General features: G+C 35.0%; 1 protein-coding gene and 1 pseudogene across 1 annotated transcript; both read left to right on the plus strand.

Moving 5' to 3' along the window:
- Positions 1-15,771: 15,771 nt before the first annotated feature.
- Positions 15,772-23,478, plus strand: LOC148940396 (uncharacterized; annotated as a pseudogene).
- A 16,770-nt stretch (positions 23,479-40,248) lies between these two features.
- LOC148940397 (uncharacterized) lies at positions 40,249-54,435 on the plus strand. The gene is made up of 6 exons (XM_089105539.1): positions 40,249-40,297; positions 42,919-42,955; positions 47,613-47,710; positions 48,711-48,829; positions 50,666-50,787; positions 54,417-54,435. The coding sequence occupies exons 1-6, from the start codon at positions 40,249-40,251 to the stop codon at positions 54,433-54,435; spliced, it is 444 nt and encodes a 147-aa protein (XP_088961665.1).
- The last annotated feature ends 17,654 nt before the right edge of the window (positions 54,436-72,089 follow it).

Raw genomic sequence — 72,089 nt, forward strand, 5'->3', positions numbered from 1 at the left:
AATCATTATTTTTATATTTTAGTATCATGTCGAGACAAGAAAAATGTTTCTTGGGATTTTATAAAAATTCTCGAAAGATGTCGTGAAGGACTGAGCGTTGAGTATCTGGATATACATTAGTAATATTTGCACCATTTTCAAGTAACAGCTCAATTATTTCTGAATTGCCGTTTATACATATCAAAATTACTGGTTTCACGGGCATAGCAATGCTATTCATATGTAGTTGAGCACCGTGATGTAGAATAGCCTCAACCATATTTTTAAGATCAGCTCGAATAGCAAGTTGAAGATAAGTAGGCTTATTGTTGTCACTTTTATTAAAGTCAATTCTGATATTTCAGAAATAGCCTACAGCTGTTTCAAAATGTCTTCACATTTCAGTAGATTGTTTAATTTAATGTGTTGAGCAGTTTTGATCCAAGTATTCTTTCGTTTGATTCAGATCCAAAACTTCTACTCAAATTATCATTGTAATTTTGTGTTACATCCGATAGCTTGACCCTGTTTTCTCAGTTAAAAGATTCTTCTTGAATATCTGATGATTTAAGAGCAATTTCCATTTCCTTGTGTGTGACAAAGTTTCATTTGGCCAATCTGTTTTTTGGGGTACGTGTTGTTCAAGGCAGGCACTACGTTGTTCAACAGATGATGTCCAGGACAGATGTCCTTTTTAGTGAGATGTTTTGACAATGGCATTAATAAATTGTCACTAATCACGGAGTCATTCATTTAAAAGAAAATAAAATAATCCTATAAATACTCAAATAAAAATACGAAGATAATTCTTCTGGTTTTGCAGCCACTCATTCAACATTTTATTTAGTCTTCTGAGCTTTAAGTTTTCTTTATATTGATTTTCAAATTTTATTTAATTCTTTTATTTCATACATTTTAAAATTTATAAAAATGAAATGTTTTAAAATGAAATTAAGTTAATACTAATTCAAACTAAATTAGTTTCAAGCAAGCCTTCTTCCATAGACTTTATTTTTGTATGACCAATATAATTATGGGGATTCTTCCTAATTTTTTTATCTGCTTCTTGGGCTGTCTAAAAATAGCCCTGTCAATTTGTAAATAATTTAGTTCTTGAAAAACAATCCATGATGCAACCAAGACCAAATTCCTTAGCTTACACTCAGCAATTTCCTGAAGTTTCCTTGAGATTGATGGCCACAATATCCATTTATTAGTGTCTACCTCAATGAAAAGCTTTCTTTGAGCAACGCCACAACTAGATTGATTACTTTTCCTTATGATCTTGCCCATGTCAAGAAAGCCATTGTTAATTCAAACTAAATTGGTGTCAAGCAAACCTTCCATAAACTTTTCATTTTTATTAAAAGCAGCATATTTGAGTGTACTCTTCCCTCAGCTATCAAAAGGTAAGTCTCAATAGAGACGATGGAGAGAAAGCTATTTAAGCCCCATTTAGAATGAGCAAATTAATTCTGATCCTTCTTATTTAAAGCAACAAGATTATATTTTGCAACTTAACCGAATCAGTGATGATAGTCTTCCTACGAAATGAATGGCTTATGGAATTGCTCTGCACAAACTGAAAAAGTGAAATTTCATTCAGTATTGTATTTTTATTCAGTTACTCTTTCACTGTTACTTTTAGAGGGTCTCATATTTTAGCTATTGTGTTTGTTTCAAGATTTAGTTTTTTATATTATATTTGGACTTTTATAATCAGTAATTTTTGTTTTTGTTATCGTGCACTGAGGACGGTCAAGCGGAGGTTTTAACCAAAAATTTGCATTGTATTCTACGTTTTCACTGGCTTATGTTATCCTCGTTTTTCTCTTCTTTACTGTTTTTTTCGTTTTGTTTATTCCGCTCATTTGCGCTTTGTAAGTTTTCCCATTTTTGGGTTTGAAAATTTTGTATGTTACATTATTTTTCATAAGCTTTTCCTATCCTTTAAGGTCTGGAGTGCCTATCTGAAGGCGTCTTTGCGTCGGCCTTGAATTTTGGCTCAAGCTAAATCAGGTCTCGAGCTTTAAAATATATATACCACCCTTTATGCTTGGTTTATGCTTAACTTCACGCTTAAGTGTTGCTTTTTCTAGTTCTTGTTTTACAATTTTGTTTGGTTGCATCATCCTATTGATAAATTCTTGCTTGTAATCGCATGAATCATTATTAAATTGTCGCGAGTTAATTATTTCTCCGTATGGTAGTTTGAAGTCATAGCCAAACATTATATTAAATGGGGTATCTTGTATGGTCTCTGAAAAGACCGTGTTTATTACGTAGATTAAAATGGCAAATAGTCGTTCCAGTCCCTCCAGTTGTTTTTATTATATATTCCCAAGATATTTTAAAACAATTTCTGTCTACTCTCAATCTTCCCATTTGCTTCTGGGTGATACGGAGAAGTCACAAATTTTAATATTTGGAGAAATGGCATTAACTCCTTCGTAACTTTTGAAACAAAGTTTTTTCCCTTGTCTGATAACACTACATTGGGAATTCCGTATTTCAAAAATAATTTGGCGAGGGCCTACTTGTGGTATAGACACTTTGGTCCTTTAAAACTGTAGAAACCGTAAATCTTGAAAAGTGGTGTATTACTGAAATACTCTTGACTTACTTTTTACTTGACTTAAGTCCCATCCGTCCTCGAAGGTCGTTTTGGGGCCTCTTCATTCACTATGTTATTGATTAGGCGTCTGTATGAGCATCTATCTTCAGTCAGTCGTAGAAGTTGCGGCACGTTGAGTGTAGAGAAGGTGTCTTTCCATCTCTTAGGGGGCCGAGTTCTGGGGCGAGAACCATGCACGCGACCATCGAAGACTACTTTCGGCAGACGAGAATTTTCCATACGCTGGATGTGGCCTAGCCACCTAAGTTGTTGCAGTTTTATTTTATCAAGTATGGTGTGTTTGATCTTGAGGCTTTCAAACAACCTAATATTAGAGATCCTGTCCAGGTACGTAATGCCAGCAATACGGCGGAGTGACTTTGTTTCAAATGGCGGAGTGACTTTGTTTCAAAGTGGCTTTCTAGGCGACGTTGGTCATCTGTTTTGAGGGTCCATGATTCACAGGCGTACATGGCAATGGGGATAATCAGTGTGTTAAAGAGTCTTGTTTTCAGCAGTGTCGACAAATTCTTGTTCCTCCAGATCGGCATCAAGGCTTTAAAGCTAGAGTTTGCAAGCACCAGGCGCCTCTTAATATCTTTCGAGTGGTTGTTATCGGACGTTATAAGGCTACCAAGATAGGTGAAATCTTCGACCCACTCTATGTTGTCACCACCGAGCTGGAGGCTTAAGGTTTATTGGTTTTCCGACTTTCGCGAGCAGAGCATGGTTTTCGTCTTTGAGGAATTGATGGTCATTCCAAAGGAGCTGGGGGTTGATTGGATGTTGTCGGCCTGGGACTGAAGATCCCCAAGGTTCTCAGCTACTTGGTCTATGTCGTCTGCATAAGCTAATTTATCAATCGATGTTCCCCCAATGTGGACACCTGACGAGTTGTCAAGGAGTGAGAAGACAGCGGTAAGGAACAGGTTAAACAGTTCCGGTGAAAGCAAGCAACCCTGCAGCACACCAGTCGATGTTTCAAAGCTATCGGAAACGCCTTCTCCCGTCATGACGCGGCTTCTGGATTTTTAGTACATATCTCTGATCAATGATACTAAGTTCTGTGGTATACCAAAATGGAGAAGAATTTGCCATAGACCTTCTCTCCATATGAGGTCGAAAGCCTGCTTAAAGTCAAGGAAAAGGTGGAAAATACTAGTTCAAGATATTTTTCCACAATTTGACGTACCGTAAATATCTGATCAATCGTTGACCTGTTTGGGCGGACACCGGCCTGATATTCTGTAATCACAGTTGAAGATATAGCTCTTATACGCTCCAGCATTACTCTTGTGAGTATTTTAGCGGCGTGGCTTGTAAGGCTTATAGGCCTGTAGTTATCACAGACTGCTTTCGAGTCTTTCTTATGGAATGGAACTATCATGGCTTCACACCATGAGGAGGGGAAGTGACCTTCTTCCCAAGCAGCAGTAGTAATTTTTAGGTATAGGTCAACAAGTGGATCGCAATTTACTTTTAGTAATTCCTTTTGGATTCCATCTGGGCCTGCAGCTTTGTTTGTCCTTAAAACCTTGATATCCGATTCTATCTCAGATCGAAGTGGGAATGGGCTTGGATCTGCGGCGATTGCGGGGAAGCTGTTAAGCACCGTTGGGTCTGGGAGGATCGTTGAGTTTAATTTGCTCTCAAAGTGTTCTTTCCATCTGGTTCGGATCCCGTCTGTAGTTTGGATCCGGTTACCATCTTCATCAAGGAGGGTACAGGCTTTCAGTCCCTTTTTTTTGACTAGTTCCCTCACTCGCATGTACATGAAGTGAGAGTCACCTTTCTTGAATGCCATTTCCCATTGCTCACATTGTTCCCTTATATAGGAGTTGCGAGCACGGCGAACGGCTTTCTCTACCATACGTTTCAATCGTTTGTACACATCCCAACTTTCTCTATCTAGTTTGTTAGTGTGGTTGCGTTTTTCCTCACATAATGAGATTATTTCATCCGTGATCCAAGGTTTATGGTCCGCCTTTTGGACTCCCAGGGTCGACTTGGCGACATCGCATATAACCTGCGAGCTACTCTTCACATGATTATCGATGTCATCTTTTGATAGAGTTAGCGGGGATGCAGAGAGGAGTTCAGAAATTCTTTCGGAAAGAGTAGCGGTGTAATTTTGTCGAGTAGTTTGGTCTTTTAAGAGGTCTACTCTGAATCTGGGAGGCTTTCTGGAGAGTTTCGCGAACCCTTTTAGACGCATTTTAAAGGAAGTAATAACAATCGAGTGGTCGCTATCGAAGTCGCCGCCAGCCAAAGTGACTGTGTTTGTGATGGAAGATTTCCAGCGTCTAGATACGAGGATATAATCTATTAGATTCTGAGTCCTTGCTTCTGGGGATGTCCTGGTTGTTTTACGTCGGGCTCTGTGTTTGAAGAATGTGATAGCGACAACAAGATCACTATCTTGGCAAAATTCCATTAGGCGCTCACCTCTCTTGTTCAGCTGGCCATGGCCAAATTTGCCCATCACGTCCTCGTTGCCAGATGGGTCGTCACCGACAATGGCGTTGAAGTCCCCGATGACAAAGACTATATCTTTTTTGGTACGGAGTCCACTAGACACTGATGATGGAGATAAAAGTTTTCGGATTCTTCATCATCTCTGCTTGAGCCGGGTGCATATACTTGGATGATTGTAAGGTTCGCTGGTGAGCCTTTTAGGCGGATCATGATCAGACGTTCTGAGATGGGTGTTGCTGCGATTAGTGATCTCATAGCCTTACTGGAGAGTAAGAAGCCTACTCCCTGCCAGTGGAGTACATAGCCATTACATAGCCATTTTATCATAGCCATACATAGCCATTATTTGAGATTGGTAAGCCACCACTGGTCCCATATAGATCGAAAGAAACTATGTCAAATTGAAATTTGGCCATTGGCTGTGTTGCTAATGGTGGATGAGGGTGAACTTGAGGGTCTTTTCTTAGGCTGCAAGCTTGGCATTTATTTATGAAGTCTGAGTTTAGTTAAAGTAAAAGGGACGAAAAAGTATTCTCTTACCTTGTGAAAGGTTTTAGTAATCCCTAAATGCGTTCCTATTTTTGAGCGGAAGAATTCAAACGCAGGAATTTCTAATTTCTCTGGCAAGACTGGGATTATTGAAGTTTAGTTCCTACTGGGGGTGCTTGGTGTTACCATTCTAGATAGGATATTTTCCTTTGGATCAAGGTAATAGTTATCAATTTCTTTTCGAAGTACTCTTATTTCCTTGGTGAGTTCCTCGTCGTTCTTGTAGTAATTAATTAACGCTAAGCAATTTTTATCCTTTAGTTGATTTGCCCTCATTGTATCTAAAGATAAAATTCCCTGCTTGTTGTCGCTGGCTCTGTTATTCCTTAGATCGGTTTTATTTTTTTGCGACTTCTGTTTGGTTTTATAACGGCACTGATGTTTTCTATCGGAAACTTCCTCGGATCTCTACTAAGGTACTCGCATGGAGCATTCATATTAATAAGAATAGTAAGTTATTTTTACAGTCTTTACAAAAAAATAAAAATGCTGATAGAGTAGTAGAAAGGAAAAAAAGAATATACATAAGAACACACAACACAAATATAACATTTGAAGTAAAAAACAGCGAAAAATGAGTTTACATATCAACCAGACAAAACCGCAAAATAGTAAATTAAAAAATGAGACAGCTCTGATGAATACCACGGATGCAATTCAGAGGAATATCCACAGTATGTTTTCTATGCTTTTGGAATCTTATCTAAAGTTCTATTTTCACAGTAATATCCATAACTCTTTACTTCTTAGTGACACCCACACTTCTTAGTGGCCTGGGTGTCATATTAGAATTCCTGATCCATAAAAGAACGCCAAGAAAAAAACTTGGAATATCTAAAGAACCGTTACGGATTAAAAAGTGCTCAGTCTTGCTAAGAAACGTTCAAACCGGCGTAATAAAAATATATGGGTCGCAAACATATTATTGTAGAGCCTTCTTAGGCAATTTATATCAAACTGCCCATTTATTTTAGTTAAACCTACCATAGGTCTTACCAAGTTTTACATTGATAGCTTGAGTAATAAGAGTCTGGGTGTTCTTCATAGACGTACCAAAAAGTAGTCCCAGATAATTTAAAAAATACGTACTTTCGATTGAGGAGGATCCAACTAGAAGAGATTCACTCGCTCCAGATTTGGGGTTCACAATCACGTCGCTCAATTTATCCTGTATAGTCCAATATATCTTTATAGGCACTTTGCCATGTCGCTAATATCCTCCAGGTGGCTGTCCACTATGGACGCCTCGGCCATCAAGTCCAGGATGAACATTTCTTTGGCATTAATGTGGTCCATACCTGGGGTGTTTTCCTTTACCCCGACCTCTTGCCTTTCCAACCATAACATAAGGATATAAAATAAGGAATAAATCTTATACAATAAGGAATTTACTCTTTTTTATATTTAAAATAGACGGCTGTTTTTTTTTGTTATTCATTTTGTTTTCCTTTAAGATATTGGAATTCGTAATCATGGTCCTGTAATTTTAGTAGCCAATGCGCGTGAATTCCTATGGCTTTTTAAAGATTTTCAAATATTGAAGGCTTTTATGATCTTAGCGAAGCATAAATTTTTGACCTGCAATATAATGTCTGATTTTTTTTTTTAGATGATAAAGTATAGATAATAATTCTAGTTGGGTTGCTGAGTAGTTACTTTCACCCGGGGCCAGAGTGCAACTTTCAAATGCGATAACTTTTTCTTCTCCATCTATTATTTGTGATAATATTGCTCCTATGCCTTTATTGGAGGCATTCGTAGTTAGTATAAATGGTCCTATTTGTAGGTTCAGTAAGGCTAGTATTGGTTCTGACGTGAGCTCTGTCTTTAGATTTTTTATGGAATATTGTGCCTCCTGGGACCATCAGATCCTTTGCGGATTACCCTTTATTAAGTATGTTAAGGCCTTAGCTATTTGTGCATTATCTTATAAATTTGCAAAAATAACCGGTTCGTCCTAAGATTTCTCTTATATTCTTGACTGGTTTTTGAAGAGAGGAGGGGGGGGGGTAATATTTTTTACACATTTTATTTTATCCGAATCAAGCAAAATCTGACTTCGTCACGGCCACTCCTAAAAATTTAATTTTTGGCCCTCGTTTAATTTTAAGTAGGGACATTAAAACTTCACAATCAATTCCTGTCGATAAATGTTCGATTAAGTGACAATTTTCTTCTATTTTAGTTTGTAGTAAGTGCTCGGAAATAGCCACATCTGCATACGTATACATGTAAACAATGTCAAAACTACTAAATATGGTGTTTTCTGTTACACTTGTGTTTTTAAGTTTATTAACTAAATCTGCCTAATTACTAAAGTATGAGTTTTGGGAATACAAAAAAGGTTTGAAAGCTGAGCAAAGTAATTTCTTTTATTGGGAGTGGTATATCCTACGATAGGTCTTAAGGGAATACCTAGTTTATGTAGTTTTGGTAAATTGTAAAATTTTGAACAGAATCTACCACGAGGGGAAAATTTATTGTATAATTTTGGGTTGATTTTACCATTCTGTTATAGCTGCTTTAATTTATTTATAACAATATTAGCAAACTGATCAATATGATCGTCAGATATTGTTTTATATTTAGTTTTGTCATTTAAATGTGAATAGATTTTGTTGTCATAATCTGTAATATTGGTTGGAGACTTAATTTGTTTTGGCTGTTATAAATGGTATTTAAAAGACAAGACCTATCTTTATCAGGTTTAGAAACATATTTATGCAATGCGGACTCTAGGAAGAAAACTTTATCTGCTACAGGAACTTTTTTCAGTAGAAAAGAGAATTTTGGACCTTTCTCAAGAGTTTTGATTTCCTGGGGTTCAGACTTTCTAAAAGAGAAGTTGACAATAGCCGATCCAGAAGGAATCTTGAAGATTAAATAAGGTTTCTCGTCGAAGGTTCATCCCTCAAGCTTTCGATTTTTTAAAATTCAACGTATTTAAGCAAATCATTTTTAGTTTTAAAGTTCGTATTTAATGTAAGTTTTTATGTTTTTGCTTATTTAGTGCTCAAGATGGCCCTTAAAAATAGGGCTGAAATATTCACTGAATTAAATTCTACTGTCTTGAGAAAAATTTTCCATTGTATTTCTTGGTTGTGTTTCCATGTTTGGGTTCCTATGAAAATTTGCCAGATTCCAAGGATTCTGAAAGACAAACACTGAAAACAGTATATAACAAACAATTTAATTCATTCTCTGTTCCTTCTTGTTGAGATGTACTTGCTTTCCTAGAATTTTCGGATTCACATTGTCAAACCTATAATACAATCTTTTTTCATTTTTTTTAAAGTGCTTGACAAAAATTCTTTGGGGTGAAACCCACAAGCATCTGCCATAACTGTAGGATGAACAGAACAGGCCTACTAAACTATTTCCCTTCTTTCTGCAATAAAAGGGAGTATATTCTTCAGTTCTTCTTCTCCAGCCTCTGTTGTAGCTTCTAAGTTTGTGCCTAAGTTTTACTTGCTAACCAAAGGTTTTTCTATTTTTGGTCATTTTTTTGGGTAAGTACATATATATATATATATATATATATATATATATATATATATATATATATATATATATATATATATATATATATATATATATATATATATATATATATATATATATATATATATATATATATATATATATATATATATATATATATATATATATATATATATATATATATATATATATATATATATATATATATATATATATATATATATATATATATATATATATATATATATATATATATATATATATATATATATATATATATATATATATATATATATATATATATATATATATATATATATATATATATATATATATATATATATATATATATATATATATACATACATATAATATCATATAAGAACAGTAGGCTTTGATGTATCCGGAATAGCCCCCATCATGGGGTCAAAGCGGAGGGTTTAGGGACCAATCCAAATAGGTAATATAGTTCAGCTGTTTATTCAAGCAACAATGTTTAAAGTACAAAAAAAAACAGAATTCAACTAAATACAATACATACAAACACCTCATTCACTTGACATTATAGATGGAAAGGTCACATCCAAATACCAGGCCTTTCAGTGATTTTTTCGTTCCACCTGTGAAGTGAGGGACTGGAAGTCTGAATTCAATATCAGTCAGATCTACCTCAACTTTATCTACTTGCTCTGAAAAAATAAATTTTTCACCACTTCTGCCCTGAAAATTCACTATAGCACCTTAATTTTCAATCTGTTCAGTTTTTCCTAAATAAAAATAGCAGATTTTCCCTTTTTTCCAACAGAGAACTTTACCAAGACAAATTATCCAGAACTGTATTCGATTAATTCATCTTGTGGCTCACTATCAATGTTAAATGACTCAGTAGAATCCCAAACTTTCCCTAGAAACTCCTCGCTACTAGTTTTCTCTTCTTGTTTATGTGGTGTCTGTGCTTTCTTTTTATTTGATGGGAGCTTTGGCTTCTTCAAAACTTTACTTTGGGTTTGTGCTTCAAGCTCATTTTTTTCGGAAGTATCTGTAAGGATTCAGGTGCTGCCGCGTTTTCTAGCAGCCCCCAACTAACGTACAACAGTAGATTTTGGGTAAGGTCTCACCGTATCAGGTGACTGAATTGTAGCTACTTCTTTGTGTGCTGGTCTTCTAGCCTGTGGTTCTGTTTGTGGTTCAGCTCTGTCAGTAATTGATGCTGAAAGGAAATCAGACTCAGAAAATAAGTCTGGATTAAATGGCCATATGCCTGTATTAACAAGCCCTGTGGTTATGTTCTGATAATTTATCTTTTGAATAAATGGTACTTTCGACAGTTGTGCAACTTCATGCACAGATATTTTTTCACCAGGATTTTGCTGGCCATAAGTCGTAAGGCTCTTTGAGAGCTCGTTTCAAAATACTATAAATTGACACATCCAGTGGTTGGAGGTGATACGAACAATGGGATGGAAATTTGAGAAGGTGGATCCCTTTTTCCTTGCAAAAATTGATGGTTTTAATTAAGAAATGGTTTTCATGATTGTCCAGCAGCAATAGGACAGGATTTTCTAAAGTTTTATTGACTTGCCTCTTAAAATGTTGAATAGACAAGTAAAAGCTGTGTACTGTCATCCAACTACTTCAATGGGCAAGACCAACACATCCAGGGGGCCGCTTTGAAACATCCTTTCAGGGGCCTTAACGCAAGGAAAGACATACACTGTAGGAATTGTGTGTCAACTTGCACCTACGAAACATAACAAGGTTACATTCTCGCCTCTTTCAGCGAATTAATAACGAATATAAAGTGAATTCAAGTTCTCAAAAAACTGCTGGACAACTGCATAATTAAATTCAGCCGCTCTTGGTTGGCTGGTTTTTTCTAGTGTCTGTGTTGAAAGCTGAGAGTTTCACCTAATATAGTTTTTGAACCAATCTAAGCCAGCCATCTCATCTTTATTCATTCTCGAACTAGATTTCAAATCGTAAACATATATGTGAAATAGTTGACCTGGATTGTTTGAAAATATAATTAATTCAGTGACTGCGAAAGTGTCTAGCAGAGGATTAAAGTCAAAAGTGACTTTCCGTTCTTTGGATAATAGTTATAAAATTTGCGGACGTGATTATTGCAAGACATTGTTGGAAAGTGGGGGGATTTAAACCTAATATAGTTTTAAACCTAATATAGAAAGTGGGGGGATTTCATCTAATATAGTTTTTGAACCAATCTAAGCCAGCCATCTCATCTTTATTCATTCTCGAACTAGATTTCAAATCGTAAACATATATGTGAAATAGTTGACCTGGATTGTTTGAAAATATAATTAATTCAGTGACTGCGAAAGTATCTAGTAGAGGATTAAAGTTAAAAGTGACTTTTCGTTCTTTTAATAATAATTATAAAATTTGCGGACGTGATTATTGCAAGACATTGTTGGAAAGTGGGGGGATTTAATTGCCCCCCCTTGAGAGTAAGTTTTCGTTTCCTGCTCTTGATTTTTAACATATTTTATTTGGAAGAGGTTGAATGATAATTTTGGAAATGGCCGAATCAATCGGGATCGCAGCAATCCTTGAAAAATTGTCGCAAATGGATGCTAAATTAAATCAGATTCAAGATGTTGCCAATAGCGTTTTTGCGATCGAATCGGAATTAGCGGCCCTCAAAACTGAGACAGGCAGACGGGATGATGCAGTAAGATCCGAAATCAACCAGCTGCAGAACCTACTATTTGAAGAAAAGAAAAGGTCGGAGCAACTTGAAAGAGAAATTAAACAGCAAAATCTGATAATTTATAATTTGAAGTCAGTAAACCCACCTCCAAGTAGTCTAGTAGAAGAGGTTATGGCGGCAATAAACCGCTATTTACCCCAGCTTAGTTTGACCAGGTGTGCTTTGAAGGATGTGTTTCACTTGGGAAAAAGTAAACCAGGTGCGGTGCGCCCTATTTTGGTGAAATTTAATAATTGGGAACTTCGCGACATAATCCTACGTAGTGGCCAGCTTTTGAAAAAGTTTGATATTTCTGTAGCACCGGATTATACCTATTTGGTACGTAAATCTCACCAAGAGCTTAAACCAATGCTGAATAAGGCTTTGTCGCGTGATCAAGACGCCAAATTAAGAGGAACACGCCTTTTGATTGAAGGCCAAACATTTTATTATGACCAAGTCATGGACAGGGTGGAAAGTTGGCTGCTAAACATAGTACTGTGCCCAGATTGCAGACTCAGCAAGTTAGCCTCCAAGCCCCGGGAATTCAAAATTCTCAAACTTTAAATTTCAGAGACAGCACTAATAAGAACGTGGCGTTGCCTGACCAAAAGCACAAAATGGTTACTCGTGTGAAAGCAAAGAGGAGATTAGAAACCATCATTAGTCCTGAAGATGCCCATAAAACCGGAACTCGATGTGTCCATAAAACCAGCACGACTGAGAGCTGCACCAGCCGACACGTCGAATCGTTTGAATTCACCCCCAAAAGACGGGGCTGGTGACTCCTCTGAGAATATGAGTGACGAGAACGAGGATTAGGATCGGTGTGGCCATATACCTTTGTCTGTTTATCGCGAACTTAGGATTGGGTGCTGGAACATTCAGGGTTTCAAAGAGGAAAAACATCATTAGCATTATTGAGGGACTTAGATATATTTTGTGTGGTTGAGTCTTGGCATAATTGTGAAGATGATCTGCGGTGCCCCCTTTACATAATTATTCCTTTTATGGAGTGAATAGAAAAGTTTCTAAGAATAATCGGTATTATGGTGGTGTGGTTATGTATTTTAGCCAAACGTCATTTTCTTCTGCACTGAGACTTGCGACCCAATCAGAGAATATAGTGTGGGGTAAATTTAACTTTGAGAGTACTTTTTTAATTGTAGGCTCTGTATATCTAGCACCACAAAATAGTTCTTACTCGTCTGAAAACACGTGGACTATACTACATGAAGAAACGCGATTGATACAACAGAAGTTTCCGGGGACCGTCTGATTGTAGTACAGGATTTTAATGCGTATACTTCGAATGTATTAGTGATAACTCCTGAATTTTTTTCAGATGATAATGCTGGGGTCCTTTCTGAGGTCTTTGGGATGCCACAGAGTAGTGGCGATCAGTCTAGATGAATTAATATTTGGGGGAGAAATTTATTGGCATACTGCGAGGAGAATGGTTTAGCAATTTGTAATGCAAGATTTGGTAAGGACAGAGGTAGAGGTGAGTACACATGCTTTTCCGAGCCAAACCCCAGTGTTATCAATTACGCGTTGGTGGTTGTGGAATTCGCTTTCTGTGTTATTGATTTTGATGTTCTCCACGTGTTGGGTTCGGATCATTTCCCTATAAAACTTTCTCTCCAATTTTCTAGGATGTTTAATGTTCCTTCTCTCCATAATTCTAGCCGTATATCCCGTGCTCAAGCTCCAAGGCGGTGACGACAAGATTGGACTGATGAAGAAACAAAAACGGTGAAAGATAGATTTTGCTCGAAAGAGATTTTGGATAAGTTAAAGGGTTTATGTGAACTCTCTTCGGACCCTGAAATAAATACTGGCTGCCTGTAACAATTCCTCCATGAAGCGGCTGCTCGGGTCCTGAAAAAAAAGCAGCCAAAAATAGGTCTTTTTGATAATGACTGCAAACTTAGTAAGTTGTGCCTATTTAGCTTATTAAATAAGGTAAAAAATGCCAATAACCCAGAGCAACGACAAGAAGCCCTATCAACATTTAGATTAGCTAGAAAAGAACACAAGGCTTTAGTAAGGAGGAAGAAAGCATTATATGAAATTTAAGAGCAAAAGAAGTGTTTTCAAGCTTATAGATCGGCCAGTTTGAAGGAATTCTGGAAGTATTTACGTGGGCCACGTGACCAATCAAAAATGATCCCAGAAGTTAACTCTTGGCCGACTTATTTTGAAGACCTGGAAAATCATAGAAACTCAGCTGGCCAGGCACACATCTACCCGCAAGTGTATACTGAGCCGATAGATGCAGTGGTCAGTGAATTCCCCCTCCCAGAGCATTCTTACCAGCTAATTCAGGAAATATCAAAGAGTGAGCCAAAACAATCCATTAAGCGCCACCGCGGAGGATCTTCGCCGGGTATTGATGGAATTCCGTCAACAATATATAAGAAATTAATCGGTCCCCTGTTGCCATTTCTATTAACTTTGTATAATGCGGTCCTGGTTTCATCTGGTTGGCCAGCAGCATGGAATATGTCTGCTATTATACCTTTATTTAAAAAAGGTGACCGGATAAAACATTGTAACTATCGCCCAATTAGTCCAGTACCAACAATTGATAAATTTTTGGAAAAAGTTCTAGATGGTAGATTAAGGCTTTGGCTAGAAAAGGAAAATATAGTCAGTGAGACCCAATACCTGGATCTTCGCCGGGTATTGATGGAATTCCGTCAACAATGTATAAGAAATTAATCGGTCCCCTGTTGCCAGTTCTATTAACTTTGTATAATGCGGTCCTGGTTTCATGTAGTTGGCCAGCAGCATGGAATATGTCGGTTATTATGCCTTTATTTAAAAAGGGTGTCGGTTATTATGACTTTATTTAAAAAGGGTGACCGGATGAAGCATGGTAACTATCGCCCTATTAGTCTAGTACCAACAATTGATAAATTTTTGGAAAAGGTTTTAGATGGTAGATTAAGGCTGTGGCTAGAAAAGGAAAATATAGTCAGTGAGACCCAAGGAGGATGCCGAAAGGTATATTCAACTACAGATCGTGTATTTATACTCCAGGCTCTTATTGGAAAATATTGCAGGGGAAATGGTAGGCTTTTTGTCTCGTTTGTGGACCTGGAAAAGGCATTTGATAGTATTGATAGACCTATTTTATTCCGTTACCTTGTTAAGATAGGCCTACCCAGGCCTTTTGTTATGTTATTAATTAAAATGTATGAGATAACTTTATTTGTGGTTTTTATTGTTAAAAAAGGTGTATCTAGGTCATTCAGAACCTTCAGAGGAGTTCGCCAAGGATGCACGTTGTCACCGAAACTTTTTACTCTGTATATCAATGATTTTGCAGAGTTCCTTGAAATAAGATAGGCCCCAGTTGTATCACTAGCGAATAAATTATTTTCTTTTTTTGCTGTTCGTTGACGACACAGCTTTAGTGGCTAAATCAGCCGAGGAACTCCAAACTCTTCTGAATTTAACTGAGTCTTACCTAGAATCGAAGAAGTTGAAGCTGAACGCATCTAAGACAGAGATTGTCATCTTCCAAAGTAGGAAGCCCAATGGACCTCAGGATTATTCCTTTACTTATAACGATGAGGCAATAAAAGTGACTCCAAAGTATAAATATCTGGGATTCATGGTCGCAGCAAATGGGAACTGGACTGAGCACATTAAATTGATGATCTCACGTAGTAAGGCAGCTGCTTGTGCTCTACTTCGACAAAAACATATCATGGGAATCAAAAATATGAAGATGCACAAGTACCTTTTTATGACTAAAGTCCTACCTGTTGCCCATTATGGATGCGAGTTGTAGGGGACTACTATTGTAAAACAACTCGAATCTCTGCAGTTTATATATTTTAAAAGAGTTATAGGCCTCCAAAATAATTTTAGTAGTTTGGTCCTAAAGGGGGATTTGGGTTTGCAGGATCTACATCATATGAGGACTATACAAATGATTAAGTTTTGGTTACAGGTTACGCGCTTACCTGATAACTGCCTGGCGAAAGCAGCCTATACAGAGATGTTGAGTTTTACCAAAAAGACAGCATGGCCAAAACAAGTTAAATCACTGTTGGATAATGCTGGCTTATCATGGGCATGGAATGAGGAGCAGGGTCCTCTCGGTAAACCTGAAGATATCCTCGGTAAGTTTTCATCGCACCTTCGGGGCCAAGACATTCAGATTTGGCTATCGGGTCTGGAAAAGTCTAGTAGCCTGCATTTTCACAGACATGTTAAAGATGTGTATGTGGAGGAGTTTTATTTGAAGCTGAACCTACCGTGGAGAACCCTTAAGTATTGCTTGCAGGCGCAGGCAAATTGCATACCACTGCGTAAGGGCTACTGGGAGTCTTATGATGAGGATGGCTTGAAAAGTAGGCGTGCCTGCCCCCTCTGTGGGCTATTTTTCTTTCCTTATTGTTTTATTTTTATTTATTTTTTTTTGTGTATATGGCCACTGGTTTTTAAATACACGCATGTATGTATTCCAATTTCGGGGACTGTAATATTTTGGGTCAATGCCCAGTCATAAGCCAACTTTCAAACAGCCTTTGGTGTCAGACCGTGGTTCATTAGGATACATTTCTGAAGGTAGGTGCTGAGCTCTTTCTCTTGTTTTCTCGTAAATACTGTTTGCAGGGGATTCCCAATCACCTCAGATATATATATATATATATATATATATATATATATATATATATATATATATATATATATATATATATATATATATATATATATATATATATATATATATATATATATATATATATATATATATATATATATATATATATATATATATATATATATATATATATATATATATATATATATATATATATATATATATATATATATATATATATATATATATATATATATATATATATATATATATATATATATATATATTCGAGTGGTAAAGTACGGATGTCACCACTTATTGGTGCAAAAGTGGTGCTACACCTCTTATAGGAGGGGAAAGGCCCTGGTGGCACCAAATATTATAATAGGATGCCTGCGCTTACCACAATGGTTTTTATTAAATATAGGGTTTGTTAATACCCAATTTACAATTTACCCTGGCCCAAGGTATAATAACGTGATCGAACGGTCAAATGGCTAAACTCTAAGGCTAAGGGGGGACCCGACCCGGGTCACCACTAAAATCTCTAGCTATCTCCTTGGAAGATAAACGAACCCCTTTGTCGATATAATAATGGACGGTATCTCGCAACTCTTTTCCTACCCTGTGTGGGTTCCTGGGAAAATAGTCTACACAGCTGTAGAAAATAGCCTACTCGTAGTCTTCCAAAAGATCACACACATATATCAACTCTGAAAAGAGCAAACTCCCCCAAACGGGGTCTCAATATAGACTAACTAAATAATGTTGGTTCTGTACAACAAACTTTGCAATGGACCTTCGCTTGGCCCTGGCCAATCCTCTAAATCTACTTCCAAATCCCTTCTACTTTTGCGTAATTTTGTCTTTCAATTGCCCAGACCCGGAAGACCAAAATAGAATTTAAGTTCAAAGCTTACTTATTGCGAAAGAATCTAGCTTAATAACGAGAGTTCAACTTAGGGTTGAAAATTATCTTATAGGCAAATATAATTACAGAAAAGAAAATAGGTCATTTATCTGAAAAGCAAAGAAACAAAGGTTGGAGCCCCAAAACCACCCCCCGGAAGATAAATGACCACCTATGCACCACGCTGGTCCACCCTTACAAACATAACACGAAATTTTAACTTTAGAACATCCATGTGTCTTCTTTCTTCCACCAGTGCCTGTGCTTCCTCTGCTTGGCGCAGGATACTTTGTCATCCACACGTCTCAATTGTAGAATCACCATGCTCTATCGTATGGCATCCGCATTAGAGTTTGAAAATTGAAGTCCCCAAGATTCGCAGAAAATGATCGTGCCCAGCAAAATCAAAAATACAACTTTTCTCACTCTCACGAATTTGCATTTTGAGAGGAGAAGAGAATCAGGTTCTTGCACATTCGATGCTGCCAGCAATCATGAAAAATTGGCTGCAATAGCCTCTTAATTTCTATCTATGGAAACAGCGCCACATCTAAATTAAAGTGTAAATTGCCCCTTGGCATAATTTCAAATAATCCAAGGCTGAAAATGCAAAGGCCTGTGAAAACGATAGGGGTGCAGGGAAATCAGCTAAACATTTGAGCGAATCCTTAGTCAGGTCATTCTGTGTTTCCTCCCCTGGGATAATCAGATGTAGAATAAGCGTTGACACTAACTGAAGATGAAATTTAGATATTGAATATGGTTTGCCGGAAATAATTGTCAATTCCCATGAAGAGTAAAAACTATGAATAGGGTTACTGGACAAACGTTTGGGTGAAATATGAAGTGATTGGGAGAGAGTATCTCCCAAGGACTCCAGATCAGAGAGGAAACATTTCGGTAACAGGGTCACAACTGGCCAACCAGCTGTCTATTGAGCGAAACGTCCATCATTCATTGTTCCCTAAAGGGGCTCCTCCCCTGCAAAAGAGACCAAATCTCCCTTAGCGTTCATAGGACTAATCTCAGATTCATTCCCAAGTTTTTCTAACCCGACAATCAATCTCTCCCAGCCTTTCCCCAACCTGTTGTAGGTTATTCAACTCTAGTTTGTGATCATCTTGTTTCATTCCCCACAGGTCTCAGACCTCTTTGTCCCCCCTAAAATTTATTTTATTTATGTTAGCTAGGCACAGCCCATCTAATTTTAAATTTGTTCCCCCTATTATTTATTTATTTGCGTTAGCTAGGCACAGCTCATCTAATTTAAAAATTCTCAACATATGTTTTTCTTTTTTATAATCGGGAGATGCCGTCAGCATTTACGTTATCTGTCTAGTTGACACCGCATTTCTATATTTAAACATTTGGTTGGAGGGCTTTTCTTTGTTGCTTTACTTCTGTCTTTTTGCGCTTGAAATTCTCCTTTTGTCATGAGTTAGAGCTAGGCCAGTGCATTCCCATTGGCCGCTCGTATTATCTGTGCATTCTTACTAACTGTTGATGAGAACTGGTTTTCTAGGACAGGCGAAAAACAATGATAGCCGATAAAGAGATATTAGCGATTTATTTTGAGCTCGGAGTTTATGTTTCTAATTGCAGCAATCGTTATTTATAGACTATAAATTTAACCGTGTTTCTTCCAGACGTACTTCAATGCGATTCTGCCTCTTTCATAGCGCACATTTGTAGTTTCAGCAACTTTATTAGCGTAAGTGTGGGTCTGTAAGCCTGTAGTTTATCGCTGCGCACGGTTACCCATCCGTGCTTTACAACAAAGCTGTCAGTCGTATTGTTCCTCTTTTGGGAACCTTGTGTAGCTTTTTTCGTGTCTTTGTCAGTGTGTCTTGGCATAAATTCCGTTAGAAGAGTTCTTATTTAGTATAGCTATTATTTCAGGTCTAATTTCTGGAACTACCTCTGACCGTCTACGAAGTGATGTCAAATGATACTTGTGAAGTAAGCACCCGTGCCTAGATTAGGCGGTTTGTGTCGCAACGATTTTAAGTCTTCAAGACGGTATTGTTTCGTCATTTCCTTTTTTTTCCTTTTTTTTTCTATGCAGTGTTACTGACATAGCTCTCAGTTTGAAAGTGCCCTGTTTTACCAAACCGAGATTGAATTCGGTCATATCAAAAGAATTATTAATCGACGCTGTTCCACCTTCAGAAAACGTAATTTGGAGCGGGAGGGCTTGTGAGGTTTCTGTAGGTCTTTTTGGCGGGGAAAAAATTGCCTTATAAAAATATATAGGAATCCGCGGCAATGCCGAGTACGAGTCGGTTATTCTGAGAGAAGCTGCTGCCATTTTTAAAGCAAGTCATGAAAATGTTGTTGGGATTTGGTTTGTCTCTGTGAAGAACATGACCCTCGGCCTCGAATACTGTGAAAAAGTTTTGACAGATCAAGATGGGAATCCACATGTCTTTAATACCACCAGACAAATTCTTGGCTCCACGGCCGTCTTGAGCAGTAAAGTTAGTAGAAAAATCCCTCCTCCCTTAGTTATTCGATGGCTATCCAGATTTTAGGGGTTAAGGTATCGTCACTCAACAAAACTATTTATGCTACCTAAAATTGGCTAACGTTTTGGTCACTCAAAAAAAGGGACGACGTTTTGGCTCTTTAAACTATCAGATTTTGAAGAAGTCGATTTTTTCTTGCAACATTAGTAATTAATTCAAATACTCAAGATCAGTCTCAGGAAAATCGCGGTGGTGTAGTTTGTTTTTTTAGCCCGCAAAGATGCGACGGCAAACGTCCTACCTTGGTTTGTGACATATTTTCTTTTGGAATGTTTTTATATGAGCAGCAGGATTTCATGATCAAGTTTCCTTTTGAAAAATATGGATTTCTTGTCGAAGTGATATTCGATAAAATTCGTAGTGGAGTTTTGCCCTTTAACGAATGCATGTCAAATCCCTTAAAAGAAATTTCTTGAAATGTTCCGAGTTTGACCCGAAAGGTCGTACCGGTCCCTGAACTTGGTAAAATGTTGACTGCCCATGGGCAAGAAGCTTTCATACAGCCAGATAGTTCTGTCGCTTCCTTGGGCAGAAATGATGATTCTACATTTCCGATCTACGATTGAATAACAATAGTCAACCTGTTTCTCCCTCCGAATTTTCTTATCTCAGTCTATCCGATTCTCATTTAACAAACAATAGTCAACCTGTTTCTCTCTCCAAAATTCCCGATCCCGGTCTATACGATTCTCAATCAATGGTTTCTGAAGGTATGGTTGGCGGTAAAAGATCCTGCCGTAGTAAAAAAAAACTTCAGAGACTTACGAACCTAATGTGGAACCGTCTCCAATGATGTTGGATGCTATAGCTGGCTGCGAACTTAGAAATTTTGGCATCACACAACTAAAAACTTTTTCAGATTAGTAGCCTTCCAAATATTCAAAAAAAGATGTTTGAGTAGTTTCTGGCACAGGGAGTGGAAAATCAATTTGCTATCAAATTCCAGCCGTTATGGCAACCGGTATTACTCTCTTAGTTATTCCAACCATAGCAATGTGAAAAGATCAAGTTGATTTTTTTCTTTCCCAAGGGGTCAATTCCTTTGCTCTTGGTAAAAAAAACTACTTTCGAGTACGACCAACAAGCCACGGCCGTTTTAGATCTGTCCGAAAGTAAACCAGTAATTTTCGTAGGTGCTACAGAAAGTTTTGTGGGCCGGGAAGGATCGTTAGGATTCGTTCGGAGTCATAGATGTCTTTTAGATAGACCGCTGAAATTTGTAGTCTTCGACGAGTACTATCTTATTTACGAATGGGGTTGCTTTAGAAGCTCCTTTTTGGAACCGAAGACCTAGAGAAGTTCTTTCCCTTGCACAACTTTCCTCGCAGTAACAGCAACTCTTCTGCCCAAAAATGAGAAGATGATTGTAGAAGAGTTTCTTCACAACCCCTGTTTAGATGGGATGTCGGTTGATAGGCCAAATGTCAGACTGGAGATTTCACAGTAGAGCCCACGGTAGATTTAACGGTAGCGCGTATTGGGTTGAAAGTTGGTTCAAGATTGCCAAGGGAATCGTTGAAACAACTAATGGACAGTTAGCCATATTTTATTTCTCGTATGCGTGGGAGGTCAATGCTGCATGTTCGACCGTTTCTAATTTAGGAGTCAAGGCAGCAGCGTTCACTGGAGAATACTCATCACTGGATAAAATCAAATTCATGCTGCTTTGAGAAATGGGGAGATCAAAATACTGCGTAACGTTGTGGCTTGAATCTTCTGGACTTTCGTTGTGTTGTTCGTTTTGGTTTGCTCAAAAACATGTCGTCTTGGAAGCAGGAGTAAAGCAGAGCAGGACGCGACAGACAGCCTGCTAGGGCAATTATTCTCTTAAATAAAAAGTATGACACCAATTGCTGTGTATTTTGGCTTATGGATTATCCGATTGGGACAAAAAATCAATGTTTTCTGACTTTGTGGATGTTCTGAAATACGCCTATTCTGGCTACTCTGGTCTCTGTCTTCATAAATTTCAGGTAGAATACTTTGGCGAAAGCTTTGCCCAGGACTACAATCAAGGCTGTTGCCAGATTTGTGAAGATCGGAGTCTTCATGATGTTACCGCTGAGATTCATAAAGTTGTCGACTGCTTGAAGCTGTTTTATGAGAGGGGGATTTAATCTGTTTCGGAAATGCTCATAACTTTTTTTCTCGTAGGCAGGTCGGACAAGTGGCTGCGGGAACATTTGGTTGATGCAGATTACAGCGCCTATTCTTTTCAACGTTTCGTAAGTGTAAAATTTCAGTAAATTTTGTATTCTTCTTCGATTTCTAGAAACTTTTAAAAAGGCTGTAATTAAGTCTATACTGTTAAATCAAGACAACGACGAATAGATCAATTTTGAGATACAGCAGGCCACTCAAAACAACTTTCTCTTTGGATCCCGGAAATTCTGTTTGTCTGATTATGATCGAAATTCAAATCAATGCCCTTGCAAAGCCTGATTTTTTAATCCCTGATGTCACCTACCCTGGCATTTTCTACACTTTCCAATATCTATTGAACGTCATAGTATATGATAGCGAAATTTTGCAATACTTTACAGTTTCCCGGGTGCTCATGCGCAATTTGCATAGAATTTCCTATAAGAGAGCTTTCGGAGTTCTCTTTGACGAAATGAAGAAGAAGCATACAGACTACTGTCCAGTAAACCTGATTGTTATCGCCGATTTCTCAGACGCTCAGAAGTAAGGTCTCAAGTCAGCAGTTGAGGAGCATTCAATCATTGATGCAAACGACAACATACAGCAGAGCTTGATCCGGATGCAAGGATACCGTATCCGTACGAGGATCTGTCAATAAAACATCTAAAAAAAATCCGCAGTGCTGAAGACGAAGTCTGCGAATTCAAGTCTGTCGCTCGGCTCCTCGAATCAGCTGCTAACAAACAGCAAGCTGATCTGTGTTTTAATAATTTGTCTGGCAAACCAGATCAAAAGATTTTGAAGTATTTCCTGGTCTCATCTCGGATGCTGCTCTTCGGTTCTCTAATTTGTGGAGTCGGGCTTTTAGCTGGGTTTCGTTTTGGTCCAGAGCGAGTAACTTGAAGATGATTGGCTAGTCTTTTTTCAGATTCACTGATAAAAACTGAGACCTATTGCCTGCGACTACCAATGCCGTCGAGTCCCATAAGAAGCTCTCTAATCTGACCTGTAAGACCATTGCTGCAGCTTTTAAATGGTATTATAGGATTGATCGAACATACACCATGAAATATGTTACTGCAAGACATGGAGTTAATTTGACCTATCCCAGAAAACGCTGAAGGAGACCAGGCAAGTTGTAAAATCCCTCTGATTGGAGTTACGAAGCTTTTGACCAATATGTTAGTTTCACTGAAAGCGCTGATGGTTATGATGAGTACGTTGGAAGTTTTATCATAGTGAATATGGTTGGTGCTAAGAGAAAAAACTACGGCAAGCTACTGGCTTCCGTACGGCAAGTGTCCGGAAGACGGATACCAGGCTATGTATCACGACACTCCATCTTATGAAACATATGTTGATGGTCCCAAAGATCCGGATGTTATTCTTTTACCTAAGTCCTTGGAACCTACCCCTCCTGAGAAAAAGAAACGCCGATGGATCACCTTTTGATCTTTTTTTCTTTTTAATCTCAATTTACTAATCATTTAGTTAAATTATATAAAACAATCCCTCCTCTCCTCTCAGCGATGCTTTAACTAAATTAAATCAACTATTTATCACCAACACTAAAAAATCTCTTCTTTTTTCTTTTAAACAATCTTAATTTTACGGTGTTTAGCCAGAAGGGAATAAGTAACCTTTTTCAAATTTTTAAAGCTTCTTTAAAGCTTTTTTCTATATACCACAAATTCTTGCACTCAGTATAAGAACGAGTTATCAAGAGGGACGGTGTCTTCAATAATTCTGACTGAGAAAAGATTTTTTTTTTCACGCGTTGGCAAAGCAAGGCATTTGAAACCGATATACCATTTTTGTAGAAGGCACGCTTTGGTTATAAGTGGTTACTAGAACAGTGTATCTGTTATAAGAATGTATGTTGTTTATTTTATTAATTTGTAATCAAAAATTTAGGAAGCCATGGGCTTGTTTCATACACTCCAATAGTAAAGAACTAATGCAAACATTACTTCTAAAAACAATGTTTTTCAATTTTTAAAATGGAGGAAGTTTTGAGTTTTTACAGTGGAGGAAGCCATAGGCATGTCTCATACATTCCAATAGTATAAGAACTAATGAAAACAACCCTTCTAAGAACAGTTTTTCAATATTTAAAATGAAAAAATTTATGTTCTTAAAATGGAGAAAGCCATAGACTTGTTTCATATACTCCAATAGTATAAGAACTAATGCAAAAAAACCTTCTAAAAACTAAGTTTTTCAATTTTTAAAATGGAAAACTCTCTAGTGTTTATTCTTTTCAGAATATAATTTTTTTTATACTTTGATTGTTAACAAAACAATTTGACTCTGTGGTCTAAATGTAAGAATTGAAGCATGTTGATTCTGTGGTTTGATCGGACTGTAAGCACTGAAGCAAGTGATTCTATGATTTGATTCTATGACTTTGATTATAAACAAAAGAGATTGATCCTGTGATCTGACTGTGAGTATTAAAGTGATTTGGTTCTGTGATTTGACTTTTAACCAAACGTGTTTACACTTTGATTGTAAACAAAATAGATTGATCAGTGGTCATTGTAAATAAATGAGATTTCTTTGATATAGTTCTTTGAGGTTTTGTTAGGATTCAAGTTGGGCTTGGAAAATGAATTCTTATGGAAGCAAGTTTGCGTTTTGTCTAAAGAAGACGAGAACTGGATAACTGCTGAAGAACCATTCATTTCCTTGAGGGTAAACCAGAAGCTCATATAGACTCCGAAAGAAACATATTTTTGGGATGTTCTCAGAAGAAGAGTGCATCAGAAAAAACATTGAAACTAGAGAATAACACAGATCCTGCGTCATTTGCGATATTTAGTAACGACGTAGGGCAAAAACGTGCATTTTTTGTCAAATTGTGCAAGTGTAAAATGCACCTGAACGTAAGGGGCTATTCAAATACGGACTCGCGCGCTAACCTCGTATCTCAAAACCATGTTTTTTTACAGGAAACAAAAAAACCTAACAACTTTTTTAATTTGGAAGCTGTAAGGACGGCACTTGGTATATTGTCCGAGAAAGAATCCGTCATATGTAAGTTTAATTTTTTGCCTAGTTTAAGTAATTGGACAAAAATTTTGACATACGTGTTAATAAAAAACAGGGTCCAAGGTACGAGTTTAGTTCCAGGGTGATACGTGATCATTCTTATGCTAGAAGTGCAGATAACCACGTTTCTTGTAAGATTTATTTTTACAAAATAAATTTATTTATTACAAAACTAAACAAATTCAATTAAAATAAAGCAGACTTAGGTTTTTGTATCTCTTTTTGTGTCGAAGACTATCAGAAAAAGAGTGACAACCAGTGCAGAATTCTTCCTTGCTTTCTTAATAGTTTAAATGTAGTTTTGGGGGACATAAATTTCCATTCCGTTGATTTTCGCTTGTAGAGAATCGCATTCCATCAGCGCATGCCCCTTCTCTAATTATTTCTGCTCAATGACAATCTTCTTCACAGAAGCCAGTTTTAGGACAATTTCCTGGCAATAAATTCAACTACCATTTATTTTGTCATAAAAATCTACAAAAAAGATTAAAAAAGAAAACAAATGTGAGCCGACTGAGAGGCGAACCCATTTGCATAGTCCTTATTGACAGAAATGGGAACTCTTAGTTATGTAGCCAAGGTCGATATGTTAGGAGAGCGTTAGTTAAGACAAATTAAATAAGTAAAAGTTGCTAAGAAATTTGCAATTCGAGGCTAGCCACGAAATAGTTCTTGCTGTAAAATGCGAGAAAAATAGAATCACCCTTCATTAATCTATTACCTGGTTGATTTGACGGCTAAAATATTGCATTGAGTTAAACCTTGGATCACATACATCCGGTTTTTTCTCACGCAGAATGGACGCATCAAAAATGCAAAATTGTTCACACCAATCCAGTCCACTACATCCGTCAAAACGCCTTCTACCACCTCTAAGCAGTTAAACAGATGCTTTTCAACGGTTGAGTTGAAATATTTCAATGCTTGCGTCGAGCCGTCGTAACGCAGAAATGGGCATTGGACAACAGATTGAACTTGGCAGGTCATGTCAACTCAACTAGTAGGACTCAAGTAGTAGTAGGTGTCAACTGAAGTTACAAGTCAACTAGTAGGAAAATGAATGGTTTTCTAGGGCGATGTTTGTTTCCATTTAGTTGGCTAAATTAAGTGCTGGGGAGAAGTGACTAGGTAACTAGTTGGAAAATGAGTTGTTTTCTGGGGCAATGTTTGTTTCCAGCTAGTTGGAAAAATTAAGTGTTACTGGGGAGAAGTTATTAGTAAACTAGTTGGAAAAATAAACTTTAGTTTCGAGCTAATTGGCAAAAGAAAGTATTGCTGGGTAGAAGTTGCTAGTCAACTAGTTGAAAATGAAAGTTTTGCTGGGGCAAGGTTTCTTGTCAACTAGTTGGCAAATATAGATTTCTCCTATAGGGATGGTCCAAATTTTCCAACTAGATGACAAAACAGTTTTTAACTGTAAGGAATTGGACAGTAGCATTTTATATAAGCTTGTAAAGTAATCTTTTCCAATAGCCACAGGGTGGAGTCCCAAAAACATTAGATTAAATGTAGGAACTGCTTGAGAATGAACACACGAGTGGAGACAAAAATGTCCAAAATTCAATGAAATTTCTCAGGCAAACAAAAATAGTGTGAAAAAAAAGTTTCGTGGTGAGACGAAAAAGAATGATTTTTAGAAATGCCTAAGTGGTCTTCAGAACACTTTGATTCTTGAAAATGAAAAGAGACAAAATAGAGATGGTATATATATAAGTAATAATCCCTATGACCGATCCATCGTTTATCAATCGAAGGATAACGGGTAATTATTTGTAAATGGCGTAAGAGTGGTCAGAACAGTGAAAGAGGCTGCGAACACAGCAGCAGCTGCGCGTGCGCAAATTTTTGACTAGCACTCTTTGTTGGTGTTGGTAGTTGGCAACTCTTCCCACGATGCCTTATAATAATAGATTTGGTGGATTTTATATGACAGTGCTATCTATGAACCGTTGACTTAAAAAATAAATAGATAGCGGCTGAGTGGCAATATCTTAATTAATCGTTTGTGCACTGGCATCAGTTGAAACGGGAGGGAATAGCCAACAGTAGAACTATAGAAAAAAAGAGATATTTATCTAGGCAAATTGATCTTACCTTTAGTTCGGTTTTTAGAAAAGTTAGAGGATGTCTCGTTAAATTTTAATGTTTGCTCTACAGCAGATGATCCTTCATTGGAAAGAAAAGAACGGTCCGGCTCCGTCCTCTGCAGCCGAAGTAGTAGCTGTAGATGAACAAGTAAGAAATAAATAAGCGGGAAATTACGAAGAAGTAAGAAATTAAGAAGCAAGAAATTACGAAGAAGGATATAATGATGATGATGACGAAGAACAACCTGAGACGGATGAGGAGGATTCAAATTTAATTTACACGTGGTATCACAACCACGAGTATTGTGTGTACGAAAGTAGCACGACTCTTAGATTCTTTCGTACACACGGTTTTTAATCGTACACACGGTATTTAAATTATTATGAAGTTTTGAACAAAAATTGGCCAGATAATGTTTATGTTTTCTTTCTGTTACGGTACTGATGAGGATCAAGGAGGGATGATTCATTGTCAGAAAATGCGACTGCTCAAAAGCTTTCGACAAAATTTTTCATTGCCATTAACAATAAACAAAGTAGTGCCCCAAACACACATACTTACTTTTGTAAGCGCACACGGTATGACAAATCTGATTTCTTTTTTAATTGCTCCATGACCGGAACAGATAGTTGCTGCTTTTCTCTCCAATCTGAAAAATTCTAAGGAGGAAGATACTATGGAGCTCTATAATGACGCACTGAAAACTGCAGATCTAGTATTTGTTAATCTATTTACCCATACTTTTAATCTCTCCTTGCCAAGTAGCAAATTTCCATCCGTCATCAAAACTACGTAGATAATTCCTCAGAATAAAGAAGGAAACCAGCTAGTACCATCTCTATCATTTTTCAGAAGAAGACGAAGAAAGATTAATACAAACTTAGAAAATTATGACAAAATTAACCAAACGACAAATCATGTTATTGAATGCTGAAGAAGCAGAGGAATTCCAAGAGGAGGCTGCGGAATTTATTTTGCAGTTTCTTTTGGGGATAATTTTTTTTCTCGTCACATCTTTGTTTATGTCACTGGCTAGGCCTACTTCCAATCTTCTACTTGCTAAAATTAAGAAGGCATTGGGGTTCATCTGGAATTTTTGAAATGGATGAAATCAATATACACAAACGTCAAAGCGTTGGGTGCAGTGACATCATTATCCGGTATTTATGGTACCAGCTGTTGGCGTGAATTGGAAGCATACATAGGGGGTTGTTTTTATGTCAACCAATATATTTTCGTGGCGTTGATGCTGGGAACGTTTATCAATTTTGTTTTATTGTCTACATATTGCGTCTACATGTTGTGCGATGTATATTTTCCACGTTGAAGATAGTACGTTAAGATAGATAGCAGAAGATAGCACGTTGGCATAGATGGACAAAATCTTTTTTATCCTACCAGTCATTTAGAAAGTCTTTGAGCACCTAGTCTACCTCGTTAGTATTATTGCGAATCTCAGTTACATATAGTGAACATTTCATTTTTCATCAAAGAGCTTGCTGAATATTCAATGCATAAATTTCACAGTAGAGAAGAAACCCCATATAGACAAATTGTTCGATCATACAATATTGGTTTGAAAATCAAACTAGTGACTAAATGTGTTGCATGTAAATGAAAAATACTACTGAAAGATGAAAGGATCCGTTCGTGATAAACATCAAAGATTACTTGACCTCTTTTCCGGAGAAAACTACAAATAATCAATTGAACGCAAGACGAATGTGCATTTAGATCTTAATTTGCAGGCTGCATGAGTTATCATGAGTTCAAAAGGGTTTCCAAGGCATGCAGGGCATTTCATTAATTTTATTTTTAAGAACACAGCTGTTAGGGAGGGAGGGCAGTATGGATTGATTATTTGACGGACGTTTTAAATGAGAATATAAAGGCACACCTACAGCTGCCATTTCACGAGGATCGAAACGTTCATGATTCATAGTGGACGAAAGGGGTTTTTGATGATGGGAGGAATAAACAGCGGAAGAGACATGATTATGCAGCTAAAGGTTTTGTGGCGGCAATTCTTGACGTTCATACAAGAGTTACTGTACGTTGGTATTATGAAAAATATCGTTATGTTTGACGGACGTTTTAAATCAGAATAGAAAGGCATACCTACAACTGCCAATTCACGAGGATCGATAGGCCCATGATTCATAGTGGACCAAGGTGGTTTGTGATAATGGGAGGAATAAACAGCGGAATAGACATGATTTTACAGCTAAAGGTTGTGTGGTGGCAATCCTTGACGTTTAAACAAAAAGGTTCCTGTACGTTGGTATTATGACAAATATCTGTTTCTTTTCGGCGAAAAAAGTGATAAAAACTCCAGTGTTTTGTACAAACTGAAACAAAAGAAGAGTGTGCAAACCATGTTACTAAAAACTAAACATGATGTCTACAGTCTTATGAAAATGAAAAATATACCCATGCTAAAGTTTTAAAAGTCAGTTAATAAAGACTTAGAGAATACCTTTGTAGGGTGATTGAAAAATTTAGAACAGGAGTGTTTGATGGATGATTTAAGAGATTTATTCATCAAGGGCCCCAATCAAGTCTCTGAAAAGTGCAATGATATTTACCCAAAATATTTAGCTAGATAATAGTTCTGTAGAGGATCGTTGACACACCAAAACAGGTTCTCCTGGATGTGCGATATTGGGTTGAAATATATACAGAAAAAGCAAATTAGCTCCTCAGTGATTAGATCATTTTATACAATCCTGAAAGAGGCGTATACCAGTTTTGCCTCTCACTCAGACTATCTCTCGTGACTCGTTCTACAATAAGCCATTTCCTACGCACTTGGTCAAAGCGGGCGTGCCTACACATTAAAAATAGCATTTAATCATAGTCTGAAAATTTTAAAGAAGACATTTTGCAAAAAACCCACACGCAACCGAGCAAATTCTAAGCCGAACGGCATGAGGTACTATAGGCCTATTAAAGGTAGATTCCACATAAAGAAAGAAAACCGAGCGAAAATGGGGTTTTTATAGGCCAAATGACGATACTGAAAAAACAAAGCGAATATTTTGAGAGTACAAACTTCTCTCTTCTTCAGCGCGAAACGAAACGTTGTATCAATAAAAGCAAAAAATTAAAAGAATTGAAAACAAATACCTAACAACCACAAAAGCGAGTTATTCGCCAATATCAGCAATTTGCACAAAATCCAAAAAACATGAACTGCCATCGACGGATACTAGCGAGCAACTGACAAATGAAAGGAATCAATTCATTCACTCGAAAAAAAAAACAAAACGAACCAGCAATTAAATAAGTTAGAAAACTATGTCATTTGATTTCGGATTTTAATTAAGGCATTTTTTGCAGACACCCTTTGAGACCTAAGGGGTTGTTCACGTGTTTGATTAGATGACTGGGAAAGTGGTTCAAGGTTTATTTCAGGGATTACTAACGTATCGGCTTCTCTTTTGAGAAAACCGAAATTTGACTAGTTTATTCTTAAATCACCGGAATCTGTTTAAAGCTAGACCTAAATGTTGGTATTTATAAATTTCAACAGCTTCTCTGTAGTGCTGGACAATACCTTTATCATGCGAAATAAGACTAGCTTGATTAAACAAAATAGTATGGTCTGGTTTTTCAAAAATGTGCTCTGCAAGGGCCGAGTCAAAATTTTCTGTTTTTTTCCGCTTTTTAAGTGTATTATTAATTGAACTAGAATGCTTGGTTAATCTATCTGTTAGTAGCTGATTAGTTCTTCCGATATACCAAAGACGTTCTTCCGATGTATTTTAAATCTTGTTATTAGTGACTGCAAAAGCAAGCGCTACCGGTTAAATCAGGATATTTTCAGGCTTGAGCGAGAAATATTATGTACGCTTTCTTATGCTGATTTTCATCAAATTAAGGCTATTGCTGAAAATTCTTTTCAGCATGATTTTGGGATTTCTAGACAAAGACTTTCTGAGAAATTACACCGTTTAAAGTTGGAAAAACTCTCTAATAATCCACCTTTTGTCCCAAATGCGTCTCCTGGTCCTGCTGTGATAAATCTCAACTCCACGCCCCTTACAACAGAGCAAAATCAGGTTCTATCGAAAGGATTGAAATTTTCGATAACCCCTTCGAAAATACCTGATAGTGAAATTATCGCCAACACAGAGGGTGCTTTTCATGACTCTCGTGCAAATATTGGAGAGATTGCTGAGGTTAGAGCACAATTTGTTGAAACTCTGTTGGATTCGCCTTCCATTAATAATCGAAATTTAAAAAATTTTAGTAAAAATGAACACTTGGTCTTACACGCTTTAAAAAAAGATCATTCCAGGATTATTACGAAAGCCGATAAAGGCAATACTGTTGTCGTATTAGATTCAGAAGATTACGACAAAAAATCAGAGAAATTTTAAATGATTCTAACACATATGAACAATTAGCTACCGATCCCACAGAAAAATTTGTACAGGAAGTCCGAAAAGAGCTTTCTTACCTAAAAGGAAAAGGTGAAATTACAGATCAGTTGTACAAAAGGTTTTACCCACGCGGTTGTACGTCCCCTCGCTTTTATGGTCTTCCTAAAGTTCATAAGCCCGGTAATCCACTTCGACCCAGTGTTTCTTCTTTTAATTCTCCTACAGCAAAAATAGGAAAATTCTTATCAGTGATATTTCGCCCACTAATTCAGGCTCAAAAATCCTATATTAAAAATTCCGCTGATTTTGTTTCCAAGGTAAAGCAAGTTTCGGTTAAACCAAATACAAGAATTGGCAGTTTTGATGCAGATTCAATGTATACCAATTGTGTTCCTCAAAAGGCCAAACTGTTTTTGGAGCAAAAACTTAATTCTAACCCTTCTATATCAGAAAATTCTACTCTTTCAAATCAGACACTTCTTTCACTTACAGCCCTTTGTAACAGAACTTCTTTTTACTTCCATTATAGAGGCATTTTTTATAGACAGAAATATGGGCTCTCCATGGGTGCCCCCCTTTCTCCAATACAGGCTGATATTTTCATGGAAGACCTTGAAGAAAGGGCTATATTGCAAAGTTTTTGTAAACCTGAATTTTGGGTTAGTTTTAAAGGTGACATATTTTATTTATGGGAGCATGGTGACGAGTTTCTGTGTTTTTTTATTCACTTAATCAACTCCTTTGATACAAAACTGAAATTTACTCAAGAATCAGAGATAGAGAGGGGTCTTAATTTCTTATATGTGATTGTGCACCGAAATGATTCATGTTTCGAGTTTAGTGTATATAGAAAACCCACACATAATGACCGTTGCTTAAGTTATTCCTCCAATCATTCTCCTGCTGTGAAAAGAGGAGTTGTCACTTCTCTAGTTGATAGAAAATTGAAAGTTTGTTCAACACGTTTCTTGGATTTAGAACTCAACCACCTTAGAGATATTTTATTTGGGAATGGTTATCCAATTAGTTTAATAAATTCTGTAATTACAAAACGCATTAAAAGATTATCACATAGTTCCACAGAAAACACAAATCAAAGGGAAAATTCAGTTTATCTTGGTCTCCCATACATTAAAGGGATTTCAGACCACATTTCAAAAAATCTAAGGACAAATAACATTTACACTTATTATAGACCCAGAAAAACTATCAGGTCCCAAATTTATCAAGGTAAAGACTCTATTCCGATAGGTGAAAACTCCGGTGTCTACAGAATTCCTTGTTCGTGTGGTCTTTGGTATATCGGAAGAACTAATCAGCGACTAACAGATAGATTAACCCAGCATTCTAGTTCAATTAATAATACACTTAAAAAGCAGAAAAAACCAGAGAATTTTGACTCTGCCCTTGCAGAGCAAATTTTTGAAAAACCAGACCATACTATTTTGTTTAATCAAGCTAGTCTTATTTCGCATGATAAAGGTATTGTCCAGCACTACAGAGAAGCTGTTGAAATTTATAAATACCAACATTTAAGTCTAGCTTTAAACAGAGATTACGGTGATTTAAGAATAAACGAGTCATATTTCGGTTTTCTCAAAAGAGAAGCCGATACGTTAGTAATCCCTGAAATAAACCTTGAACCACTTTCCCAGTCATCTAATCAAACACGTGAACAACCCCTTAGGTCTCAAAGGGTGTCTGCAAGAAATGCCTTAATTAAAATCCGAAATCAAACGACATAGTTTTCCAACTTATTTAATTGCTGGTTCGTTTTGTTTTTTCGAGTGAATGAATTGATTCCTTTCATTTGTCAGTTGCTTGCTAGTATCCGTCGATGGCAGTTCATGTTTTTTTTTGGATTTTGTGCAAATCGCGGATATTGGCGAATAACTCGCTTTTATGGTTGTTAGGTAGTTGGTTTTAATTTCTTTTAATTTTTGGCTTTTATTGATACATCGTTTCGTTTCGCGCTGAAGAAGAGAGGCGTTTGTCCTCTCGATATATTCGCTTTGTTTTTTCAGTATATTCATTTTGCCTATAAAAACCCCATTTTTGCTAGTTTTTCTTTATTTATGTGATGTTAGGTCAATGTTGTTTAAGAAATTATCTTCGTCATGCTTATGGGGAGCATTCAACCGATGTTGTCACTACGTTCATATCTCTTGTGAGAAAAAAAGCTAATTTGATAAATCAACAGTATTTTCTTCATAATTGTAAAATGAACTGTATTTTACCCAAGTCAATGCGACCTTCACTTCACTTAAACACACGTAACGAACGGCAATTTACAGAACGTATAGGGTTTGGTATTTTAAATCATGTTATTAGTGACTGCAAAAGCAAGCGCTACCGGTTAAATCAGGATATTTTCAGGCTTGAGCGAGAAATATTATGTACGCTTTCTTATGCTGATTTTCATCGAATTAAGGCTATTGCTGAAAATTCTTTTCAGCATGATTTGAGCATTTCTAGACAAAAACTTTCTGAGAAACTCCACCGTTTAAAGTTGGAAAAATTCTCTAATAATCCACCTTTTGTCCCAAAAGCGTATCCTGGTCCTGCTGTGATAAATCTCAGCTCCACGCCCCTTACAACAGAGCAAAATCAGGTTCTGTCGAAAGGATTGAAATTTTCGATAACCCCTTCGAAAATACCTCATAGGGAAATTATCGCGAACACAGAGGGTGCTTTTCATGACTCTCGTGCAGATATTGGAGAGATTGCTGAGGTTAGAGCACAATTTGTTGAAACTTTGTTGGATTCGCCTTCTATTAATAATCGAAATTAAAAAAAAAAATTAGTAAAAATGAACACTTGGTCTTACACGCTTTAAAAAAAGATCATTCCAGGATTATTACGAAAGCCGATAAAGGCAATACTGTTGTCGTATTAGATTCAGATGATTACGACAAAAAAACCAGAGAAATTTTAATTGATTCTAACACATATGAACAATTAGCTACCGATCCCACAGAAAAATTTGTACAGGAAGTCCGAAAAGAGCTTTCTTACCTAAAAGGAAAAGGTGAAATTACAGATCAGTTGTACAAAAGGTTTTACCCACGCGGTTGTACGTCCCCTCGCTTTTATGGTCTTCCTAAAAGTTCATAAGCCCGGTAATCCACTTCGACCCATTGTTTCTTCTTTTAATTCTCCTACAGCAAAAATAGGAAAATTCTTATCAGTGATATTTCGCCCACTAATTCAGGCTCAAAAATCCTATATTAAAAATTCCACTGATTTTGTTTCCAAGGTAAAGCAAGTTTCGGTTAAACCAAATACAAGAATTGGCAGTTTTGATGCAGATTCAATGTATACTAATTGTGATCCTCAAAAGGCCGAACTGATTTTGAAGCAAAAACTTAATTCTAACCCTTCTTTATCAGAAAAATCTACTCTTTCGAATCAGACACTTCTTTCGCTTACAGCCCTTTGTAACAGAACTTCTTCTTACTTCCATTATAGAGGCATTTTTTTATAGACAGAAATATGGGCTCTCCATGGGTTACCCCCTTTCTCCAATATAAGCTGATATCTTCCTGGAAGACCTTGAAGTAAAGGCTATTTTGCAAAGTTTTTGTAAACCTGAATTTTGGGTTTGTTTTAAAGATGATATTTGTTATTTATGGGAGCATGGTGACGAGTCTCTAGAGTTCTTTTCTTCACTTGCTCAACTCCTTGGATCCAAAACTGAAATTTACTGAGGAATCAGAGATAGAGAGGCGTCTTCCTTTCTTAGATGTTCTGGTGCACCGAAATGATTCATGTTTCGAGTTTAGTGTATATAGAAAACCCACACATAATGACCGTTACTTAAGTTATTCCTCCAATCAATCTCCTGCTGTGAAAAGAGGAGTTGTCACTTCTCTAGTTGATAGAGCATTGAAAGTTTGTTCAACACGTTTCTTGGATTTAGAACTCAACCACCTTAGAGATATTTTATTTGGGAATGGTTATCCAATTAGTTTAATAAATTCTTTAATTACAAAACGCATTAAAAGATTATCAGATAGTTCCACAGAAAACACAAATCAAAGAGAAAATCCAGTTTATCTTGGTCTCCCATACATTAAAGGGATTTCAGACCACATTTCAAAAAATCTAAGGAAAAATAACATTTACACTTATTATAGACCCAGAAAAACTATCAGGTCCCAAATTTATCAAGGCAAAGACCCTATCCCAATAGGTGAAAACTCCGGTGTCTACAGAATTCCTTGTTTGTTTGGTCTTTGGTATATCGGAAGAACTAATCAGCGACTAACAGATAGATTAACCCAGCATTCTAGTTCAATTAATAATACACTGAAAAAGCGGAAAAAACCAGAAAATTTTGACTCTGCCCTTGCAGAGCACATTTTTGAAAAACCAGACCATACTATTTTGTTTAATCAAGCTAGTCTTATTTCGCATGATAAAGGTATTGTCCAGCACTACAGAGAAGCTGTTGAAATTTATAAATACCAACATTTAGGTCTAGCTTAAAACAGAGATTCCGGTGATTTAAGAATAAACGAGTCATATTTCGGTTTTCTCAAAAGAGAAGCCGATACGTTAGTAATCCCTGAAATAAACCTTGAACCACTTTCCCAGTCATCTAATCAAACACGTGAACAACCCCTTAGGTTCAAAGGGTGTCTGCAAAAAATGCCCTAATTAAAATCCGAAATCAAATGACATAGTTTTCCAACTTATTTAATTGCTGGTTCGTTTTGTTTTTTCGAGTGAATGAATTGATTCATTTCATTTGTCAGCTGCTCGCTAGTATCCGTCGATGGCAGGTCATGATTTTTGGATTTTGTGCAAATCGCGGATATTGGCGAATAACTCGCTTTTATGGTTGTTAGGTAGTTGGTTTTAATTTCTTTTAATTTTTGGCTTTTATTGATACATCTTTTCGTTTCGCGCTGAAGAAGAGGCGTTTGTCCTTTCGATATATTCACTTTGTTTTTTCAGTGTTTTCATATGGTCTATTAAAAACCCCATTTTTGCTCCTTTTTCTTTCTTTATGTAATGTCAGGCCAATGTGGTTAAATAAATTATCTAGGTAGATTTCAGGCCAATAGGAAGAGCAACTAGCGACAATCGCTGGGTAAAAGCACGTCTCCATTTGGCAGATTCTGCATATCTGCCAGAATACTGAAGCCGTAATCATTGTGATCTCCATTTGCAGTCATTTGGAAAAATGTTTAAACAATAGATTCGTGGGTGTACAAAAAAACACAATGGATATTCTTCGGATGCGTATTGTTCAGTAAAATTTAGAAATAATGATCCTGTTGCAGAGTCTAGCTATGATAGGAAACTCAATCTTCAGTAATTTATCAAGGTCTAGAATGAGCATAGCCAATGGAAATTTACAGCTCATGGAGCTGCAAAGGCTAGGGGGGGGGAGCTTTATTCAAAATAGATTTGGGTTATGCCCCTAACTCTCGATTTGTGGGATAATATTCATGAAACATACACTGATCTTGAATTCAAATTAATTTTATGAAAAATGAAGTTTTAAGAAATTATAAAAGCATTTAAAAATGCAACAACGCAAATTAAAAGTTATAAAAAAAATTTGGAAACTAGTGGGTTCTAGATAAAGTTTTGAAATTGACCACCCAACTAAGTGCTGACGGAATGGCTTTGGAGATACAGGAATTTCGAAATACCACCTCCTTGTTTCAAAACAGTACCTGTGTTTGGGGCATAAAGTATGTATGCCAGCTTTTGCGATAGCGCCTGGGTTATCTCTCTGAACTATTTTATATGACCTCTGGATTTTTGGATCGTTTTGGGAATTGCAAGTGCATAGCTTGGGCGCCAGACCTCTATAATGTGACAACTAGGTAATCAAAAAGACACAGTCAGTTTGACAATAGTGTCCGACTATATCGACCACGCTGAATCTGAATATGGGTGGTGGCAAAGCTGGAGGTGACGGCTTGGCCTTCTAAAATCCAAAAAACACCCTTTTTTGTCCTATAAAATGTGTACATACTGTTTATTTTTTTTAAGGTTGTACCACTCCAATTTAGTTGCATGGCATCTCATATTATTCCTAATATGGTCGCCTCTTAGAAAATGTTTGTTTTTTTCCGATACCTTGTATAGTCCCGGAGCTATAGGCTAATATTTAATAATTTTCCCTGGAAATCTCAAAATTCATATGTTTATTTCAAGGTAAAGCACGTATCTCGTAACTTAATATATTTTTAGGATTTTTCATCTTTTACCAGAATTTACCTTGGATATTGAGCTTCACATTGCCGAACATTTCAAATACCGCAAAAAGGCGGTATTATGCGGAGAGAATACATGAATGTAAGTGTAACTTGAGAAAAGTATGGGAGGTTGTTAATGAAATAATTTGTCAAAAAAGAAACAAGGTGGCTATACCTAAAGAAATAATAAATATTCGTGATGAGACAGTAGCAAGCGAATCTCGTGCTGATGTTTTTAATCAATTTTTCGTTAATCAGACATCTCTACATGCTTCTGGCCCATCTCCTGAACAAACCCACAGTAGAACAATATCTGGTCTTTTTCTAGCACCATTTACGAAAGAGGAATTACTAGTGACTATCACTAAGCTGCCTAATGGCAAAACCCAAGACACCTTTGGGCTGTGCAACTATATCTAGAAGAAAGCCTCTGCAGGTCTTGTAGCTCCACTTACACACTTGGCCAACCTTTCACTAGCAACCCGAGTTTATCCTAATATGTTCAAAACTGCTCAAGTGCTTCCCCTCTTCAAAAAAAGAGACAAGAGTTTTATCTCTAATTATCGACCCATATCAATTTTACCGGCTATATAAAAAATCCTCGAGCGAGTGGTTTATAACAGAGTATATAGATTCCTCGATGTCAAGCAGCTACTCTCTCCCCGTCAATACGGGTTTCGGCGTTATCATTCAACTTTGCATTCCTTAGTTGATTCAGTTGAGTACATATTAAAAAGCCAGGATGCTGGAGAAAAGGTACTAGGGATTTTTCTGGATTTCACTAAAGCTTTCGACACGGTATGCCATTCAATCCTCCTCACAAAATTACATTCATTTGGAGTATATGGTGTTGCCCACGAGTGGTTTTTATCGTACCTGACTGATCGTAAGCAGTGTGTAATTGTGGAGGGTAGTGTGTCGCCAGAATTACCGGTAAAATCTGGCGTACCTCAGGGGTCGGTACTTTGACCGCTATTGTTTATGTTGTATATCAATAACCTGACAACATGTCTTACTACAAATGCACACCGAGTACTATTCACTGATGACTCAAATTTCTTCATTGCTGCTGAATCATCCGAATCTGCTGCAAAAAATGCCCAAAGAACACTGGACGAAATATCTGACTGGTGTTTTCGTAAAAAAATGCAGGTAAATGCTACAAAAAGCTGCATGATAGTCTTCACTTCTGCTTCTTCAAATTCACCATTGTCTCAAAATGTCGCACTGTCAATCAAAGGAAATTCCATTCCTCAGACCACAGTTACAAAGTTCCTGGGTGTACTTGTAGATTCCTCTCTTTTGTTCAAACATCACATATCCCAGCTGTCTTCAACAGTCTCACGGCAAACATCAATGTTACATAGAGCTAGCCTGCTTCTAAGTGCTGTCATGATGAAAATGTTTTATAATGCTTTTGTCTTCCCCTACGCGAATTACTGCTGTTCTGTCTGGGGCAATACATTCAAATCTCATCTAAAATCATTAAAGATATCTCAAAACCGTGCAGTTAAGACTACATATTACCTCCCCAGGTTATACCCATCAGCAGACCTATAGAGAGACACTGGAACAACAGAGATAATAAATGTTAGTAATCTGCGTTAAGCAAACTCGGCAATATCGAATAGAATTCCTCAAGGTCTTTCCACGTACTTCGAACTTTGTAGCACAATTCAACGAGGAAGAGCTCTCCGCTCCAAAAAGTACAATTTTATACTACCGAGAAGAAGGCTTACAAGGTCTCAACACTCCAGTTTATAGAAGTATTTATGTGTGGAACTCAATTAATGAATCTATTAAATCCATAAAATCATTTGGCACACTCCAAAAACTATACCTCTCTTACACAGTGTTGGATACTGCATGAGTTAATGTCACAATTTTTCGTTTGTATCTTATCCTCTCACTCTCCTTCTTTGACTCCACCTTGTCTCAATTCTTTCCTTTCTAATTCTTATGTTATCAGCTCTTTTTTTCCATTTCTTAGTGTGATATAAATTTGTTTACCAATATCTGTGTGACTGGAACAAGCATTGCTTTGAGTCAAAATGTTCATGTTAATTGTTTCGTTTGTTCATTTATTTAAAAATAAAAGGTTGATTGATTGATTGATTGAACTAAGCAAAGTGTTGTTTCAAATACTATTGGCTAGAAAACGGGCTATAAAGCTTGCGTATATCTAATGGTTGCCTAAGAAAACAAAATCTAGTTTCATATACTATTGACTATGAAAGTTGAAAAATGGATGATCTTATTGAATCAGTTCTGAAGGAACTGATTCAATAATCAGTTCTGAAGGAACCTGATATTTTGACAACCAACTGCCGCCAGAGAAAAGAGGGCGATATGGTTCATCTTTTGACCGTGATTTGAGCAACTCATATATTGTTATGCCTACAGCCGACCATCCACCTACAGCTAGTGAAGCCAAATTTGTCGTTTTAATAGAAAAAGAATTAGAAAAATTTTGATTCACAACGATGCCTATAAGTAGTGACCCAGATACTGGTGCGCTTCGGAAAGCGGAAGGTTTGTTAGATACCATCCAGAGGCATTATATACAGACTGTTTTGGATATCCGTTAGATTGACCGTATGTAAAACAGTAATCTAAAGGAAAGATATGGCTGCATTCCAAATTCTAGGATTTCGAAAAGAGAAAATTTTAGATGCCTGTGAAAATTCGACAGAAGACAAACTGCCAAAGGTCTTCTTAATTTACCATCCATCGATTGCAAGACAGAAAGTGGGTCGTCCTCAAATGAGGTGGAAGAAACGAGTTAAAAGAAATAAGATATTTTTGGGAAGATGTAAAGAGGGACGCGTTAAATAGATGGGGGTGGAGAAGCTGTGTGCAGCTGTTGGTCCAACAGTGATTAGTCCAACAATGAATTTTTAGTGGTAATAATAGTTGTTGGATCAATTATCACTCTTTACTTAAATTTAGACAAAAATCATGTAAATCTAAGAATAAGGACAAATGTATCACCACTTAAAGCATTGGGTCTGAAACTGAAAGGCATTGTAAATAACTGTTCAATAATAACAAAGCTATTAATATAGTTTCAATGATTTCTCTTTAAGAAAAATACAAAATCTTCGATCTTTGTGTAAAAAGGGGGTTGTAACAGCCAGTTAAGCTTTTCTGAAACTCTTAGAACTATTGAAAATCTACACAGATTATAGATGTATAACCTTCAAATGCCTTCCAATTTTAAGAGTAATATTTCAACGTGGTGGTGTTTTCATGACTATACCTAAAAAAAACAATTGAAAGTTTAAAGGGAAGAGGAAGATAGCTAAACCTATGGACACCTATATAAGATCTTGGATAGCTGCAAATGCGAGCGCAGTTTACTTTATTTAATTTTGGTATTTCGATAATTTTCTTTATTTTCAGGAGCTGGGAGTGATCCAAACTGACTTGAAGCCAGAGAACACAATTCTTATATCCTGTTCAACAGGAGTAAAGAGTCAAGGTGATTGATTTTGGGATGCCATGTTACTTAAGCAATGTAGAATGAAAAACCAATCTACAAACAATATATTATAGATCCCCTGATATTATTTTAGGTAACCTTTGATGATTGTATTGGTTTAATGGAATCCTTTGTCAATCAATTCAACTGATTCTATCCAATATCTTCAATAAAATATGAGGATCTGATAAGAATGAATAGAAAATTGACACCATTAAGAGGCAAAATAATAATTTCGATCGTTTGAAACATTAATCAAAAACTTACACAACCATGTATATCTTAGAAAGATATACAACCATGTATATCTTCCAGGAAGAAGGTTGGAATTTTCTGAACCGTTAAGGTTCCCACTTCCCTGCTCTTCCTGGTCTTACTGCCTTTCTAAATTTATAAAATCCTCTTCGCTTCAAGGATTATTCTCCATTTGTCCTCTGGAACGTGGAAAATGCCGACTGGGAAATATTCAAATTCCATGTAATGCAATTTCTTATATTTTATTTCGTTCCTTTCTTTCTAAAACATTCCTTTATAAAATACTTTCTAAAACATTGCTTAATGATTGGGAGTATTGCTCAAAAAATGAAAATCAATTCATAAACAAAGTGAAGTCGGATCCTAAACAAGGAAAAATAATCAGCAGAGGAACAGAGGAACTGGTTCCCTATTTGGCAAATAATTGGGGGATAGTAAGCAATGCTAAATTACGGTTACTGAACATTCAAGATTTTAAGATTTATATCCTTTCAAACCAAACATTCAAAATTTTAAGATTTATATCCTGTCAAAACTTTTGAGACCAACGTGGGTTAGCAACACTAAATTACGGTTACAGAACGTTAGTGATTTTAAGATTTATATCCTGTCAAAAATCTTTCACCAACCCCCACTTATTCTCATACGTCTACTCCCACCACTTCCCTACCCATTACCATTTCCAGTGATAGGACGTATCATATTTTTTCATAACCATGTTCCTCTCTTTCCACCTCTCAATTTTCTTCAACATCTAACCTCTACTCGCATATCCCCCAATCCTTTTTCACAAATCAGACTGAAACACCTCCTTGAAAGTCTCTTCCCCTACCCGCGTCACAGCCAACCTTTTCAAGCCTAAAGCGTGCCAAAAAATCAATCATTAGGCTTCCAACCATAGTATATCCCGTCAAAAATCGTCCACCAGCCATAGTTTATTCTCCTGCTTCAGCTCCCAGCCCTTTTGTGCCCCTGGAATCTACTCCAACCTTTTCAGCTACTTTTGGTGGCAATGCTCCCAATCAAAGGAAATAAAAAATGTGTCCCACTGCCGCAGATAAAGAATCAAAGAGAGTAGCAGAAGTATAACTTACCATGTCTGTTTTCAAGCAATTCCTAGAAACCAAGATGAGTAAAAAATACGACTAAGAAGCAGTGTGGCCAGATGGGGTAGATATGCACCTTTTTGAGGCGGTCACACATTGAATTTTTCAAATTGGCGCATTGCACTGATTTTACATTTGTTAAAAAAATATTAACAAAAGTGGACACATTTTGCTTTCACTAAAACAAGGCCATAGCTCAAAATATTTAGTGTTTAGTCTTTATTGATTAAATACTTCGTTAGTCTTATTTTCATCAGGTACTTCTGACAAAATAAGTACCATCTTTAACTAACTTAAAATTTTTATTTTAGGTGAGCAAAGATTGACTTGCACAGAATTGTCAATGATGTAGATAATTTCAAAGGCCACACTGCCTTTCCAAAAAGAATAAAATTCATCGTTATGGGGCCATTATTGCTCCCAGAAAGATACTCAGGAAATGAGGAAGCAAATTCAAAGTAAAAAAAATATTGAAGAAGCATTTCAATTTTTGAGAGTCGAATTGAGAGAGAAGGCCAAACTGAATGGGGAATCCAAGGAAAAGAAAAAAAGCAAAGAAACAGAAAACTATAGTATTTTTGTGAAATTTATCAGTCTATGAAAAGGATTTTATCCCTATTTGAACTTTTATTTATTGTCAATGATCGACTTAAAATTCATGATACTTGGACCTTGCTTCAAGGAATTTCCTTAAAACAAATTATCAGTTAAGATTACAGAAAAATTGCAGCAGAAGTCTTGGGTGAAATTGTGATGACTATATGTAACTTAGTGTTTGTTGTTGCCAAGTATTGTGCAGTCAATTCTTATGAACAATTTTAGTTAGTGCTCATTTTTTCTATGGAAAAAGCAATGCTGTGCATTAATTTCTATCTTTTTTTGCAATTTTGATAATAGTATATATAATAGGTACTGTTGTTCGGTGTTAGCAGACTTAAGAAAACTTAATTCAGAAATCTGTCAATGAAGAAAGATGGAATTTTTAGAACCTGGTGGGGATTTTCATATCGTGCTCAAGGGTGGAGACTACAATTAAAGTTTTTGATTATGGGGGTGCGAATTATCGTTAGTGTGCAAAACCAAATATGGGAAAATGGGCATATTTTGAACAAAATACAGAAAAGTGTCTTTTGTTCGACGTAGCTTTACCACCTCTTTCAGTCTTAAGCTTACCAGCCAGCAACAGCTTTGTCGATAGAAAACTTTTTGTTACAAAAGTTGTCAAGCACATAATTTCATACAGGAAGCAGCTGAAAATGCTTAATTCTGAGAAATGCTGAAAATTCTAAATTGCCAGGGAAAGTGCTTCAGGGACCTTGATCCTACGCCAGCTATTCAGAAAAGACTTACCAGTGACATGTATAATGACCTCAAAAGACCAACTGAGCAGATTGAAAATGAAGACAAATTTCTCGAAGATATTATGAGCTATCTGGAAGGAGTGTTCGCTATTTTCTAGAAGTTAAAATATTATTTACTTTTTTATTGCCTAACATCGATATTAATCTTGAATATTAGTCGTAAATAAATATCATATACGAACATCAATGTACCATACGAATTGGAAGTTCATCAAAAGAGAAACACAAATTAAATAATAACTGATACTGTTAAAGGGCATTGCAAAGTAAATTTAACTCGTATGCACAACACCATGACACCAAATCTCTGCTGTGGATTATGTCATAAAGATGACTCTCGAACCACACCAAAAGCTGCCAACAAAAACATGAAGAATTAATCACATTTGCTAATGACAGTACGTTAGGTGAATCGGCTACAGATGAAGAATTATTTATTCTAACGATACAAACGATGACTGAGAAAGTTTATCATTGGTTTGATAGTAATCGTTTAGCTATGAATTTAAAATAAAGTCATACCTACTTATTTTTTTCCGAATAGGTAAGAGCTGTCCTACAGTAATGGAGCTCCCTACTTCAAGAGGTCCTATAGGCAGCCCACCTGACTGATATGTGCTATACTTGAACTTTTTCTGGATAAAAATCTAACATACAAGCAACATATTCAGATGATAAGAGTCAAGGTTTCAAGAGGACTGGAGATGATAATAAAACCCAAACAAATTTTCCTTTTTTTATTCTCTGTCTTTTATACTTCTCTCTTATTTATCCTTATTTATATTATTGCTCATCAGCTTGGATGTCTACTTTTCCAACTATACTTTCCCCCATTCGTAATCTGCAGCTGAAAGCTGGATATTACGTAATCTCGCCGTTGCTATGGGGCATGCCTGGAACTCTATTCCTGTTGGGGTTCGAAATTCCTATACCCTTGTTTCTTTTAAATAAGAAATAAAAAGAATTGTGTTGGAGAAGAATTGTTGATTGTAAAATTTTGTAAATTTTGTGAATAATGAGTAAAACACTGGTAACTACAAAAGTATTTGTGTATAATTTAATAAGGGATTACAACAATTCAACTACAGTAAAAAGAAAAATCAAAAGTTTGAATCCTAGGAGACCGAATAAACGGTGAAATCGAACTTGTTTTAATGATAATATATTTTTTACACATAAAGAGATGCAAAAGTCCATTAAAGAAAACAAAATATCTTGTGAGTCTTGCCCACTTGTGGGGCACTAAATAATTGACAACATTTGAGGAGGTCGCGTTTTCAAAGGAACAAAGCTGGGAATAAAGGACGCAGGCAAATACTTAATAAATACAAAGAAAAAAGTTACTTTGGTTTGAGGATCTACTCGAATTAAAACCAAACGCTTCTCAAACCTTCAAAAAGACACTCCAAGTGAGAAAAGATCAAAAATTTAAGAATGTGGTCACGGATGTGCTAACCTCAAAATGTGGATTCTCCGTACGGATGGGCATCCAAGACTTTGGAATTGCTGCCACAATTGCTAATGAAGGTCATTACGTCAAATCCTCTTTCAGCGAAACAAAATATAAGAAATTGGATTACATGGAATTCGAATTTCTCCCAATCGGCATTTTCCATATTCCAGAGGACAAATGGAGACTAACCCCTGAAGCGAAGGATTTAATAAATTTAAAAAGGCAGGAAGATGCTTAGAATTTTCTGAACCGTTATGGTTCACACTTCTCTCCTCTAAATAGATTCGTAATTCGAAGCCAAATGATATTTAATTAGAACAATATTTGATATTTTAATTCAAAATAGAACATAATTATAAAAGAAGAGTTTTTAATAAATAGGTTTTAGCATTCGAAGCCAATTGATGCATATTTAGTACATATGTCATAGAATCATAGATTCTATTTAAGGTAATAATTGAATGTAGAGAAACAAAAGAAAAAAAAATATTTTAAATCAAGTTACTTCAATAAATTTACATATGATAAAATGTTCATTATATTATTTATATGTGTTTGACTTGCTTAACTATTTAATGAAGTTTAAGTTTAGACTAAAATATAATAATAAAGGAAGATGCGACATTTATTTCAATTAATCGCTCTAACAAGCTTCGAGGGGTTATATTTCAATTTCGGGTTAAAAATACGAAAAAATTAACACCAAAATAGAGAAAGGTCCTAAAGAAAACGAAAAATCACAATGAATGATCCTTTTCCAGTTAACAATTCAACAGGAAATATCAATTAAAAATGGAAAGAAAACTTGTCAAACTAGGCCAAAGAAAAATAAAAAAATAAATAAGGTACTTGTATGATATAACACCGACCATTCAAGTTGTTCATCCATTGACAAAATGTACAAGCGTTTTTTTTTTGTTAGTTTCTGTTAGCTTAGTGTCAGACAAGACAAAAAGAAGTGACAGAATTGATTGAAGATATATAATTAGGGTTATATATTTGCACATAGGGGTTATATATTTTGCAGTGTTCAAAATATTTGAACAGTGTGAAGTTACAAAACAGTTCTTGCTTCATAATATACAAAATAATTGTACTTAATAAATTAGGCATTTTGAGTTACTCAACTTTCTCCCCCCCCCTCCACCCCTATTGTGCAAATATATAGTCCAAATTTGTTTGTAAAGTATTAAATCTTTATCATACTTAGGTATATTCCATTAGGATTGAGCGTGAGAGAAACAGGTTCTAATTAGATGAAGATAATAGGTCGGCACTATATCATAGAAGTATCTTAAATTATTACGTATCATATTAATTATTATAGACGCAAAAAAGGGTTTGGGGATAAAAACTAGCCAATAAATACAAAACCTGGGTGGCGTCATCATTAAAAGAAAAAAAATACAAACGATAAACCAACGTTATATGCTATTGAATTTATTTTTTGCAATGAAACGGTCCAACATTGTTTCATCGCTTGACTTGAGAAGCAAATGGGGGACAAAACAGGAATCTGTTGAGAACGATCTTTGGGAGGGCGAATTATAGATGTTGAGTTATAGCCGAATTATAGTTTTGGACAATGTCTTCTGTGCAAGGGGTTGTTAATGCAAGTAATTTTTCCTTAAGATCTAGACAAGAAAATCTATGAATATAATATTATATATTTTTTATTTTGTTTAACAATATATTTTATGTTTACTAAATAAATTTGTTTTCATTTTTAAAAATTTATGTCGTTTTAACTTTTGATGTCATTTATGATTTTATCCATGTTTCAACTTATTTTTTAATGTGATAAAATGAATTGTCTCTTTAATATTAGTTAATGTAGTAGCATTTATTATTCTTGAACGTTTATAAATTAAACATATTAACTTTTGTAACTGTAATATCTATACTTATTTTTATGGTTTATATAAACCTGTTAAATTAAAAATTGTCATTCACAATATTTATGTTACAGCTTTATTTTAAAGTAGTTTACAATTTGGAATGTTATAAATATTTATAATTCATAGCCAATAGAATTATTATATCCAACCTTTACTTTCATATTTACATATATTTGACTGAACTAATTTGTAATTTAATGTCTTAGGTGGGAGCTTTGAAAAATTTACTGAGAAAAAAAAATATTAGAGAAAACATTGAGGGGCCTGAAACTTAACAAAATAATTTGCGACAGGAATCCCGATAGTGAAAGATGGAACATCTTCCTCCAAAAAGAAGACTCGTTACGAGCGGCCCAAAATATATTCAACTCACTGAATGCAACCGAGGAATGTAAGCACAAAGAACAATTACTTATCCTAATTACTAGCACATTGTTCCTCTTTATAATTTCATCCACATTTTTTTAAATTTCAAAAGTTCTCCTGAAATAAATGAATTTGTGTCCTACTGAAAGAAAGTGTATATTTAAATATTTTCCTCGTTTATTTTTGGAACTTTTGTTTAAAACGGGTTCAATGGGTGTTATTAGAAATCGTTTTAAGTTACTATTATCCACAAATGCTTTTATAATGCACAGTAAATTAATTTAAGCATAACATATGACTTTGAGAAAATGTATTATCTCTAATCTAGGGGTTAATAATTTGTGCCGCTTTAGTTCTGTCTCTAATATATGTCTCGGTCATGGAAATAAAGCTTCCTGCTAGTCATGTATTTTCTCTTTGTACGACTTATTATAATGCTATAAAATATATTCCTGATTTCAGAATCAAGGTTTGCTCTATTTCCGAAAAAAAAAAATATGTACAAACACAATATGCATAACTAAGAAATAAAGCACGTATAGATTTACAACTAATGCTAAAAATAAAATATGTATTTTTTTGGTTCTATATGCAAGTGTGACAGATTGATATTTTTGGAAGAATATAAGAAACGAATAAGTTAGAACAATTTATTTAATTGAAGTATAATATTTGAATAATATGAGACTTTTTGCAATGATCAAGTTCTAGCCTAAATTATGTGCATAAAAGGCTAATAATTATACTCTCTCCTATTTGTTTCAAACTTGGCGTGACATAACTCAGTATTCACCTCAGGTTGTCAGTATTCCTGTTATTTTGGAGAGGGGATGAACGCCGAGGAAACTGAACCAAAACGTTAAATTTTGTTTTTTTAGACATCCCTAAACAAACTATTCATTTGAATTACAAATCTCATTCCTATCTCAATTGTTAGGTTATGTTATTACCTAATTAAATCCCCTTAATATAAAAGAAATATTCTTCATTTAGTAAATAAATAAGAACTCAATTTCATTTTGCAGCAGCATTTTGCAATGAACAGGAGTGGCTTCGAAAAGGATATTCTTCATATCAAAGCAAAGTTTTGAAGAAATTAAACACAAGAACAATGACTCAGCAAAGGGACCACAAGGCCGAATGGGTGAGTGCATTATTGAGTGATCGTTGTAATTATTTAAAAATTTTAAATGCAATCGTCACTGGACATGTCTAGCGTAATGATTATAAAGATTTTAATCGACGTCTTAAAAGGAAATAAATTATAAAATTCTGGATCCTGTGATGGAAGTTTGGCTTTGAAAACAAATGTAAAACTGGATCTCGAGTTCGACCTCGATAATGACATTAATTTGCAGAGCCAACGCAGTTAGCCAGTATTAAAAATAATTATTAATCCAATATATTCACAGGACGAATACTTGTCAAGGGGTGACATATTTCTACTGAATAAATCACTTGAAATTAATGTATATAGAGCTATAAATATTTATAGCCAGTAAGTTGAAAATACAATCAAAGGGAAAAAAATGGATATAACATATACTTGTTGAAACATTTACCTGACGGATAAAAATAGTTTAAATTAAATTTTTCAAACACTTCAAAATTTCTAAGCTACATTATCTATGTCAATGTCAATGGCAGTTTATAGTTTCTCATTAGGAGCAATACGTAGCATTAGAATTTATTCCAAAGTGAAATAATGATTTTTTTTTGGAAAAAGTGCATGAAATGTGTCCAATTTTAATTAAATTATATTACAATGAAAGTAAAAATGTACATTTTCTGCATTCATATTTAATGTGTTATACTTAAATTTAAGTTTAAATATTCCAGTCTCGGAATGAAAAACTCTGAAATGTATTAAAAGTAATGTCTAGGTCTATTGCTGCTTTAATAAATTAATTCCATGATTATTGCCATATTCAAGTATAATAGTGGCCCATATTTCAATTTAGATATTTTTGTTATTTGTGTTTTTATAGTATTTTAAATTAAATTTGTAGTATTTTATTATCATATAATGAAAATTTGATATTAAAAAAGTAAATATACCTTTAAAATTTAATAATACTATTTAATTTATTACTTTTGCATTAACCCTTATTAAAAGTATTGTTAGTTCGTGAAAATATTGTTTGTCAATTATAGAAAGGAAGATTGTTGTCAATGTTGAAATGTTAAAGAATTGTTAAACACTAAATGTCAGTACTGCTTTGATATTGACACAAACATAAATGCCATAAATTTCACCATCATACATTTTGTATTTAGAATCAATAGTGAATTGTTAATCCCCCAGTAACAGTGATTCCGTTATAAGTTTTTTTTTTATTTGTTAATTTTTGCGAATCTTGTGATACTCGTTAGTACGAAACATAATAGCATAATTATTACCCTAGTTGAATTAAGTTTTTCCAATTAATACCTGTTTGATTCATTTTAATATGTTTTTTTAGCAATGGCTTGATTAACGTTATGTTTGCTTGATATAGTTAAAAATGATATAATAAAAAAACAACAATGATATAATATTGTGGGAGTGTTTGAATAAATTTAGGATTACTGATCAAGAATATTTTTCAAAAACGATGTAAATGTATTGCGTATGTCATCTATTTTAAGATCCTAGGGAAAAGTTTTAAATTGAGTCAAATATAAAAATTACAAGTATTAAAATTTCAGTTCTAAAAAGAGCAACATTAAGTGTTTAAATATGCTTTGTGCAATCAAATTTGAAGTGAAGGTAAATTACCTAAATAAGACAAGTTTTCCCCAGAGTCAGTCCTATTGAACCCAAATAAAAATTTGCTAGGGTTCTATATTGAATCTGTTATCTTATATATTGGAAGGATGTAAAGATAAAGTTTGTTTATACCATATTGCTTGTAAAAATTACAAAAAAAAATCAATTAATGTACTATGAGATGTGCATTAACTTTGAGGTACTAAGACTAAATATCTATTCCTTTTCTAGATGATAGATGTGCTGAAGCATCCGGAATTACTGCTAGAAAATCGCAAAGAGGAGAACCTGGTCATCAAAGAAAAGTTGTATTGCTCCGCAAATAGATACAATCAATTAGAGACAACAAAACGGTTTTCAAAAAACATTTTGAAATTACTATATAATGAATAAAAGACGTTCTATATATGTTTTTACCAGACTTAAAGCTAGAAGATTATTACTTTATTTTGAACGTGCCATTATGATACAATATTATTTATTCTTTCTAGGTTGACGTTATATATGAATATATTGAAGATATTGCAATAAAATAATATAACGAAAAAAAAACTCAACAGAAGTCAAATTAATTATTGCATAACAAGTAAGACCAATTGTTTACTATATATTTAAACGTAGTTGGGGAAAAGAAACAATTAACAAATTATAATATCCAACAACCTTAACTCAGCTGTCTGTGGAAAGTTCAACTCCAGAATAAAACCCTTCCAATGTGAAAATCTGCTCGTATAAAACCAAAATTATTTATTATGTGTATGAGGGTCTATTCCCGACCAATTTTGACTAATGAGTAATTCTTCTGGGTTTGGTCTGTCTTGGTGGGCTATTTTGGGCAAAAAAAAAATATCTTTTAAGCTAAGTTTTCTCTTGCGTATTGCCTTAAATACGCAAAATGTATTGTCTTAAAGTGGGCCCGTAGGTAGCTAACTCAGAAGAAGAAATAAAAAGTACTCGATCTGTGGACCCATCTCAAACTCATTTAAACCCAATCTGCAAAGAAAAACTTGAGCGCGCAAAAAAAAGAAGCCACTATGAAATAGAAGGCTTGAGAAGAACTATAAACAAAATTAAAGGAGCCAATAGAATGTCCAATTTGCTACTGATTATTTTCAAAGCCAGTGAAATCAGGATGCATGCATGCAGTTTGTTCGCTCTATTTCAGTGATTGGTTTAAAATGAAACAAAAAAGAATATGCCCAATGTATTTAACTGATGTGCAAGCCCGAGAGAGCAGACCACCGGATCTTGTGTTTGAAGGATTGGTCGATTCCATGGTCAAGAATATGTTTTCAAAAATTGAAGTAGATACGCATAAAAGAAGAATTGGCGAAGCTGAACCTGTAGCAAAAGCGAAAGACGATAAGATCGGGCAGAACTTTTCCAATTGGGAAAATTGGGAGTAGGCCAAGGATGTTGCAAGGAAGTTTTGGGAAGAAAGTATGTGATGGATCTGTGGTCAAGAAGTATCAGTTTTATTTGCAGATGCCCCGCTTTCTACTGTTTTTACAAAACTTATGATATTGTAAATTGTAATGTAGTTCAGATTAGAGCAAAATTTCTACCTTGGAAAAAAAACAATTATAACCAAGAGTATATAACGAGTCGGAGGCAATAGGTTTGAAGATAGCTTTTACAGGATGTCAACTCTTCTTATAGAAGAGAATCACGAATTATGGGAAAACACAAGAAACTCTGGGATCTTAGAATCAGAAATAGAAGAGTAGATAATCGAGTAGTTGTTTGGTTTGAATTTAAATGTTCCGAAAATATATAAAAAACTTGGTATACAGTGTGAACTTAGGCCATATTCAGCTGCATGCCAGGCACTTAAAGGAATCGAAGCTGTTTGATGCTAAAGTAGGACATGGTTAACTTGAAAACCATGCTTTTCTGCTTGTCGCATAGTGCCAGCAGTAATAGATGGATGCCTTGTGTTTATTTTGCTGCTGGCACCGTCGAATACGAAAATATGAATTGTCCTTGTGAAGCTCATAAATAGAAAAAATCTTTTAAAATCAACTATCTTATATTCGTCTTTTTCCTGTGAAATGATCTCGCCAATTGAGTAGATGATTTCCCCTATTTTTTTATATAAGACCGAGACATGGTCGAAAGTTTGGAAAAAAAGTGGTAAATCCTGTGGTAATCAAGTTAGGCCCAGGATTGTACTACAACTCCATTCAACTGGATGTTCCAGGGCTTCTCGCTTTTCGTTTATAAGCTGGCTTAAGCGCTTGGTGCAGACTTTAGAAGATGCCTAAGTCCCTACCCTGCATTAGTTCTGGGACAATAGCTTTTCCTGAGGCCATAATGATTTTAATGAATTTAAAAATAGGGAAAATTGTTGAGAGAAGATTGATCCTTTTGTAGTTGCCACCTTCTATTGAATCTCCTTTTTTGAACAATTTCACAGTAGTTCCTTCTCTCAATTCTTTTGAAAATTTTTCGTCCCTAAAAATAATGGAGACTTTAAAGTAATATATGAAGTTTTAATGACAATGAATACATCAAAAGAATCAACTTTTTATTGTAAATCTAAAAATATAGAATTTAATAGGTTGAAAGTTATTTCACAGACATTTCTCCCAATTTCCGAAGGGGCGAAATATCACAAAAACATAAGTAGTCCAAAAAACCTAAGGTAAAATTGAGCATATCAGAGAGCTCCTTAAGCTAAGTTCTCACTGCCCAGATTGCTGTTCTCACTGACCAGAAATCTGGTCAGATTTTCGTCTCCAGAATTCTGGCCAGATTTTTTTCCCAGATTTTACTGTTTTCTGACCAGATTTTTCGATCAGATCGAGTTTGATATTTTCTGGCCAGAAAAAAATCTGGTCAGATTTTAGCCTTAAAAGTAGTTCAAAGCATGGTTGATGTAGCTGAAGAACAAGCAGATATTTAAAGATCACTCAGAAAACGACAACCACCAACCAAGATCAAGGTAAAAAACTGAAGAAGCTGACTTCACAAGAATATTAGAGAAAAATTCGTTGGAGATACATGAGAAGGTGTAGATTAGTTCCCCCTGATAAAAACAACTTTTTTCTTACTGTATTTTATTTAGTCAATTGGGCTGTAAAGTTGCACAGATAGCCTACTGTCCAGTAGAAGCAGGGTATAAGCAGCTCACTTCTTACTGTATATCCCAGTTCTATTGGTAGGGCCTCTGTACCCCACACTACAGTGGGAACTAAACTGCACCTTTATTTAGGTAACCTGACTTTGTAGAAGTAGAGCTCAATCAGTCTAGTACAGAAATATGATGGGGAGAAAAGGCCATAAATGTTTCAGCAAATTCAAAAGTTACAGGACTCTCTTAAATTATAATATTGTAACATGTTTGAGATGACATCATAATCATAAATCTAATGCTCCATCACATTAATCGATGAATATAGTAGTGAGGCAGAAATCAGACTGCGCCAGGGGTGTTGCATCGGGGGGGTGTAGGGGGGAGGGATGCAGCACCCCTGGTGCTACCTTTAGAACACGAGTTTCTAGGAACCTCTTAACACCAATAAGTTGTTTTTTTTTCAAGGTTAGCTAATTTGCTAATTATTAAGTTAATTAGATAATTTCAGATATTTTAAAAGAACACCAGTTTCTAGGAACATCTTAAAACCAATTACTTTTTTTACATAAAAATTTGTTTCAGAGGCAACTGGCGAGTGAGTTCCAACCCAGTTACCATGGTAAGCTACCATAGTAAGCTCCTTACCCTGCAGAGCAGCATGGTAAACAAAAAGTTACTATGGTAACTAAAATCAAGGGAAAAATGTCAGGTTGGAACAATAGTCATGGTAACTCTATGGTAAGGAGAAGAAGGTTGGAACGGATTTGCTAACTTTTTTTTCATGTTTGCTTACCATGGTGAGTAGGTCGGAACTCAGCATAAGTCAACTGATATTACAATATATACTGTAAATATGTTATAATGTAATAATATAATAGTGTAATCTGTACCCTTTTTTCTTTTTAGGCATAAGAACCAGAGCTGAAGCCAGCTGGTACCTTGCAAACCCCTAGGATACCATTATCGTCATGGAGGACAAAATAAAATGGTCTGACAGTGACATTGAACTCCTTGTCAACACCTGTATCAACTATCCATGGCTATGGGATTCTTCTAGAGAAGACTTCAAAGATTGTAGGAAGAAGAAAAACTCTTTTGCAGCCATGGCAGAATCCGGGATTTTGTTTTCAGATTATGGACTGCCTGTTCAGAATCTTGCATACATTTTGAAGAAAAAGTTTGACATTCTAAGAGATACTTATATGAAGTGTAGACGCAGTGAAAAAGGTAAAAGTGGAGATGGTGCAAAAGTAAACAGAAAAACATGGAAGTATTTCCACCTTTTCAGCTTCATGACAGAGTCGGGTCAGCTAAGAAAAACTGTGGACAACATGACTGAGCCTCTGCAGATTGCTTCTGTTAGTGAAACTTTGACCAGGATAGATACTTCAATTGATGATGAAGACGAATTTACTCAGCATATAGAATTGAGCTCAGAAGAGTTTGAGCAGACAGCAGAATCTCTTTTTCAGCCGTCAAAAAGAGCTAGGATAAACTCCGCGGAGAATCAGCAGTCTGAAACCTCATCATCATGTATGTCACCTTTAGCTCCCATCCAGCCTGAACGAAAGCGCAAAACATCCCAAGAGCCATGTGGTAGTAGTGGAGGTAACAAGACTCAGAATACTCCTGGAGGTAGCCAGGCACATACAGACATTGACCAAGAAATTGTCAAAGCTCTTTCGTCTTTACAAGAGAAAAAACACCCAACTTACATTTTAGCCAGTACATCTGTAGCGTGTTGAACGGTTTGCCAAAAAAAGCACAAGCAGCGGCACGTCATGAAATTTCTGAAGTGCTTAAAAAATATGAAAGTGATGACCAGGAAATGAGTAATGTGTTTGTGTAATTTCTTAGTTTACAACTAGACTCTATGGTTGATTAGACCTATGGTTGGCAATCCTGCTATGGTTCAGATATACAAAGACATGCTTCAAAGGCAAGTGAGTTAGAGCGGCTTATGGCTATGCAGCAGAGCATTCAAAAGCGGTAGGAAAGTATATTGAAAAAACTAGTGCCTATGTAGAAGAATAGTATCCATATAAATTCATTTCAGTGCAGTTCTTTGCTCTGAGTTTTATCAGTATGCAAAATCTCAATACCCCAACATTTTCTACTGCACTCACTCATGCTTAGCTCTTTTTTCTACTTTCGAATGCTTGTTATAGTGGACGAGCTCGGATGCTGCATAACTACCGTATCCGTTTTTTCTTTTTTTCCTCTGTCAAGACTTCCGTAGTGCAAATATTGATGCCTTGACGTATTCAAAAGTTGGATATAGATTAAGGGCGAAATCGAAAGTTTTTTTTAAAGCCGGTTGTTTCGAAAATCTTCATTTTTACTTTAGGACAGTGGCTAAAGACATGGAAATTGTGCAATTTCTTTTTTTTCTCTTTTTCTTTCAGGCGAGAAAAGTTCAGTGTCAAGTATGTCCACTTTTTCACGCCATATTCTTTCCAAAACAGATTGTGCCTAACGTAGCGGCTTAGAAAGAAAAGCGGTTTTGGGGAGAGTAACGAAATATGTTTATGGATTCTAAAAATGAACAAACAAATTTAAGGCCTAAACAGTCGTTGAATTAGTTGAGATAAGTTTTTGCTGGAAACTATGCATCTGGATTGCAAGCTAGGCAATAAATTTAATGGTATTCAGCGCTTCGCGTTAACTTTGGTTTCTCAACGGAAAGATTACAGTTCAGAAGTGTTATAACTGTGTCGCACATTGACCCAAACATTTATGTATAGCTTGTGCTTTGTACTTTGTACTATACTTGTGCTTTACTGAAAGTTAGTTTTTATCTCAGTATTAAACAGTATTTTATCTCACTATTAGAAAAAATAGTCGCTATTTAACAGTTGCCAGTCATTACTATCAATTATCCTCCCCTGAACCCATGCAGCATATTTATCTGATAAATTTACCAGCAATATATTGAAAGCAGGAAAATCCACCAGAAAAAGCGAAATAAGCCGTTTTTACTATAGACTTTAATCTTTACTATAGAAAAGTAACTAAACTACAGCCAGAAATAGACGCACACATTTACACATTCATTTCTGATAGTTAATCACACAACTTTGAGTGTGATAAGTTTGCATACAGCCTGCTGCTACAACACAACACTGACCTACTCAGGAATGCGGCCTTGACTCACTCTACTCAGCTGCCAAGGAACACTTCCTTCTGGCGTCATGAAGTAGTCTCGAAATTTGTCACGGGCATGTTTGGCAGCTTCAGCTGGGTTTCGTGCTGCTGTTGAGACAATTGGTAACAGCCCATTTACTTGCTCTTGTCTCCACTGCCCCAATGTTATAACACCGTCAGTTTCTGTGTCAACGAAGTTAGCACTAACATACCTCGAGTGTCTCCGTGGAGTTGTAAGATCTTCGGTACGCAAGTAATTATGTAGGCAAACACAAATGTGTATGACCTAGTCCATATTCTCAGGCTTTGCATTATTTGCTTCTCTGAACATTCTCCACTAGGCACCAAGAATTCCAAATGCATTTTCTATTATCCTTCGTGCACGAGAAAGCCTGTAATTGAAAATTTCCTCTGGTACTGGAAGGTGATCACCAGGATAGGGTCTAAGTAAGTTTGTTTTCAAGGGGAAAGCTGCGTCTCCAACAATCACATATGGTAAGTAGGTGGCATTTCCTGTATCAGTCGTATCACTGCCTGGAAGATCTAAAGTACCGGCAATCACTTTCTTACCAAGAGTTGAATTGCCAAACACAGAACCATCACTTTGCCGGCCATAACTGCCTATGTCAACATAGACAAATCGATAGTTAGCATCGCACATAGCCATCAACACTATACTGTGGAACTGCTTGTAGTTAAAATATTGTGACCCCGAATTCGGTGGAGCCTGGATTCTAATGTGCTTCCCATCAATAGCTCCAACACAGTGTGGGAAGTTCCATTTTACTGCAAACTCATGGGAAATTTCCTTCCACTCAGATTGCTCACTGGGAAATCGTAGAAATAATGGGGACAGTACTTGGCAGATTGCATTCATATTGTTCCATATAATTTGGTTGGCAGTCGACCTCCCCAGGTAATGTGTGAAGCTTTGGTTTCTCTGTGTGCCACCAGCTGCAAGATATCTTAATATCTTGGGCACTTCAAGCCTTTCTTTAGGTGAAATAGCTGTTTTGAAGTTTGTATTTTGTCTTGCAATATATGGTGTAACCAGACCAAGCAGGTTATCAAATTGCTTAGGTGACATTCTGAAATAGTCATGAAACCAATCTGCATCTTTCAAACGCAGGTTATTGATTAGTAGGTTTGAAGCACCATTTTCACTTCTCATTTTTAAAAAGTCTCTGACCCAAAATTTTCTTTTTCTCATAGTCTCTGAGGCTTGTAGGCCTTTTCTCTTCTTTCTCCTTCGAAGTAAGCACAAGAGCAAAACAGTTGTAGCCTCATGATCCATTTTTTGAATCTTACGCCGATTTTTCCGATGGCCAGAAAAAAAAAATCTGTCCAGAAAAATTATCTGGACAGTGAGAACTGAATTCCGGTGTGAACATGCGGAATTCCCAGATTTTTTTTCTGGACAGAAAAAAAATCTGCCCAGAAAAAAAATCTGGGCAGTGAGAACCAGTCTTTATCATTATCAGCTAAAAAACAAAAAGCAAGCAAGTAAAAATTCCAAAAAAAACAATGGATTGAAAATTATCGATAAATAGAGTATTCATTATCCTAGTTTCAGAGCAAGCAATAGCTTCTGGCGGTAAACTCAGTTCTAAAGATGCAAGAAGTTCGTTAAACAGCAAATATAATAATTGGCTATATAAACAATTATTTTAAATGTCAATTAAACAAGGTAGATTCATTTGCAGAGAGACAAACATTAAGTAAGGTAATGTGCATTTACGTATTAGCTGTTTTGGGAGGTTAAGTACAACTTTATGTAGGTGAAAGAGCGTTCTCAAAGCCTCAAAAATCAAGCTTAAAATCCTAAATTTGCCAATTCTCATTGAACTTTCAAATAAGGAGAGGAGTTGCAGGAACTCATCTAATCTCCCTTCATTCTCAAGAATGACTTTTGGACCATGACTTCCATGTGGAAGTTGCAGTGTGATTGCTGTCCTCTACTTGCTGAAATATTTTTTTGTGCAACAACCTTTTTTTATATTTCTTATGGCCCAAAAGGGGAAGAGATGAGGCGGGTTTACAACGAGCAGTCTCAGAAAATTTCCTATTATTGGGTGAAATAATACCAGCGGCTTTTTTATACCAAATTTAAATCGAAATTAAACAAGAATGTAAATAAGAGGGATCAAAAGAATAAGTATCATCCTCGTTCATATTTGAAAGCCTTGGATAAAAAAAAAGTTTAAAATAACAAGCTATAAGTAGATACCTACCCTTGTTAAAAAAAACTGAAGATTGGAATAAAATCTAATTACAAATTTTATTACAAATTTTAATTTGATAGAGGATCTGGTAATTATGATGATTGTAAAGTATTTCAAAGCTTTTATTTCAAAGTTTCCAATCGATAGCTAAAGTGTATCTTGTAAATACCTAAGACCAAAATACAAAAAAAGCATGTTCAATACATATTGGGATCAAAAGCACGGATACCATCCTCGTTCAAATTTAAGAGCCTTGGATTAAGCAGTTTCTAATAACAGACTATAAGCCGATACCTACCCTTGCTAAAAACTGAAGACATTAATACAATCTAATTACAAATTTTATTACAAATTATAATTTGATAACAATCATTTTATTTATGACAATTGTACATACTCTAAAGGTTTTATTTGAAGTCTCTGATCAATAGCTAAAGTGTATCATGTCAATACCTAAAAAAAAATAAGGAAACTGAAACAATCTGCAATTGTAGAAGAAATAAAGAGCGATTCAAAACTTAATCAAAAAGAAGATTTACCCCCAATATATTAAATTATTAATCTTGTGGGCAATTCAAGCCATCCGTGGATAGATGCAGGAAAACAAAGGTTAAAATAATGGAGGAAAACATAAGTCTCCATTCTGTAAAGGGCATTCTGAGATTAACTCCAATATGCAATAATTAAATACTCTCGAAAAAAATTTTCACGGGTTTCATCATACTCAGTTGAAAAAGAGGCAAAATTATTTTGTTTTCTCCCCAAACACAAAAGACATGTTTGTGTTTTATTAAACAAATGCTTTTCTTCCCTTTTCAGAATCAAAGAGCGATCTTCATAGCAGAAGACAATTCAGTGGAACAGGCAACATTCGCCAAAAAACTATGAAATATTTGGCTGTCCCGCTGCCCCACTTGTAGTCAAATACCAATTCTAAAAGGAAATGGATATTTTATCGTTTAAATTTTTTAAAGTTTTATTTTTTTATGTATTAGTATGTTTGAAGTGTCTCAGTTTACAACTTTTTGCCCAAAGTTGGGAATATACATGTTGGAATATACAAGTGCCCAAAGTTGGGAATATACATGTAATTCAATTCCTGATTGTTTCATTGGGGTATTCCATCAGCTCCTTGGAAATGGAGATGGATCCTTGGCAATTTTTATGCCTATTAGTAAAAATAATCCCAAATACTACTGGTATGTAGCATTTGACGTAGGCCTGCGATTTTTCACAACAATGTTAAGCTTCAGCGTCATTGGCTCCGCCGTCTATGGAGGGCTATCCGCCGTCTATGGGGGAAAAAAGCAAGAAACAAAAAAAAATCTCCTCTTGCTTTATTTGTGGATTGAAGAAAACAAGGTGCAGTATAACAGAATTATAGCAGTATAACAGAAAGTATAGCAGTATAAGCGCCACGTCAACCAAGAATATAACATTTGGCGATATGTTGATTTTGTCAACTTGGTTTTGAACAAGAAATTGGAAGACGACATCCCAACAATGAATCGAACTGAAGAGGAAATTTACACAAAATATGGAGAAGAAAACCTAAGTCGGATTCCCATGAGCTTTGAAGAGTGTCCTATACTATTACGGTCATAACTTGTATGTGGGTTTTTTTAGCTTTCATTTTATATTTGTTTCAATCCTCTAATGGAGACTAGCCAAAAAGTCTCTGAAGTATTCCAGTCCAGGCATAACTAAATTTTGTTAAGACAAAACAATATGTTAAGACAAACAGCTCAGAACGTGGGAAGCCATTTGCTTCAAATATTAAAAGTCCCTCATGAAAAAGATCTAAATGATCTGTATTTTCAATAATATGGAATGCAAAAGCAGAATCAATATCCTTATTGTTATTTTAAATTTCATATCTCAGAGAAATTTTGAATTCCTGCGGTTTTTTCCCCGGGAGCTGTTATTTATTTTCCTCTCCCCCCTTGAAAAATACCCCAAACAGAATATTCCCCCCCCCCGAAAATCCCCCCCCCAATTTTACCCTTGTATAATTCCAGGATTTTGATTAAAAGGGAATTGAAATTTCTACTCTCCTGTTTAAGTCAGGGACAATCGTACTGCATCATATATAGTCCAGACCCATAAAGGTTCAATGAATTAATATTTGTTCATTTATTTTTCACCAGAGGCACTTCATATGGAAACGGGATGGTCGAATAAGCTATGGAGGGGGCTCAGTCAATTGAAAATTCCAGTGCCCTTTTCTAAGATTTAGCCTTATTTTCAAAGAATCGGTACCAAATGAGTTGTTACTGACTAGTGTCTAAAAGAAATCATTATTCTAGTTTAACGGCCCTTGTGTTTCAGCAGTTGTTTTGAAAGAATCTTGATAAATACAGAATTAGCTCTAAGGCAGAGACGATGAGAGGGTGGAGGTAAAAATTGATATATACTCATCAGGGTCACACCCAGGACTTTCGTCTAGTTTTTGTGGGGGGGGAGCTTTGGAACAGGCTCGGTCACCTGAATCAGAATCTAAGTCTGAAGGAGAGAAGCTAGATTTGCAAGCAAATCCTATTTGTCTTAATGACTGTGAAAGTGACTGAATGGCCAGCTCTTATGATCCAGTGCTTAGTTAATCAAAGTCATAAAAGTGTTACAAGCCTATATTTTTAACTTTATTTGGTACTGTAATAATTAAATAAAAATAAAATGTATATGATATGAGGAATGTGGCTGAATATAGCTATTTATATATGCAAGGCTGTTAGGGCAACGTTTCTTAGGCTTAAATGTAGAAAAAACAATGACTAATATGATTTTACTCTCAAACAATAGTATATTTGATTTTTTATTTTTTTCAAAATGGATGTCCGAAATCAGACTCTGCCCAATTGCTGAGGTCTTACCCTAGGCTCAAGGTTACCAAAACCATAAATTAGACAGTTAATTACATTTATCAAAATCTAGATGAAGAGCCATTACCTTTTTCAAGCCCAGGAAAATCAAAATCATTAAAAAATTTCATTAAAAGCTGTAAGTAATGGTTAAAAATAAATGCTCAACTGGTTTTGTAGCTACAGGGCACCTCGAAAACACCAATTTTACCCTGTATTTCTTAGTGAGTACCTTATTTTACCAATGTTACTTTATTTTGCCAATTTTACTTGCCGAGTTTTTATTTTACGGTGATTTTACAAAACTAGCTCAGATTACTCTTGCTCTTTACTTAGGCAGTGCTATTGTATTGTTTATGATTAGATAAATTTCATTTTGTACGTTATTGTAGTTGGTAAATATTACTAAATTAGAATTTTACCTTCCAGGTCTAATCTCGGGGCAAATTTGGTTGCAAGAATCCAGAAGTACTAGCCATGTCACCAATGACACTTACATAGAAAAATATAGGATGTGCATTGACTACCTGAAACGAATTCTAGGAAATTCAGCCAGACCATATAAACAAGATAAAGTTTATCAAAGCACACTAACCCTTCTAATGTACTTGAAGCTCAAAGAAATAAAAGATATTCTGTTTGTTCACCAAGGGGAAAATGGAAAGTGGTCCAATCTAAAAAAAAACACGGAGAAGCAAAAGCAAGAGATAAACAATGCCCCCCATTAACAACATGTCGAAGACAAATATTATGCAATTATGACATAAATTTACCATCAACCAGTGAAAGCTGAAATACTACCACCAATTTTGAACATGACTATTGTACTACTTTGACATCAAAAGACTATAGTGAAGATATCAGACTGGACCGGCAAAACATTTTAATAAGTTTAAAAAAGGAATTCTCTCACAGAAAAAGCCTCACATCGAGATGAGTGGTAATATACCTGACCGTATAAGAGCAATTGAAGATGCTTTAGAAGCTATGCAGATTGAAATAAGGAATCTTAGAGATGAGAGAGACCATAGGATCATTCAAGAACCATCACTCCTATGGCGGGGTGTGAGAACATGTTTATTAACACTTGGGGGCGCTGTCGCAACATTAGGCGGAATGGTGACAGCATTTGCTGGTTCAGAAGTTGTCCACAACCTTGTGTGGGCTGTAGGTTCTTCAGTTGTTTGTGCTGTCCTCGAAATGATGAAGGACAACCCTAACTACCCAGAATGGCTTCGAAATATTTCAAGAAACCTCCAAGATAGATTTAAGGAGTCAATGAAAAGCAAATGAGACGGAGCCTTATTAGATACTTTTGACGGAGCCTGATTCTTTTTTATTGTTTTAACAAAATAAAAATAAATTTTTGGTGTGAGAAAAAAAAAAAAAAAAAAAAAACATCAGTCTCTATTTAGTCTCCGGAGTGATAACATCATCTTTTTGGATCTAGTGAACTTTAAAACCAGCTGTGAAATTGTATTAATTCAGTGTCTTGATCAGTGACCTTGAGGATTATTTCACACGATTATTTCTGCTACAGATTATAATCTAAGTTAAATTTACTGATATGGACTAATTGCTTTGTTTGGATTTTTAATACGGTAGCAACAACAGTTCAAATGTTAAGGGAAAGGAAAGAAGGGAAAGAAAAGGATAAAGGAAAGAAAGAAAAAGGATTATTTGGCTAATAAAAATAGTTTAGTAGCCAAATTCTCATTATTTTTTTCGCTGATTAGTGACAGCCTGAGCAGAAGAGAGCGGGAACAAACACAATAGCCGTCTCAGTACCGGCCGGAGATTGATCCTAAAACTGCTGGGGAAAGGCGATTTGGGTACCCGCACTTCCCACAGGTTTTGTTAGCTGTATCTCGTCAGCATTCTTTCTGTGTAGTTCATTCAGCATTCATTCACCCAAGAAACGAGTAAATAGCCAGAGGCGATACGTATATTTTTGCGAATACTTTCTGGACCGGTTTTGGATGTGATTAAGGACTTGGATTGTTAATTTTTGTGACATCATTGGGTACGATTGGACTTAATTTGGATAGATTATAAGCGAAGAAAAATGGCAAAAATCAAGTATTTATATAGCCCTTTTTTAAATTTCATCCAGCGTTCACTTAACTTCAAAGATATTCCCCATGAATCGGTTGTAAGCACTGCTGTGAGATTTTTTGATAAGGAATCTGTCACACAAGCCGTAAGATTTATTCGAGATCAATTAGATAAAGATGGAACCATTTTGAAAGAGCGTAGAAGCACAATAAATGCATCTGTTTTTGGAAAAGATGCGATTCATGTTCTGAAGGAATTGGACGCTAAGGGTGATTTCCCTTTCAAATTCACTATTTATGATCCATCTGAGACTCCTTCCATACCTCACGATGTATTTACCTCATTAACGTGCAAACTAAACGATATATAATATTTGAATAATATGAGACTTTTTGCAATGATCAAGTTCTAGCCTAAATTATGTGCATAAAAGGCTAATAATTATACTCTCTCCTATTTGTTTCAAACTTGGCGTGACATAACTCAGTATTCACCTCAGGTTGTCAGTATTCCTGTTATTTTGGAGAGGGGATGAACGCCGAGGAAACTGAACCAAAACGTTAAATTTTGTTTTTTTAGACATCCATAAACAAACTATTCATTTGAATTACAAATCTCATTCCTATCTCAATTGTTAGGTTATGTTATTACCTAATTAAATCCCCTTAATATAAAAGAAATATTCTTCATTTAGTAAATAAATAAGAACTCAATTTCATTTTGCAGCAGCATTTTGCAATGAACAGGAGTGGCTTCGAAAAGGATATTCTTCATATCAAAGCAAAGTTTTGAAGAAATTAAACACAAGAACAATGACTCAGCAAAGGGACCACAAGGCCGAATGGGTGAGTGCATTATTGAGTGATCGTTGTAATTATTTAAAAATTTTAAATGCAATCGTCACTGGACATGTCTAGCGTAATGATAATAAAGATTTTTATCGACGTTTTAAAAGGAAATTAATTATAAAATTCTGGATCCTTTGATGGGGGTTTGGCTTTAAAACCAAATGTAAAACGGGATCTCGAGTTCGACCTCGATAATAACATTAATTTACAGGGTCAACACAGTCAGCCCGTATTGAAAATCATCATTAATCCAATATATTAACAGGACGAATACTTGTCAAGTGGTGACATATTTCTACTGAATAAATCACTTGAAATTAATGTATATAGAGCTATAAATATTTATAGCCAGTAAGTTGAAAATACAATCAAAGGGAAAAAATAGATATAACATATACTTGTTGAAAAATTTACCTGACGGATAAAAGTAGTTTAAATTAAATTTTTCAAATACTTCAAAATTTCTAAACTACAATATCTATGTCAATGTCAATGGCAGTTTATAGTTTCTCATTAGGAGCCGATTGATGCATATTTAGTACATATGTCATAGAATCATAGATTCTATTTAAGGTAATAATTGAATGTAGAGAAACAAAAGAAAAAAAAATATTTTAAATCAAGTTACTTCAATAAATTTACATATGATAAAATGTTCATTATATTATTTATATGTGTTCGACTTGCTTAACTATTTAATGAAGTTTAAGTTTAGACTAAAATATAATAATAAAGGAAGATGCGACATTTATTTCAATTAATCGCTCTAACAAGCTTCGAGGGGTTATATTTCAATTTCGGGTTAAAAATACGAAAAAATTAACACCAAAATAGAGAAAGGTCCTAAAGAAAACGAAAAATCACAATGAATGATCCTTTTCCAGTTAACAATTCAACAGGAAATATCAATTAAAAATGGAAAGAAAACTTGTCAAACTAGGCCAAAGAAAAATAAATAAGGTACTTGTATGATATAACACCGACCATTCAAGTTGTTCATCCATTGACAAAATGTAAAAGCGTTTTTTTTTTTGTTAGTTTCTGTTAGCTTAGTGTCAGACAAGACAAAAAGAAGTGACAGAATTGATTGAAGATATATAATTAGGGTTATATATTTGCACATAGGGGTTATATATTTTGCAGTGTTCAAAATATTTGAACAGTGTGAAGTTACAAAACAGTTCTTGCTTCATAATATACAAATAATTGTACTTAATAAATTAGGCATTTTGAGTTACTCAACTTTCTCCCCCCCCTCCACCCCTATTGTGCAAATATATAGCCCAAATTTGTTTGTAAAGTATTAAATCTTTATCATACTTAGGTATATTCCATTAGGATTGAGCGTGAGAGAAACAGGTTCTAATTAGATGAAGATAATAGGTCGGCACTATATCATAGAAGTATCTTAAATTATTATGTATCATATTAATTATTATAGACGCAAAAAAGGGCTTGGGGATAAAAACTAGCCAATAAATACAAAACCTGGGTGGCGTCATCATTAAAAAAAATATATATAAAGAAGATAAACCAACGTTATATGTTATTGAATTTCTTTTTTGCAATGAAGCGGACTAACATTGTTTCATCGCTTGAGTTGAGAATCAAATGGGGAACAAAACAGGAATCTGTTGAGAACGATCTTTGGAAGGCCGAATTATAGATGTTGTTATAGCCGAATTATAGTTTTGGACAATGTCTTCTGTGCAAGGGGTTGTTAATGCAAGTAATTTTTCCTTAAGATCTAGACAAGAAAATCTATGAATATAATATTATATATTTTTTATTTTGTTTAACAATATATTTTATGTTTACCAAATAAATTTGTTTTCATTTTTAAAAACTGATGTCGTTTTAATTTTTGATGTCATTGATAATTTTGTCAATGTTTCAACTTATTTTTTAATGTGATAAAATGAATTGTCTCTTTAATATTAGTTAATGTAGTAGCATTTATTATTCTTGAACGTTTATAAATTAAACATATTAACTTTTGTAACTGTAATATCTATACTTATTTTTATGGTTTATATAAACCCGTTAAATTAAAAATTGTCATTCACAATATTTATGTTACAGCTTTATTTTAAAGTAGTTTACAATTTGGAATGTTATAAATATTTATAATTCATAGCCAATAGAATTATTATATCCAACCTTTACTTTCATATTTACATATATTTGACTGAACTAATTTGTAATTTAATGTCTTAGGTGGGAGCTTTGAAAAATTTACTGAGAAAAAAAAATATTAGAGAAAACATTGAGGGGCCTGAAACTTAACAAAATAATTTGCGACAGGAATCCCGATAGTGAAAGATGGAACATCTTCCTCCAAAAAGAAGACTCGTTACGAGCGGCCCAAAATATATTCAGCTCACTGAATGTAACCAAGGAATGTAAGCACAAAGAACAATTACTTATCCTAATTACAAGCACATTGTTCCTCTTTATAATGTCATCTACATTTTTTTTAAATTTCAAAAGTTCTCCTGAAATAAAGGAATTTGTGTCCTACTGAAAGAAAGTGTATATTTAAATAATTTCCTCGTTTATTTTTGGAACTTTAGTTTAAAACGGGTTCAATGGGTGTTATTAGAAATCGTTTTAAGTTACTATTATCCACAAATGCTTTTATAATGCACAGTAAATTAATTTAAGCATAACATATGACTTTGAGAAAATGTATTATCTCTAATCTAGGGGTTAATAATTTGTGCCGCTTTAGTTCTGTCTCTAATATATGTCTCGGTCATGGAAATAAAGCTTCCTGCTAGTCACGTATTTTCTCTTTGTACGACTTATTATAATGCTATAAAATATATTCCTGATTTCAGAATAAAGGTTTGCTCTATTTCCGAAAAAAAAAAAATATGTACAAACACAATATGCATAACTAAGAAATAAAGCACGTATAGATTTACAACTAATGCTAAAAATAAAATATGTTTTTTTTTTGGTTCTATATGCAAGTGTGACAGATTGATATTTTTGGAAGAATATAAGAAACGAATAAGTTAGAACAATTTATTTAATTGAAGTATAATATTTGAATAATATGAGACTTTTTGCAATGATCAAGTTCTAGCCTAAATTATGTGCATAAAAGGCTAATAATTATACTCTCTCCTATTTGTTTCAAACTTGGCGTGACATAACTCAGTATTCACCTCAGGTTGTCAGTATTCCTGTTATTTTGGAGAGGGGATGAACGCCGAGCAAACTGAACCAAAACGTTAAATTTTGTTTTTTTAGACATCCCTAAACAAACTATTCATTTGAATTACAAATCTCATTCCTATCTCAATTGTTAGGTTATGTTATTACCTAATTAAATCCCCTTAATATAAAAGAAATATTCTTCATTTAGTAAATAAATAAGAACTCAATTTCATTTTGCAGCAGCATTTTGCAATGAACAGGAGTGGCTTCGAAAAGGATATTCTTCATATCAAAGCAAAGTTTTGAAGAAATTAAACACAAGAACAATGACTCAGCAAAGGGACCACAAGGCCGAATGGGTGAGTGCATTATTGAGTGATCGTTGTAATTATTTAAAAATTTTAAATGCAATCGTCACTGGACATGTCTAGCGTAATGATTATAAAGATTTTAATTGACGTTTTAAAAGGAAATTAATTATAAAAATTTGGATCCCGTGATGGGGGTTTGGCTTTGAAAGCAAACGTAAAACGGGATTTCGAGTTCGACCTTGATAATAACATTAATTTGCAGAGCCAACGTAGTTGGCCAGAAAATCATCATTAATTCAAAATATTAACAGGACGAATACTTGTCAAGTGGTGACATATTTCTACTGAATAAATCACTTGAAATTAATGTACATAGAGCTATAAATATTTATAGCCAGTAATTTGAGAATACAACAAAAGGAAAAAAATGGATATTATAACATATGCTTGTTGAAAAATTTACCTGACGGATAAAAGTAGTTTAAATTAAATTTTTCAAATACTTCAAAATTTCTAAACTACAATATCTATGTCAATGTCAATGGCAGTTTATAGTTTCTCATTAGGAGCAATACGTAGCATTAGAATTTATTCCAAAGTGAAATAATGATTTTTTTTTGGAAAAAGTGCATGAAATGTGTCCAATTTTAATTAAATTATATTACAATGAAAGTAAAAATGTACATTTTCTGCATTCATATTTAATGTGTTATACTTAAATTTAAGTTTAAATATTCCAGTCTCGGAATGAAAAACTCTGAAATGTATTAAAAGTAATGTCTAGGTCTATTGCTGCTTTAATAAATTAATTCCATGATTATTGCCATATTCAAGTATAATAGTGGCACATATTTCAATTTAGATATTTTTGTTATTTGTGTTTTTATAGTATTTTAAATTAAATTTGTAGTATTTTATGATCATATAATGAAAAATTGATATTAAAAAAGTAAATATATCTTTAAAATTTAATAATACTATTTAATTTATTACTTTTGCATTAACCCTTATTAAAAGTATTGTTAGTTCGTGAAAATATTGTTTGTCAATTATAGAAAGGAAGATTGTTGTCAATGTTGAAATGTTAAAGAATTGTTAAACACTAAATGTCAGTACTGCTTTGATATTGACACAAACATAAATGCCATAAATGTCACCAATTTTACCATCTTAGATTTTGTATTTAGAATCAATAGTGAATTGTTAATCCCCCAGTAACAATGATTCCGTTATAAGTTTTTTTTTATTTTTTAATTTTTGCGAATCCTGTGATACTCGTTAGTACGAAACATAACAGCATAATTAGTACCCTAGTTGAATTAAGTTTTGATTCATTTTAATATGTTTTTTTAGCAATGGCTTGATTAACGTTATGTTTGCTTGATATAGTTAAAAATGATATAATAAAAATATAACAAGGATATAATATTGTGGGAGTGTTTGAATAAATTTAGGATTACTGATCAAGAATATTTTTCAAAAACCAGGGAAATGTATTGCGTATGTCTTTTTAGATCCTAGGGAAAAGTTTTAAATTGAGTCAAATATAAAAATTACAAGTATTAAAATTTCAGTTCTAAAAAGAGCAACATTAAGTGTTTAAATATGCTTTGTGCAATCAAATTTGAAGTGAAGGTAAATTACCTAAATAAGACAAGTTTTCCCCAGAGTCAGTCCTATTGAACCCAAATAAAAATTTGCTAGGGTTCTATATTGAATCTGTTATCTTATATATTGGAAGGATGTAAAGATAAAGTTTGTTTATACCATATTGCTTGTAAAAATTACAAAAAAAAATCAATTAATGTACTATGAGATGTGCATTAACTTTGAGGTACTAAGACTAAATATCTATTCCTTTTCTAGATGATAGATGTGTTGAAGCATCCGGAATTACTGCTAGAAAATCGCAAAGAGGAGAACCTGGTCATCAAAGAAAAGTTGTATTGCTCCGCAAATAGATACAACCCAAATGTTAGTGAGATTCCCGCTCTTACCCCAATGGTTCTGCAAATATCGGGTTTGGTACTACCCTATTTACAGTATACCCTGTCCCAGGGTATGATAACGCGATCGATTGGTCAAATGGCCACTTTCTAAAGCCAAATGTACCCGGCTTGGGTTACGGCTAGAACATCTCTACGCTCTCCTTGGAGGTAACAACCTTCCCTGTCAATATAATAATGACGGTACCTCGTAGCTCTATTCCTACCCTGCCTGGGTTACGGAAAATAGTACACAGTTTGTAGAAAATACCTTACTTGTATTCTTCCAAAAGGGTCACAAATAACAATAGAAATATCCTTCCCCAATCGGGGTTAAAACGCAGACTCCTTCCCCAATCGGGGTCAAAACATAGACTAAAACATAATAATAATTTTTACAGCACTGTTTGTATGGGTGGACATCCGCTTGGCCAAGCCAATCAGCTACCTCCCCATTCAAACTCAATTCATCCTCTTAGATTTATCTTTCAATGACTCCCAAACCAGGAAGTAAAAAATAAACTTGGTTCACAGCTTACCTATTGCAAAACCACTATCACTAAGTAACGGAATTTAACCTGTCTTTTGAAATTATACTATAAGCAAATGTAATTAAGAAAACGAAAACAGGTCATTTATCTGAAAGGAAAAGAAACAGGGGTTAGAACCCCAACATTATTATATGAGTAGACTCCAGGACGGGGATCTGAAATAAATGTTCCAGAAACATTTGAATACTAAAATTCATTAGAGAGGAGAAGGGGCTTGTACAAGGATTATCTGAGTGATAGAACAATGGGAGTCTGAGGAAAGTGGAGAAAACACTAAAATACGAACAAATGAGGTGTTAAGTGGAGACCATGGATAAAGTCGCCGATGATCTTTAAGTGGTAGCTAGACGGCATAACAGTAAAATATTGCACTGGCACATTAATACATTGAGAGGGAGTGGGCATGTTAATAAAGTGGGAATTGAATCAAATAAAAGCTAAAGCTAAAGGGAATTGAAAAGCTAAAGCAGTGAAATTAAAATTAACGTGTTTATACAGAACAAATGAATGCTTCCAGTTCATAAATAGTTCACGGTTCATTCCCTAGAATTGTTTAAAACAATTCATGAACAGGGTTCATCAAAAGTATTGTGTTGCATCTTCTTTAATACTGCCTAAATGTAAATTGAATTTCTAATGAAATTGAGAAAATCTTTGTCAAAAAGAACACGTATTTATATAAATGAACCTTTTTATTAGGACCATCATTTGTTTTTATTTTTGCACTTTTTTATATTTTGTATATCTTTGTTTTTACTTTTAAGGCGGAATATTTGTCGTCGTCAATAGTCAATAGCTTCCTCGCTCCCGGAGAATCAGAAGAAGAAAGTGTAGGTAAATTGGATTTACTTTTTAACTTTACATTCATGGTTTGTTTTTTTTTTTTTGTACAGCTTTGCAAATGTCTTATCCATTTTATATCTTTCATCAACGCAGTATATACCTATTATTTTGTTAGCAACAATTTTTAATATTTTTTAAAAGTCCATATTATTGTGATAACGCTTCTTGCTCTTTTAGTTGGCTCTTTCAAAATAAACAAATTCTCAATGAACAACTTTCAAGGAGAAATTTTACAAAAGTAAGGGGGGGGGGTTCTGGAATTATTTGAATCCTTGCCCTGAGGATTTTGAGAGGGGGGTGGCTTCAGCCTGGTCAGTCTCTTACCCCTGTTCTTTGGCATTTTATTCTCTTCGTTTTGTTTGTGATATTAAAAATGTTGATATCCATCCAATCGTTGCCTTGTTTTCCTGGGTAAATATCAAAAGCATATAAAAATATTATATTCGAAAAATCAAAAGAAGCATGTGTAAAGAAATTGACAAAAAACGAGAAAAACATCCTAAATGTCATATATGGGCTTGATAAATAGTCTTAAACCAGTTGGCAATTGTAAAAATTCCTACCATAAGGTAATTCCTTATTTTAAACTTCTTAATG

Source organism: Artemia sp. Qi Xiang Cuo, chromosome 19 (assembly GCF_049724085.1).
Source record: "Artemia sp. Qi Xiang Cuo chromosome 19, ASM4972408v1, whole genome shotgun sequence".
NCBI lineage: Eukaryota > Metazoa > Arthropoda > Branchiopoda > Anostraca > Artemiidae > Artemia > Artemia sp. Qi Xiang Cuo.

Excerpts from the sequence above, each read along its gene's own strand:
- LOC148940397 (XM_089105539.1), top strand. The coding sequence starts at position 40,249 with ATGCCTATAAGTAGTGACCCAGATACTGGTGCGCTTCGGAAAGCGGAA. Across the intron at positions 42,956-47,612 it reads TGCACAGAATTGTCAATGAT|GAATCCCGATAGTGAAAGAT; the intron begins GTAGATAATTTC and ends AATTTGCGACAG. Across the intron at positions 47,711-48,710 it reads ACTGAATGCAACCGAGGAAT|CAGCATTTTGCAATGAACAG; the intron begins GTAAGCACAAAG and ends TTCATTTTGCAG.